Source organism: Delphinus delphis, chromosome 4 (assembly GCF_949987515.2).
Source record: "Delphinus delphis chromosome 4, mDelDel1.2, whole genome shotgun sequence".
Taxonomy (NCBI): Eukaryota; Metazoa; Chordata; class Mammalia; order Artiodactyla; family Delphinidae; genus Delphinus; species Delphinus delphis.
In genome coordinates, this window is record NC_082686.1 from 74,265,299 (window position 1) to 74,337,387 (window position 72,089).

Consider the following 72,089-nt stretch of genomic DNA (forward strand, 5'->3'; position numbering starts at 1 on the left):
TCTGCCACATTCAGTCTCTTTCTTAGTTGTTTATGTTTTCCTTGCATTTTTATATATCCATGACAACCACAGGTCCTCTCAGGTTCTAACGGAGATCTTAGACCCAGCATCTGGGTAGAGATAAGACGTTTTTGCGATTTGTTTTTTTCATACTTTTTCCCATTTACTTTATTGTTCATTAAGTGCAACATATTAAGTTTAATATATTAATGCAAATCTATTTCAAACTCCAAGTACGTGATAAGAAAAGAACTTATTTTTACCTTTAAAAACAAATCATCCGGGACTTCCCTGGTGGCGCAGTGGTTAAGAATCCGCCTGCTAATGCAGGGGACATGGGTTCGAGCCCTGGTCCAGGAAGATCCCACATCCCGCGGAGCAACTAAGCCCGTGCGCCACAACTACTGAGGCTGCACTCTAGAGCCCACTCGCCACAACTACTGAGCCCACGTGCCGCAACTGCTGAAGCCCGCAGGCCTAAAAGCCCAAGCTCCGCAACAAGAGAAACCAGTGCAACGAGAAGCCCACGCACCGCAAGGAAGAGTAGCCCCCGCTCGACGCAACTAGAGAAAGCCCACGTGCAGCAACGAAGACCCAACGCAACCCAATAAATAAATACAAATAAAAATTAAAAAGATAAATCAAACCAGGTCAAATCCAATCCGTTCCTCCTAAAATAAAAAAAAGCAAATAATCCGTGATGTAGGCAATAGAGTATGTATTACAAAGTCAATTTTTATCATAACCTAAATTTATTTGAGCCCAGGTTTCACTAGCTGTGAACCAGAAGTGTGATATACTTACTTGATTGGATCCATGTCTCTGTATATTGGCATTTCTCTCCTATCCTTTTTGTATATGCAAAATGCATTCTAATCCCTGATTCTAGATAAATCTGTTTCTTGGAGAGTAACAGACATGACAAGAAGACGGTTTTCATATGAAGAGAAGTACAGGCAGATGAGGCTGAGTTTGCTCCGAGTTCACGCTCACAGCACAGCCGAGGAGCAGCTTCAGAGCTGGAGCCAGATTCCTGAGTTCTTGCCTCAGCGGTGCTGCCGTTGAGCTGGAGATCTCGGGCAAGGCCCTCCCTCTCGGCTACCCTTCTCCAACGTTAGGGATCAGCTGAGCTGAGGGAGCCATGCCACGAACGATGGCCCTGAGATTACGGGAGGGGCTCTGGCCCAGGTGCCCCGTGCTGTGGTGAGTTTCCTAGGAGGCTCAGACCACAGCATCGGCGCAGGTCGCCCCCATCATGTGCGGGTAGCGTGCTATTGAACAGCCTCCCGCTGCTGACCGTCCCAACCTCTGTCCTGTAGTGCAGTTGGGTGAGATCTCTCCCAGAGGGTGAGCTTCCGACACTTTTTAGCAGGAAAAAAATTCGAATCGAATCACTCCAGGCTGGCCTTGCACATTGTCTTATTTGCTGATGAAACAGCCTTTCTCGGGCATAACCTCTTGAAACTTACCTCTTCAGAGGAGGCTCATCTTAAGGGGATAAGCTTTAGCATTGAAAATTCTCTTTCCAGCTTTGGTTGGCTGTTTATTCTCCTTTATTCCAGGCCCTAAACTTCAGCCCTATTTGTGCTGTCTGAGTATTTGTGTTAAACAGTCAGCCTGGACTTCATCAGAATGACAGCATTTTAGGGAACCCAGCTGTAGGGCTAGTGTCTGGGATTTCAAAGAGCGGACGCTTTAAGCCTCTGACCTGTGCTCCAGAAGGGTAAAGGTTGGCACTAAAAGCTGCCATCTTTACGGGGGATATTAAGCAAATGGGACTTTCTCCTAACGCAGCCAAAGGGACCGGCAGCTCCGATTCAATTCAAAGAGAGCTCAGGGCCCACAGGAGGCCCAGAGCTGCATTCACCGTGGCGAGTCTCCTGCTGTCTGCTGAGCAGCCATGTGCTCCCAGGAGAGTGTTTCTTGAGCACCTACTGTCTGCCCAGCTCTGTGCTGAGTGCTACGGAGGAGCAGGCCTAACCCGAGTGTTACCACGTGAGTGCTGGTGGCTGCTTCCCAGCTTCCTCCAGAGGGTTCGGGCAGCCGGCTCTGACCCGTCCACCGGCAGAAGGGGGCTGGCCTTTGTGTTGCAACCACAATCCCGGTATCTGAAGCACCTGGACGAAGCTGATGTCTTACCTTTAGTCCACCCGTTCCCCTCTAGGGCCAGAACTTTATCCGAAACTCCACTCTTCTGAGCTGGGGCTCAGGCAGCTGGCTAATCTCTTGACACCTTCTCAGATGCTACCTGTGTCTTCAGCTGGGGTTCTACTCCAGTCTGGATCGTCACCAGCTCTCACCGCGCAGCCCAGCTTAGATGCTGGGTATTGCCACTGTCCCATTGCCCCTGCAAACAGGCAAGACGGAAGCAGACTTCTCAACCCGCTTCCATTTGTGTGACCCCCTCTGACAGGGAAGGGCTCCTCCTCTACTCAGCACCCAGCTAGAAACCTGACCATCAGCTTAGATCCTTCCCTCCCCATCCCGTCATCCAATTAAAGTTGACTCTCGCTCTCTCAAAGCTATTGATTTCTCTCCGTTCCCCCCCTTAACAACCTTGGTTCAACCACCTGTGTCTGTCTTGCTCGCCATTGCAGCTTCAGCTCCCGGCGTAGGACCTGTCAAGGGGTTGCTCACAATATCTGCTGAATCAATGAGTGAAAGTGAGTGAGCCAGTGGAGACCGTCCATGGTGATCTGTCTAGTCTCATCTCTCCCCTCACCCCTGGCACCCGTCCTGAACTCCTTTTGGTTCCCTGCCCATCCACCTCTTCTGGAAGCCTTCTCTTATCCTCCCGTGTGAATGAGTTGACTTCTCTGTGCCTCAGAGCACCGCACACCCAGCCCATTCCTATAGAGCGCGTGTCCCACGGCACTGCCTGTCTGTGTATCAGTTGTTCTCACTTGACACTTAGTTCCGTGAAGCGGCATCTGTGTTCTACTAGTCATTGCATTCCCAGCACACAGCACACGGGAGGTGCTCCTCACATATTTGTTGACTAAATGAAGATCTAGAAATTCCTGCTTCCCACCTAACCCCTTGCCACTCTCGTGTCTCCCCCTCACCCCGTCCATCCGGGTTTTGGCACTGGTCACTCTGATGTGCGTCCGAGAACCTCGGGACCAGCTCCACTGGGAGTTTGTATCTGGGCGATCGCATCACCCATCCTGGTTCTTGCCCTGTATTGGGGTGCTTTGTTCAGTGTCCTGACCTGCACAGTCAGACGTGCTTTGCTGGCTCTGACCTCTTAGTCTATCCAGAGCTCGTGCCCTGTTCTGGTGTTTTCTGACTGGGTCTCCTATGGTGTTTTGTGCTAGGCTGATCCCCTCACTGGGCCGTGAATCCCCAGGCAGAGGTGACATCTAAGTCCTATCTGGGTGGGACCAGATAGGTGGGACCACCCTCCCCGATCCCCACAGCGCCCAGAACAAGGGCTTGTTGGTGCATAGTAGGTTCCCAGGAAAGGTCAGATGCTTCCCTTGGATTGATCAGAAGCTGGCGGGGCTCAAGGAGGAGCGGGGCTCAAGGAGGAGCAGGGCTCTGGGAGTTAGGATGACTGGAGGGAAGCCCCTAAGGTGAGGGAGGGCGAGGGGAAAAGGGGAGATATTTGTCACCAAGAGTGTGGGTGGAAGAGGACATGCCCTGACAGGAACAGCAGGGAAGCAAGAGGTGGAGGGAGGGAGGGAGGGAGGTGCAGAGCAGAGTTGCCGGCCTCAGTGCCCTGTTAGACATGCCCCAGGCACCCGGGGGGCAGCCAGCTGGCTGGGCCCCGTGCCCACACAGCTGTGACCATGGGAGCTCTCTGCACATGTCTGTCCTCGGCCACAGGGGCCCTTGCTCTCCCCATGTGATGGAAAGAGCCTCACACCCCTTTTATTGAGAGAGGAATCAAGTCAGCAAAGCGCTTTATGTCTCCTCTAGAAAGGTTAGTTATCTTCACGGCCACCACCACCACCATCCCCTCACTGTTCCTCACATCTGTTTCCCTGGGTGTTCACCTTTATTATCTCATTTCGATCATCACAACTGCCATTATTTACACTTCATAGTTGAAGACACAGAAGTTCAGAGAGGTTGAAGGGCTAACCCAAGGTCACACAGCTAGCCTTGCGGGGTGGTGATGTGGACTGAGATACCTGCTCTGGAAATCCTCTTAGAAAGTGTGGGCAGGGGCACAGCCCAAGTCTGTGTGTGTGTGCACGTGTAAGTGTGCCTGTCCCGATTTTCTCCGTGTGCACCTGTGTCTGTCCACGCCTCTGCGTGTCGAGGGGTGCGTGTACGGTTCAGGGTGGACCTTGGCAGGTGTTTACGTGTGGAACCGCACAGGGGGCAGCCTCGGGGGCGCGGGCGCGTGTGAACGTGGTCTGGGCTCATACACGCGCGTGCACGCAGGCACTCACCCCCTTCTCAGATGACTTGGCTGAGGGTTTGACAACTGAAACCCAGCTGCGTTCTGGCCGGGAAACATCCGCTGTGGAAACCTAGGAGGAGCTGACAGTCCCTAAAGAGGGGCTCCACACGCTGCCAGCAAGCGCTCCTGGCCCGCCGCCTAATTCCCTGCAAATGCTCTTTAAATCTGTTTCTAATTTGGACTCTGCCTTCCCCTGTCCCCACCCAGCCCTCCCCACTCTCCCAACTTGCCTCAAACCAGTCGAATTATGCTGAATAATGGCTGTGGAGGGGGGAGAGTGCTAAAGGCCACCAGTGGGCTGTTGGAGGGTGTAATAATGTCACATTTTAATTTACGCAGGGAATGGTGAGGGGATCAAAACCAATAAATTCGGGCTGTACTCGCAACTCCGGCCAACGGTAACTCCTGCAGGTCATGCCACTTCCAGAGAAGAAATCGCTAACTGTCACACCCCACAGTCCACTGTGTTGGAGAAAACCCATGTGTGTATGGACAGATGCAAAACACAACCTTTTCTGTTTGCAAGAGGACTTGGATTTGGGGATTTGCAGCATCAGCAAGAATCTCTCCAGTTGTCGGAGTATCACCCAGATGGTCTGGGTATTAAGATTCTAAAAATATGTCTTCCGTGTATTTTGCAGTCCTGTGAAATATTCAACACCAGGATGACCCAGATCCATGGGAAAGTGTATCCAAAGCACAGCAAGAAGGGTCAGGAGCAGAGTTGTGTGTATACATTGATGGCAGCTCTGAAAGCTTGTTTACATGCGAGAAAGGTGGGGAGGGGGCTGCTGGGAGACATCTGTCGGAACTGTGTTTGTGTTGAGAGGTTGGGGATATCATTTGAGGTGCAGTTGTCTTAATCATTAATATGGACTTAAAGCATGAATTCTTTTGGAAGGCAGAGGGTTTGCTCTACTGACCCCTTATGCCCCCTTGCGGAACAATGGAGTCCAGAGATCTGGAGGTCTAGAGATGATTCTCACCTGTGCTGTGTGGCCAGGTACCTGGGGAAGAAGCCAGGAGCGAGAGGAAGCCATGCGTTGTCGGGTTTCTGGAGGCCTTTGCTAGGGAGGCTGTGGTCATGGTGATCTGGTGAGAGCCCCGCCTCTTCCCTCCAGCATCCTGAGAGTCTGCAACTGGCGTGTGCTCCAGGGGCTGCCGAGGGGGCCTGGCGCGCTGCCCATCCCTCAGCTGGCTCTGCAACTGCGGGAAGGTAGAATTTGCAGTCCTGGGGGCCACCACCGGGAAGCCGTGAGGCTGTCAGGACTCTGGAGCACACGCTGCTCCATCTGGCTGGGAAGGAAGTGGGAGGGGGAGAAGCTGCTCTGGGCTGAACGACACGCTGAGGACTTGTGCTCCCCATTCCCCGCCACACACCAGACAGAGGCCACCAGGATGCCTTGGGAAGAAAGAGGAGGATGGGGCCACACGTCTGCCATGCCCAGGGCCTGTCTCTGATTCCATCCCTCAAGACACTTCACTTTCATATCTTTTTCCTTTTTAAATGGTTGCCATTTATTTAGCTGTCTGTGATGCTTAAGACTTTGCATATGTCAAAAGCCTCATTTAATCCTCAGAACACACCTGCAAGGTAAGTGTGGCAGAGATGGCTAACCTTCAACCAGAAGTCCCTACTTCCCTTTCTTTAGGGTTGAGCTCTTGCTGGGAAGTAGCTGCTCATTCATGGACCACACTTTCCAGCCCCCTTCACAGCTAGTTGCAGCCAGAGGACTGGGTTCTGACCAATGGTTTGTGAGCAGAAGTGAGTTGCTCCACTACAGAGCCTCGCCCATGAAAACCTCCCAGGAAGCCCTCTCTAAACTTTACCCGCTTCTGCCTGGATGGAATAGGGGCAACCCCCGGGATGACCTTGGAAGCCACAGATTTAAAATGACAGAACATCTGTCAGCCTGGGGGTCTGAGTGCCTGTGTGAAGAAGGACTGCTGAGCCAGCGTGTTCCCTGCCCAGTCCTGAGCAAGATGGAAACTTGTATCCTACTGTTTCCAAGCCATTATACTATTGGGGGTCTGTTTGTTATAGCGGCGAACCCACCCTAAGTAATTAATTAGAAATTCTCACTTCCATTTTACAGATGAAACTGAGACTCAGAGAGGAAAATAAATTGCCCAAGGTCACATATTCAGTACTAGCAGGGTCACGATGCAAGTCTAGGCCTCTCTGGTTTCATGCTCTAATCTTATGAGTTTCCCCAAGTATGTTCCATGGAACACTATTAACGCAGCAATGACACCCCAAAACTTCTGTGCTTGAATAAGTTTGGGAAGTGCCAAAGTCAACAGGCTTCTTTCTGCAGCTCTTTTAAGGATGTTTGCATGCTAATGACCTCTGAGATTCACCACCAGGGCATCTAGCAGGCAGGGAGCAGAGTTTTCCCAATGTTTGAGACCACAGGAACCTTTTCTCTACAGAGCATCTTTGAGAAGAGCACACCAGGAACACACTTTGGGAAAGGTTGAACTTCAGTATGCTGCCCATTATGGGTTGGATTTTGTCTCCCCACCAACCCCCCAAAAAGAAACACTGAAGTCTTAACACGCAGTACCTCAGAATGCGACCTTATTTGGAAATGGGGTCTTTGCAGATTTAACAAAGTTAAGGTGAGGTCTTTGGGTGGGCCCTAATTCAATATAACTGGTGTCCTTGTAAAAAGGGAAATTTGGACGCACACAGACAGGCACAGAGGGAAGAGGACATGAAGACACAGAGACATGCAAGGAGAATGCCGTGTAAGGGCAGAGATGGGAAAGATGCAGCTCTATGCCGAGGAGCACGAAGGATTGCCAGCAGCCGCCAGGAGCTAGCAGAGACAGGAAGGATTCTCCTCTACAGGTGTGAGAGGGAGCGTGGCCCTGCCCACACCTTCATCTCAGACTTCTAGGCTCCAAAACTGAGAGAGAATAAATTTCCACTGTTTTTAGGTGCCCCGTTTGTGGCACTTGGTCCTGGGAAATGAATACACTGCCTCAAGCTCCTTTCAGGACTGAAGTTTCTTGGCATTGGTACCTTCCAGATAACCGTCCACATGACTAACCAAGGTGGCTTCAGTTTACCAAAGCACAGATGGAGGAAAAGAGAGGCATCGGCTTCGGTGCCAGGCTCTGCATCCCCTTTTGACTTCCTGACCTCTCTGTGCAGTTTGATCGTTTGTAAGGTGCGGATAGCAAGGCTCACGCTCACTTCAGAGGCTAAGGGGAGGGTTCAATGAATTAACATAGCTGAAATATCTAGACTAGTACCTGACAGAAAGCTAGTGCCCATTCCTTTAAAATTATCTAGGCAGGATGGCGTGGTAACTGGGGCGGGAGTAGGGGGGGCAGGCCGATCTGTGTTTGAATCCAAACTCTGCTCTTCACCAATGGTGTTACCTGGAGCAGTTTGCTAACCTTTCCAAGTCTCTATCTCCCCATCTCTACAATAGAGAAAAGTCGTGCCTGTTGCTACCAGAGGGTCTTCAAAGAAAGTGAAATCACAACCCTCAGGTAACAAATGAACACGTGTGAATGATTTTATTTAATCTATTGTTAATGAGTGAACTAGAGAGATGTTACAGTTGGTTCAAGGGAGAATCCTAAAAACAGACACGCGTAGATCAGAAATCTTGAAATGCATTTTCAAATGGACACAGCGAACTGGCTTTTGCACAGGGAATAGGGGCTGCCCAGCTCATTTGTGTGTCCACAGTCAAGAATCCCTGTGTGTCCTCAGTGCCCTACAACTTATAGAGCTGCAGAAAGAGCTCAGAGGCTGGAATCAGAGCTAGGAAGGGTGTGTTCTAAACAATACGTACCTTTAGAGATACCCAGTAATAATTTTTGCTTATTTTGCAGATTTCCTTATGGTCTTGTCACCGAATTGGTCAACTGGACCCGCGTTGGGGTCCTAGCCCGGGCCGAGACCCCCTGTCCTGGCCAGGGAGTTTCTTTTTCCTATCGTATTCACGTAGTCAGTAACAACAAAACCAATGCTGAGACTGGAACAACACAAGCTTTATTCAACGGGCAAAGAATGGGGAATCTGGAATGTAAGTTCACAAAGCAACTTCTCAACCCAATTCTGGCAGAGATGCCAAATATATAGGACGGTCGAGGTAAAAGGGAGGGAATTAAAAAGAGTGGGCGGAATATTCATGAATTATCCGAGAACCGGGGTGTGGTTTGGACCCAGAGCTGTTGCAGCTCTCCTTTTCAGTCCTTCTATGGGCTTTTCCTGTTGCTGTCATGGCAACTGTCAACTGTCATGGTGCCGGTGGGTGTGTCATTTGGTTGCTAATGTATTCCAGTGAGTGTGTAATGAGACTCAAGGTCTACTGGAAGTCAAATCCTCCACCATCTTGGGCCTAGTCGGTTCTGACCTGTTCTTGTTTTTTACTTCTTGCAACTTCCTCCCAAAACTTAGATAAGAATAATTGGTTTCTATTTGAGGGAGGGTCAGGGGTATGATTCTGGGGCAACAGCCTCTCACATATTCATATGTACGGGATTAGAAAAAGATAGATGCATGTGTGAAACAAGCAAGTTGCTGAATAAGGTACGATCCTATTTTCATAAAAACAAGCTGTGTGTGTGTGTGTGCGCGCCTGTACGCACACGAGTGGGTGTGTATATATAACACTGATTAAATTCATACGAGTGTCTGGAGAATACACAGACTGCACACACTGCCCGCCTCTGGAGGGCGGGATCCAGGCTGGGATGTGGATGGAGACTTCCGTGGCTCACTTCCTAAACTTCTGTGTCGTTTGAATACAAACCAATACCTGCTTCACAGTGTTCTGTGACCGAGGATTGCCTGAATGAGAAATATGTCTGTCGTGCTTGACGCAGTGCCTAGCTTTCCAAACATGGTAGGTTTTGTGAATATTATTAATGTACGTTCGAAGAGCCCGGAGCCCCCAGGCCTGTTCTCAGGAAGAAATGACCAAGAGGAACAAGCACACTGCTGCCCAAGGGCCTCTCCCTCTGAGAGAAGCTAGTCTTGAAACCCTGGGCTTGGATTTGGGGACCCACCTGTGTGCCCCTCACCCCCCTGAGGGTTGGAGGGCACCTCCTTCCTGAGTTATGGCCTGGGGGTGGCTTCAGCCCTGCTGGCAGCCACATGTTCAGGCCCACCCCATGTTTAGCTGTGACAAGCTCCTGGGCCACAGGAGGAAGGCCTGGCTGGGCCAAACTCTAGACAGAAGGGCTGTCTGTACCCAGTGCCCGCCTCCTGCCTAGGCTGGGGCCTTGGCCTCCATGTGAGTCCAGTTAGCGTCCCCCAACCAGGGGAAGGGGGTGCTGGTCACAAAATGCAAAGAGACAAAATCGAGTTTTTGAGGATCTAATTTTAGCCTCTGACTCATCCCTAAAGGACAGCCTTGGTACCCGGGAGAGGTCTTGGGAAGGGGTCAGAACACCTGACCCTGGTGCAGGTTTGGCCACTAACTGGCTTCATCACGACGGACTGAGCCTTAGTTTTCCCATCTGCCCAATGGGAATAAGACTAGTATTTATCTCCAAGGGCTATTGTGAAGCTCAAATGAGGTGGTGTCTGTGAAGGTGCTTTGTGAGCTGTGAAGTTCTATAGAGATTTAGTTTGGGTTGATGCAGTGAGGTACTGCAGGAAGCTAACTATGCTGTAATAATAGCAAATGTTGTACGGCACTTACCCCATGACAGGCCCTGTTGTAATTGCTTTACCTCTATCTAGTCATTCAATATCCACAGCAGCCCCACGAGGAGTGTGCAATCATCCGATCCCCACTTGACAGATGAGAAAACCGAGGCAAAGAGAGATAAGTAGCTCCTCAAACCTTCCCATGACGACAGGCCACCTGGACAGAGTCCTTCCTCAGGGAAGCATCTCATCACCAAACCCACACATGCAACTGGGTTTTCTTTTCCTTTCTTTTGTAGAATATTTCAACATATACAAAGTAAAAAGAATATCAGAAAAAAATCACATGAATTCTCATTACCCAGCTTTATTAATTACCAATTCATGGCCAGTTTGCTTCATCTTCATCCCCTCCTCTCGCTGATTTGTTCGGAAACAAATCCCAGGTATGTTGTCTATGTGTATTTCATTTTGTGTTTCCACAAGATAGAGATTCTTCCAAAAACTTAACCTTAAAACCATTGTCACCTAAAAATTTTCAATAGTCATATCATCAACTACTCAGAAAATTTATTTGAATTAGGATACAAATAAGGTTCATATATTGTAATTGGGTGATAGGTCCCTCGAGATTTTTTAAATCTATACGTTTCCATCTCCATTTTTTTTTCTTACGTTTTGTTCGTTCATTATCGTTGTTTGAAGAAACCAGGTCACTTGCCCTATAGAGTTCACCACACTATGGATTTTGCTGAACGCACCCCTGTGGTTTGTTTATGGTTAAGGTCCTTCTGTCCCCTAGATTTTCTGTAAATTGGTTGTTTTGTCTAGAGGGCTGCCCAGATTCAGTTTCATGGGTTTTTTGTGTTTTGTTTGTTGGTTTTTCCAGCAAGGGCACTTCATGAGTAGTATCCTTTTCCTCCTTCCAGCCCCTCAACTATTGGTCTCTCTTCTTCCCAGTATCCGGGATGCCATCTTGAAAGAATGTGTCCTAGGAGTAGGGACACTGGGATCTAATGGGGGCAAAACTGAGAAGGAAATGGCTCAAGACAACATCTAGAAAACTCAAGGTCTTTACCTGTATCCACTGTTTAGTTAGAAGGTTCCCCTTCATCGTAATAGTAACTATCACTTCTTGAGTGTTTACAATACGCCAGGCACTGTTTTGATTGCTTTTAATGTAAAACCGACTTTGTTCTTCTCAACAATGCTGTGCAGTCAGTACTAAAAGTATTATCACTTAGAAAAGGGGAACCAGGCCCAGAGAGGTTAAGTCACCTGCCCCAAATCTCACCATGGTGTTTGCCAGAGAGAACTGTCCTGTCTCCAGGAGTGCTTGACTTAGGGACTTTCCAGGCCTGTATCATCAACACATGGCGAAACGCTGCATTCTCACTCGGATTGACCCTTTGTGATCTCAAAATAGTGTGTCAACTACAAATTCTTCTTTTATCTTTTAGGGAGCTTGCCTCTGGGACAGCTGCTCACGTCCAGATTCCTCGTCTCAAGGTCCCCTTATAGATATAAGAATTATGCTCTCTTGTTAGGCAGTACTTTGCAGGCTAGATTAGGGGACATGGCCCATCTGCCTGGAGCCCTTGCCTTTCTCTTGATGCTAGAGGACTACAGTGGTGCTTGTCTGTAAAGACAATCTGTTTGGCACTGGTATTTTTTTGACCACTTTACAAAATACCCACCCTTCACCCCACCTGATAAAACCCATTCGGTCCTAGAGTTGGAGCTCTTCCTACCTAGCCCTGGGACTGTGCCTAAACTGAGAGTCTTTCTGTTTCACCTGCAGAACGGGGGTAATGATCTTTGTATCTTTCAGGGAGGCCTCTTGTTGAAGGCTCCTCACCGGAAAAGGGAACCAATGATATATCCTGTGACAGCTTCAAGAGCCAGACCTCAAAGTTCTGCCGGGAGCCAAACCTCTCTGTTCCAGGGACGTGGATCGTGGGCCCTCGGCTGGGGTGGTGAGGGGGCCGTGGAGAGGGGCAGCAGCAGGCAGGGGCAGGGCCAGCTACAGGATTTGCAGGGTTCATTGCAAAATCCAAAATGTGGGGTCACTTGTTCAAAAATTATCAAGAATTTCAAGACAGCGACAGCAGAGCATTAAACTAAACATGGGGCCCTTCCAAGTCTTCCCTCACTGGTACTTCGGGACCCATCCAAAACACTTTTATAAATGGCGTGATGTTTGTAAAATGAGACAAGCTAGGCTGGCTTGTATGTGCTAACTACTTTTCATTGTGCCTCGACTAACTCTGAACTGTGGAATATTCCGGACAGAGGTATGGTGGGAACAGACAGAGAGCCTCCAGGGGGAAAGTCTTGGGTGTCTGGCAAAAATGGCCTAGCAGTGATTTCTGCCTCAGAGTGAGCGGGTGAGGGCAAGCAGAGCGTGAAAAAGTACATGTGTTGATTGAGTTATACACAGAAACCACAGAAAGTAAAGCCCCACCTGAGGGGCTATTCAAGATGCAGAGAAGGTTAGGCGAGAAAGCCTGGCACAGTGTTGGGTTAGAGAAGGCTGGGAAACCGTACCTTTGATTCTTTTTGAAAAGCAGCAATGCAAGGAGAAACATTTGTAGATGTTTATGAATACGAAAGAAAGCTGGAAATGTGAAATGACAGATGCCGATGAGGTTTCTTTGAGAAGAACCCACAGCGGAGTGGAAGCAGGGCACCAGCCTGCCACTTCCCTTGCAGAGGAGAAGTTGGCTACTCTATGGACGGGGCCATACCCAGAAGCTGGGGGGCAGGAATGTCTGGAGTTTGTGCATCAGGCAGTTTTCCCCCAACCACCTCTACAGGATGACAAGACACTTCTCCCAGAAAACCTAGAGAGAAGAATCCACACTGCACAACCCAGGGGCACCCTTCACCTTCTAGCCCAGCAGGGGGCTGTCCTCCAGGGTGTCTTTCCCATGCCCTGCGATGGGACCAGTACCCCACTGGCTGTCTGGTGCGGCTCAGTGTCTCTCTCCTCCAAGGTGGAGGCGTTCTAGCAAACAGTGGCTTTCCCACTGGTGGTCAGTGCGGTCCCCCATCGGACACCATCTTGTCTTCCCTGCATGGCTAACCGACGAGGGACGACTTGTGTCCTTGTCTCTTTTCTGCTTCACCCTACAGCATGCCACTGAGTTCCTACTAGCGGATGAAACCAACTTGGAGTAAGATCACCCTGAGTCCAGCAAAACTTGGTCTTCCTGAAAAAGTACTTAATTTAGTTCTAATGCTCACTTAATCCTTTAGTCTGGCTACCCTTTTTCCTGGGCGAGTGGTAAGTTACTATGACTCTCATTGAAAGGCTGAGAGTTGCAGCGATTAAGAGCATAGAACCTACACCCAGACTGCTGGAGGTCAAATCCCACCTCCACCAATAACAACTGTGGAAACTTCAGCAAGTCAATGAAACTCTCTGTGCCTCAGTTTCCTCATCTACAAAATGGGGATACTGTGGGCTGTAAGGAGAGTTATATGAGTTAATACAAGAGAAGTCCTGTCGTGGAATAAATGTCACTATTATTATTAAATGAGAAATATGATTAATTAAATAAAATATGTACAATTACTATTAAATAAAAAGATGACTTTACCGGTTTCTCTGTGGCACCAGTAATTACATGGGGTCATTGCTTGGCCTGTGACTGAAATACTGAGTATTACTACCTAAAAGCAGCTTCCTAAATTGGCTCAAAAGTCAGTATCCCTGTGTCCAGATGAGCAGATTCTTTCTTGCTTCGAAAGAAAAATGAAAAGGAAAGAAGTGATTTCTTCTGTGGGGTTGGATGCCGTCCAGAACCGTATGGCCATACTTTAAATTGATGAATGGCTGAATTGCCGGCAGAGACCCTGACAGGCGGGGACTGCTGGGATGTTAAAATAAAATGATAGAAAATGAAGACAATTCAGCTGAGTTTCCACAGGGGCATTTGATCCGACCAGACTTCTTGCCAGAGCAAATGAGACCAGAGTGAGCGAACACCTGTAACAACATCGTTGTTGTCACTGCCTGAAGGGCAGCCACTGCGAGATGGAAAAGGAAATAAATAGTGGGGGGAGGGCAGACAAAGGAAAGATGCAGGCCTGGGGACCTGAGCGCTCATGCCGCTTTCGAAATGACAATGGGGTTCTAAAAACTGAGCACTGCTTAAAACAGGAAAAGAAGAAGGCTTCCAGCCTGTAAAGATGCTGCCTGGCCCCGGCCCTGGCCCCGGGTCAGCCAGGTCTGGACTCATCCTTGTCAGCGCTGTGTGTCACCCACTGGGTCCTCTGGGCTTGTCTCCCTGGGACAGGCTGCACTCTGCTCTCTTCCTGGAAACTGAAACTCTGACACTGTAACTAACTACTACAGTTATGGGATTTTTAATATATATTTTTATTATAAAAAAGATGTGATATTTAAAGAAAGCTTAGGAAATACAGAAAAGTAGAAACAAGAAGAATAAAATTTTCAAATCTCAGTACCTAGAGCCAACATTTGTTAAAAGTTTGGGGTTTTCATCCAGACTTAAAAAAAAAAGTCAGAGTGATATGATTAAAAATATATATAATAGTTTGATTATAGCCTACTTAATATTATTTCATAATCATTCTATATAGTATCATAAAATTTTATAGATATAATTGAATGAGTGTACAATATTCTGTCAAATAGATTCATTATAACAAGTTTTTTTATAAAATGACATTTTGAATATTTCCTTTTTACTAGTATAAACAATAATATAATGAACACTTTTTAAATAACTGCTCTATTGAGATAAAATTCACCTACCATCAAATTCACTTTCTAAAGTATACGATTCAGTAGTTTTTAGTATGTTCACAGTTATACAACTATCACTGCTATTTAATTCTAGAGCATTTTCATTAACCCCCAAATAAATCCTGTACCCAATCCTCCTAGCCTCTAGCCCCTGGCAACCACTAATCTACTTTCTATTTCTATGGCTTTACCTATTCTGAACACTTCATGTAAATGGAATCATACAATATATGGTCTTTTTTTTTTTTTTTGCGGTACGCGGGCCTCTCACTGTTGTGGCCTCTCCCGTTGCAGAGCACAGGCTCCGGACACACAGGCTCCACGGCCATGGCTCACGGGCCCAGCCGCTCCGCGGCATGTGGGATCTTCCCAGACCGGGGCACGAACCCGTGTCCCCTGTATCGGCAGGCGGGCTCTCAACCCCTGCGCCACCAGGGAAGCCCCAATATATGGTCTTTTGTGTCTGGCTTCACTTAGCATATTTTCAAGGTTTATCCATATTGTAGCATGTAGCAGTACTTCATTCCTTTTTATGGCCAAGTCATATTCTACTGTATAGATGTACCACATTTCGTTTATCCATTCATCAGTTGATGAACATTTTGGCTATTTCCACTATTTTTTGCTATTATGAATAATGTTGCTATGAATGCTCATGTACAAGTTTTTGCGTGGACATATATTTTCAGTAATCTTGGAGATATACCTAGGAGCGGAATCGCTGGGTCGTATGGTAACTCTGCTTAACTTTTTGAGCAACTGCCATTTTACATTCCCACCATCAATGTATGAGGTTCCCAGTTTCTTTATATCTTTGCAATCTCTTATTAATTTCTGTTTGTTTGCTTTTCACTAGCCATCCTAGTAAGTGTTAAGCATCTTTTCATGTGCTAATTGGTCCTCTGTATATTTTCTTTGAAGAAATGTCTTTTCAAATTCTTGGCCTCTTTTAAAATTATGTAATTTTTATTATTAAACTTAAAAGTTGGTTTTATATTCTGGATGAAATTTCTTATCAGATATATGCAGAAAATTCAAATATTTTCTCCTGTTCTGTGAGTTGTCTTTTCACTTTCTTGATAGTGTCCTTTGATGCACAAAAGTTTTAAATTTTGATGGAGTCCAATTTATCTTTTTCCTTTAGTTATTTATTCTTTCTTTTTTTTTTTGGTTATTTATTCTTTTGGTATCATATCTAAGACTCCATTGCCTAGGCCAAGGTTGCAAAGATCTACACCTATTTTTTTCTTCTAAAACTTTTATAAGTTATTTATTATAGGGAATTTGCTCATGAGATTATGGAGGCTGGAAAGTCCCAAGGCCTGCAGTCAGCAAGTTGGAAACCCACAGAACTGATGAGGTAGTTCCAGTCTGAGTCTGAAGGCCTAAGGACCAGGAGAGCTGGTGACGTGAGTTCCTTCCTGAAAGCTGGCAGGTTACAAATCCAAGAAGAGCCAATGTTTCAGTTCGAGTCCAAAGGTGAAAAAAGACAGATATCCCAGCTTAAGCAGTCAGGTGGGAGGAAATTCCCTCTTATCCAGTGGAGGTCAGCCTTTTCATTCTATTCGCACCTTCAAGCAATTGGATGAGGGCCACCCACATTGGGGAGGGCATTCTGCTTCACTTGTCCCACCCATTCAAATGTGAATCTCATCCAAAAATACCCTCACAGAAACATCCAGGATAATGTTTGACCAAATATCTGGGCACCCTGTAGCATAGTCAAGTACACAAGTACAATGAACCATCACACCTAGGGTTGGTGAAGGCCTAGTGGTGACGTTTGAACTAAGAGTGGGAATAATGGGGGAAGAGATTTTGAGGTAGAGGGGATAAGTTCTGAAGTAAGAATAATCCATAATATTCCAGGAATTGTAGAAGGACCAGTGTGGTTGGAAGGAGATGTGCAAGGAGGAAAGGAATCTGGAGACGGGGCCAGGGCTACGTTGTGTGTGGTTTGTAGACAGCGATTAGAAGTTTAGATTTTATTCTAAGTAAAGTGGGAAGGTATTGGAGTGATACAAAAAAGATCAAGGTGATGAAATGAAAAGGGTGTATGTGTGTGTATGTGTTTATGTGCGTGTGTGTGTTGGGGCAGGGAGACCGATTGCAAGGTCAAGACGATGGCAGCTTGAATTAGGGTGGTGGCTGTAAAGGTGATGGTCAGAGGTTGGATGTATTTTGGAAGTAGAGCTTGAAGGACTTGTTAGTGGATTGCATGTGAGACGTGAAGGTAATAGATGAATCAAATATTACTTCTAGATTTTTGCCTGAGTAACTAGATGGTTTGGTACCATTTATCAAGATGGGGGAATGTTTGCTGGGAGTTGGAGTGAGGAGTTGAGTTTTGGAGAAAATCAGAAGTTCTCTTTTGGCCTCATTAAGTTTGAGTTTGTTGCCTCTGACTAGAATTTAGGCCTTCTAACCACGACAGGTGTTTTTCCTACAATGCCACACTATTCATCTGTTGGCTGAAAAAAGATGCACAACATGAGAGCTGTGGGTTAAGTTTTATTTGGGGCAAAATGAGGGCCATAGCCCCGGAGACAGCGTCTCAGATAGCTCTGAGGAACTGCTCCAAAGGGGTGCGGGTGGGATCGGTATAGATGTGATTTTGGTGAAGGGGGAGACGTGCAGTCAAGCACATATGTTGGCACAGGGTCGTTGCTAATTTTGAGAAGCAGATGTTAATGATTTTAGTGCTTTTCTAGATATGAGAAAATGCAAGAAATTGGGCTCATAAAATCTTCCCCTGAAAATATCTAACTATCTGAAGGCCTGCTCTGCCAGTTTTTCTCAGAGCACAGAGTGCCTCATTCCTGATCTCTGCCCTGAACTCCTTTCAGGGTGTGTTGAAGGTTAACAACTGCAGCGACTAGTGACTTCATTCTTATAGAAGCAGATGGCGAGCGACAATTTTTAGTCCGCATATCCATTCAAAACATATGTATTGAGCACCTGTGTGCAAATTTCTGTTCTAGATGTTGAGGAAAGAGCCCTCAGCAAGTCAGACACAGCAGAACTAGCTGCTGTTTCTTGAGTCTCTGCTGTGTGCTGGGCATTGTGCAGAATACGAAATGAATCAGACAGATCTCCATCTCACCAAATGCTTTCAACTTAATTGGGTAGTTTAGGCAGAGAGACAAATAAATAACAGTTGAAAGTCATAAATACATTTATCGAGTACCTGTTATATTCCAGGCACTCTGCCAGCCATGCCACATGCTGGGAGTATAAAGATGAATTAAGATGCAGGCCTGTTCCCCAAACACTTACACTCCAGTGGAAGAGACAGACACCTTCGAGCGGAGGAATGACTAAATGATTCTAATCCAATGTGGTCAATGACAGGGCACTGTGAACGCACAAATATACTGAGCAGAGGCCGTCATCCTGCATGACGGTGGCCACCTAGAGGAGATAAAAATTCAGGTGAGTCTTAAAGGATGAGTCAGACCAAGAAAGGTTGAAGGCATTCCCCGCTAAGGGACAGCACAAGAACAGAGCGGCGAGCTGCCAGAGAGTTTTCAGCAGAGACGTGAATGGCTGGGCTTGCATTTTGTAGCTACGTATATGTAGGTCAGTGGTGCTTGAAATGGGGGCGGGGGGAAGGGGAGGCAGGGAAGGACTGGAGGCAGCAGTGTCAGCCAGGAGGATGTGGCTAAGGATAACAACTAAGAGAGGAAAGATGGGAGCCAGAATGAGTGACAGGTGGTGTTCAGCATGGCGAGGGTTCTGCCCTCCTGCAGACCTGGAGAGTCAGCGCGGCTTTCACCAGTGAGGGGCACTGAGAAGGGCTGAAAGGAGGACTTGGGGGACTCAGCCCTAAAGTAGATCAAGAGGCTGGCAGAGAAGTTTCAAGTGGAGGTGATAACAACCAACAGGGACTTCCCTTCCCTGATTAGCATTTCACGACGTCATGTAATCCTCAGGGTGCTGTTAGGCACACACCCCATTTCAAACGCAAGGAAATGAAGGGTCAGAGGGGTTGAGTGACAGGCCTGAGGTCAGACACTGCACAGTGGTGGGGTTTTTATTTTGTCTCCCCTGCTGTAATGGGTCAGAACCAAGACAACACCACACTGAGAGAGATCCTTGGCTTTATACCCCAAGACCCCAAGGAGCGAAGAACGAGCGTGAGGCTGGGCAGAGCCTGCGGAGTTCCTTCTGGGCGCTCACGCTTCTTCCAGCCCGGCGGTCCCGCCCTCACTCTCCAGAGACGTGTCTCTCGCCTTCTCTGACCCCGGCAGGCCTGACAGCCGTCAAGCTCATCACCTCTGAGATCAGAAAGACTGGGAAGTAGACATTAGTGGCTGTGAGCTGAGGAAACACACAGAAGAGCAATTAAAGTGGCGCATGGGAGGAAGCTTGCCTTTAATGGTTTGCAGCTGCAGAAAGCATTCGCCTCCCCCTTCGGGCTCTGCCCTGCTGCTGCGGCTGCCTGTCTGTATTTCGCATCCTGACCAATTAGATCCCCATGTGTGCTGCAGGCGTAAAAAAATAGAAAGTGAATAATCCTTCATTCTCTGCATAGCGAGCAGCTTTGATCCTCTGGTGTGGGGGCCCTGTTCCATCAGAAAGTGCACCTCTTCTCAGTTTTCTTTTTTTTTTTTTTAACTCAGTTTCCTTGTTTCAAAATGACATTAACCTCCACCCAGAGACCTGTGAAATGACCACAATTCATCTTTAGACCCCTGTGATCAAAGCTGGGTTGGGGTTTTTCTTCATCTCTTTTTTAAACTCTTGCTACACAGCCCTTCTTTCCTCACATTGGTTTGCTGCCAATGTTTCCAGGCTGAAATCAAAAGGAATAGTCTATTAATATCAGGCTCATGCAACAAGGGCACCATTGTCTGCTTCATTTCAGAGTACCTATGGTCCTCTGGTGAGAGAGAGAGAGAGAGAGATGGTGAGTGTGTGTGTGTGTGTGTGTGTGTGTGTGTGTGTGTTCAGATAAGCAGTTTCAAAATAAGCAGGAAGAGAGGGAGTTAATCCTGGTTTATTTCAAATGTGAGCTGAATCTCAGTGACTCTGGCTATAGATTCAAATACTGATCGCCTGTTCGACTTTGAAAGCATTAAGATCTCAGAAGCATATTTGGTAGGAGACCTATTTTAATGCTATAAATAAGGTTGTGGTGAAGCTGCTTGTGGTGGTGTAGGGGTACAGGCAATAAAGGAGGTGGTGGTGAGGAGGAAGGGGAGCTGAAGGTGGTAGGGATGGTGCTGGTGTTGGTGTGAAGAGATGCAGGTAGAGTAGGCGGAGGGGGTGCAGGAGCTGGGTGGTCACAGTGATGATGGTGTCAAAGAAATGGAGGATGAAGTGGCTAAAGAGGTAGTGAAGGAGAAAGTAGAGGAGGTGGTTTGGTGGTGAAGGTGAGAGAGGTAATGGAGGGAGTGGAGGAGGAGGTGAAGGATATGGTCATGGTGGGAGTAGAGGCAGTGGTGGTGAAGGACATGGAGGAGGGGGTGCAGGGTATGGTGATGGTGCTGGTGGTGGTGGAGGTGGTGGTGGTGGAGGTGGTGATGGAGGTGGTGGTGGTGGAGGTGGTGATGGAGGTGGTGGTGGTGGAGGTGGTGATGGTTATGATGGTGGTGGTGGTGGTGGAGGTGGTGATGGTTATGATGGTGGTGGTGGTGGAGGTGGTGGTGGTGGAGGTGGTGATGGAGGTGGTGGTGGTGGAGGTGGTGATGGTTATGATGGTGGTGGATGGTGGTGGTGGTGATGGTTATGATGGTGGTGGGGGGGTGAAGGTGGTGGGGGGTGGCGGTGGTGGTGATGGTGGTGGTGGAGGTGGTGATGGTGGTGGAGGTGATAATGGTGGTGGTTGTGGTGATGGTGGTGGTGGTGGTGGTGGTGGAGGTGATGTGGTGGTGGTGGTGGCAGTGGTGGTGGCGGTGGTGGTGATGGTGGTGGTGGAGGTGGTAATGGTGGTGGTGGTGGAGGTGGTGATGGTGGTGGTTGTTATGGTTATGATGGTGATGGTGGTGGTGGAGGTGGTGATGGTGGTGGAGGTGGTAATGGTGGTGGTGGTGGTGGTGGTGGTGGTGATGGTGGTGGTGGTGGAGGTGATGGTGGTGGTGGTGGTGATGGTGGTGGTGGTTATGGTTATGATGGTGATGGTGGTGGTGGTGGAGGTGGTGGTGATGGTGTATATAAAGGAAGTGGAAAAGGAAGTAAAGAGGTGGTGTGGGAGGTGATGGTGGTGGAGGCGGCGGTGAAGGATGAGCAGAGTTACTGAAAACAAGAACCAGCTGCTGTCTGTACTTCCATCATCCTGTCTCAGCAGATCCCACAAGCTGGGAAGACTCAAAAGCTTATCCCATGAATCCTCAGTTTCACCCAGGTGTATGTAAATCTTTTCCTCCTGCTTCACTGGGCAGGTTTTGTGTGGTGGTCACTCCCAGCTGAGGGCTGCTTGGATAGCCCTTGTTGGAAACAGCTCTCCCTGGATCAGTATCTCATAGACGTAGGTCCACCTCCTCCAAGTCCATGACATGCATCCACTGCAGTGTAAACCTTCTGGGAGTGGCAGGTAGAGGTAGGGAAGCGGTGGGGTAGAGGTCAGCTGGGTCACCCAGATCGAATATGCTTAGGGCTCTTGAGTGAACTGCATGACTCAGTAAGAAAAAAGAACTGGGAGTCCTGGGGCCTGGGGCCTAGCCCTGCCTCTGATAGCTGTATGGCCTCCAATGGGCCACTTTCCGCTCCATTCCCCAGTCTCCCACTGTGTGAAATGAGATCATTGTATCAGAAGAGTTCTGCCAACTCTGCCCCTTGTCTTCTCTTTTGGAGAAATTACGGCAAATATTAGAGCTTTGCTTGAGTTCCATCCTGACTTTCTGAGGATGGAGTTTTATTTCCCATTTCTTCAGTTTATGTCCTTTTCTGAAGGCAGAACAGAGTGGCCCTTAATTTACCTGTGTCAGCCTTGGGTAAGTGGGTGGGTTACATGACCCAGTGCCCATTACCCTAAAGCCATCACTAGAACCAGGTTCAGATCAAAGTCAGACTGATTCTTCCCATACCTGCCTTAGAGGAAAGTTCACAAGTTCTGGTGAGAGGGTTCCAAAGTGGCCTGTTATCACCTGTCATTGCACATTGCCAGAGATGAGACATGCAAGTCGGAGCCTAGAATAAAGCTGGACTCTTTCAGACCAGAGAGTAAGCAATTGACCTTGGTCTAAGAAAGCTGGCAGAGCAAGGGAGGGCATGGGGCAGGAAGGGCAATCTAGGGGGCAGATTCTTTGCTGCTGATCAAGAGTCAGGACAGTTGCTGGTAGTGAACTTTTCCACCAAAGGACAAAATTGCCCTTGTTAGGATGTGGCGGTGTGGCAGGAGCAGTGGATTTGTGTGTGTGTGTGTGTGTGTGTAACTTCTTTTTTTGTTTTTCTTTTTTTTTTTAACATCTTTATTGGGGTATAATTGCTTTACAATGGTGTGTTAGTTTCTGCTTTATAACAAAGTGAATCAGTCATACATATACATATGTTCCCACATCTCTTCCCTCTTGCGTCTCCCTCCCTCCCACCCTCCCCATCCCACCCCTCCAGGCTGTCACAAAGCACCGAGCCAATATCCCTGTGCCATGCGGCTGCTTCCCACTAGCTATCTACCTTACTACGTTTGTTAGTGTGTATATGTCCATGACTCTCTCTCGCCCTGTCACAGCTCACCCTTCCCCCTCCCCATAACCTCAAGTCCGCTCTCCAGTAGGTCTGCGTCTTTATTCCTGTCTTACCCCTAGGTTCTTCATGACATTTTTTTTTTCTTAAATTCCATATATATGTGTTAGCATACGGTATTTGTCTTTTTCTTTCTGACTTACTTCACTCTGTATGACAGACTCTAGGTCTATCCACCTCATTACAAATAGCTCAATTTCGTTTCTTTTTATGGCTGAGTAATATTCCATTGTATAAATGTGCCACATCTTCTTTATCCATTCATCCAATGATGGGCACTTAGGTTGTTTCCATCTCCGGGCTATTGTAAATAGAGCTGCAATGAACAATTTGGTACATGACTCTTTTTGAATTTTGGTTTTCTCAGGGTATATGCCCAGTAGTGGGATTGCTGGGTCATATGGTAGTTCTATTTGTAGTTTTTTAAGGAACCTCCATACTCTTCTCCATAGTGGCTGAACCAATTCGCATTCCCACCAGCAGCGCAAGAGTGTTCCCTTTTCTCCACACCCTCTCCAGCATTTACTGTTTCTAGATTTTTTGATGATGGCCATTCTGACTGGTGTGAGATGATATCTCATTGTAGTTTTGATTGAGCAGTGGATTTTTAGTCAAAGACTTGGCATTGCAGCTTCTGAGACTTTAAATACATCGCTTCCCTTTTCTAGACCTCAATTTCCTCCTTCCCATTGTAATGGGACAATAATAACGCCAGCACCAATGTTGCCCTGAGGGTAAGATCACATTGCAAACTGCTCAATATCTGATAAGTGTTAAAGGATTTTTATTCCTATAGCTCCCCTTGACTTTGGAATTGACTTGGTGGGGTAGCTAGGAGGAAAGGTGAGCCGGATGGGAGCTGTTCTGACACACCTGAGCAGCCTGCGGCCATTGCTGATTTAATTACAAATTTCCAGCTGAGAAGGCACCACTTAGGCACCTGTAATTGAAATGTTCTCAGAGGGGCACTGGCTGTAACCCCATTTGAATGCCTCAAAAGATGTAATTAGCCAACTGAAGAGCCAGGCCTTGAAAAGAAGGGACACAACATTTCCTGAGCATCGACTACAAGTCAGGCTGGGTGCCTTTCACGGATAATCGAGGCTAATTCTTATAAGGTAGAAATTATGATCTTTACTTCATAGATGAGGAAACTGAGGCTTGGAGAGATTAAGTGACGTACCCAAAGCCATAGTGCTGAATCTAAATTCAAACCCAGGTCTGTCTGTCTACATCGCCATCATGCCATGGTGACGTCTTACCAAAACAAGTTGAAATCTTTCTCGGATTGATTTTTAAATAAGTCTATCATGGCTTGCCTGACTCTGGGTCCCCGGAGTTGACACGGGTTTCCGAAGGCCGGCTCCCCTGACCAGGATCAGCTACCAGGGACGGTAGGAGAAACAGTACGAAGGAAACCTCGAGAGCTATTTCCCAGAATTCATCTCATTCCCCTCAGAAGGGGAATCTAAATGCCTCCGAAAAAAGCAAAGGAAAAAAAAAAAGCCTTCCTGGACAAACTCCAAGGGGAAGGAACTGTATTGTTCTTGGTTTTATTTGCTCCGGGGCTAGAACAGGATTGCTGAAAAGCTTTGTAAGTGACACACAGGTGATGGGGTCTGGCTTGCCGCTGCTGGTGGCACTCAGGATATGGCAACCACGGGATGCTTAGTGAAGGGGCTCAAACATCCCTTCCATCTCCTGGGTCCTAAGATCATTCAGGTTCAGAGCGGCGACACTAAGTCAGAAGGAAGAGGATATGTGATGTGCAGGACCTTCTGTTTAGATGGAGATGGAAGCACGCAGCACTTTGCTTGTTCCCCCCTGTTGAAAGGCTCCACTGCCCTCTTTTCCACATCTGGATCCTTCTCATCCTTTGGGTCTTAGTTTAAATGTCGCCTCCTCAGAGACGCCTTCTCAGATGATCAGATCCGAAGGCTGTCTTCTCCTAGCTCACCTTCCTTTCCCAGCAGAGGTGCACTGGTCACAATTTGTAATGATACGTTTAGTCATTTACCTGAGTCAAGTCTGTCTCCGCACCAGACTCTTAGACCCACGAAGACAGGCACCACCAGGACGGTCTATTTCTTCACCATGTTTTACTGAGTGCCCAGTACATGGCAGGATGAATGGATAAGTGGAGTGGTTAGAACAAAGGAGTTCTTATGCGTGAAGGGGTGAGCTGCGTGGGAAACCTAAGTATATGGAAGGAAGGGAAGGGAAGACCCAATTCTAAGCAGTTTTAAGAATGAGAACATTTATTGCAGCACCTAACGAGGAGCCTTGCAACAGGCGCTTCCAGAACTGGCCCCACAGTTGCAGGCTGTCCTTGTAGACAGTGGGATTAAGAAAGAACATACATTTTCACTAATTAAAGAAAAGTTGTGAATTGCAAGTGTTCCCCAGTTCATTGACGTAACGGTAAACCTTCATAGTTCAGAAATGCTAAGCCATTTATTAGACATCTGCTGTGAAATTAACCCCCAATCCCTGCAGCTGAGACATTAGACCTGGGCCCTTTTCCTGGAAGAGACTAAGTTAAAGAGGTTCGTGTATGGAAACCACTGGGGAGCGTCACCTCTGAATGGCTGGGTGGTGAGACTTAAGAAGAACTAGGATTCTCTCCTTTCCCATTCCCTATCCCCAGCCTTGGCCCAAGTCTTCCTGTTAGATTTCAGAAATTCCTTGATTATTGTATATTCCTTGGACTGTACACCTGGTTGCTTAATTGGCATCTCCATAGGCTGTCTAATAAACCTCTTGAACTTAAAGCATTTCAAATCAATTCTTGGTTACCTCCACCCCTATGAATTTGCTTCTTACCCAATCTTCTCCAAATTGGGAACTGTACCACCATTCACCTCTTCTCAAGCCAAAATTTACGAGTCATGTTTATTTCATCTCTTTCCTTCACAGCCCACATCCAATCCAGCAGTAACTCATGTCAGCTCTGTCTCCAAATTACATCCCAAGTCCAGTCACTTCTCACAGTTTCCACTGCTATCGGCCTAGTCCTTGAACCCTCCTCTCTTAGTTGGACCACGGCAGTAGCCTTTAAGTTTGTCTCCCTTTTGCTGTTCTACTTGGCAGCCGAGTCTTTTTGGTCATCTGAAATGTGAAAAGATCATAACACTCCCCAACTTGAAAACCTCTAATGGCTTCCTGAAGCCAAAGAATAAAATTCAGTCTTCCTCTGTGGCCTGTGAGACACTATGGCATCTGCCCTTTGCCCGCCTCACGGACTTCTTGCAAGCTTTGTTCACTCTGCTCGGCATCTGACTGGGTCCTCAGGACCATCGCAGTAGTCAAGTCCGAAATACCTTCCCCAAGAACTCTGCAGGCTGACTTTTTCTTATTATTCAGGTTTAACTTAAATATGTCCTTCTCACAGACGTCTTCTCTAACTCTTGATCCAAAATAGCCCACCCCTCCATTCTCTAAGTCCTTACCATGTTTATTTTCTTCATAGCACTTTTCACTACTGGAAATTCTTTTACTCATTCGTTTACCTTTATTATCTGTCTTCACAGCAGAATGTATGCGTCATGAAGGCTTATGTTGCTTATTGCTGCAGCCCCTACTCTAGAACAGGGTCCATGTTTATAGATATGCAGTGAGTATCTGTTGAATAAGGACAAGTCTTAAGCCTTGAATCTCATATTAAAAACTAAAACTCTTTGCAAGAAGAAAGGTCAACTTTTTTCTCAGGTCTTGGGAAGACCGAGACACTGTAGGGACAGAGGGCATCCAAAATATAGGTAGGTGAAGCCTAAGGTAATATTGTAACGGGTGAGCTTAGAGCATAATGGAAGGTCGAGGATGGGTGACTGGACAAGTGGTCCAGGATTTGGTCTTGGTTCAACCATGATAAATTTAGAGACTGAAGATCCTAGAGTCAAAAAAGAAGAAAGTCACTCAAAGGTCTGCCCGGAGTCCTTGGACTTTTTTCAACGAAGTTTGAAATCTCAGGCAAGTGCTTCAACCCCTCTGGGCCTTAGCCTCTCAGAGCCTTGGGCTAGATGATCACTAAGGTTTTGGCCACCTGTGATTGCTCCGTGTTCATTCAGGAAGTAATAGCCGAGCACCTACTGAGCTCCCAAAACTGTATTACATGCTAGGAATACAGCAAAGGACAAGGCACAGTCCTTCTCCTCATGGAACTTCTAACATAGAAGACAGAGATTAGACAAATAGTTACACAGATAAGCATGTCATACACATTGTGTTGGGAAGGGGAATAAAAGATGCAATGAGAGGTGATAAATGAGCACCTCATGGGGATTGTAAGGTCAGATGGACCTACTCTCCCCAAAGAGGTATTTTCTTAATATTGAAAATATTCAAGCTTTGGGGGAGGGGACAAGGTGGCTTAGGGGAGAGTTTCTGGCTGAGTCCCTGATCGTGGGCTGTGTATCTGGGCAGATACTTTCTCCATTGCAGTGATGGATCCCACAGTTCCTGGTACATGGCACGTGGGGTCCTCCTGGAGCCAGGAGGGTGTGCTCAGTGGGCCATCTCTGGGCCGAGGGTGGCTAGGGAGAAGTTCTCTGCAGTGTGAAGACTGGTTTTCCTCTAATGCCACAGATGAAGGTGAAACTTGGCGTTTTCAACTATTTATGGCAGTCCCCTGACTCCACCTGGCCAAATCCCCACAGGCAGCAAATAGAAGTTGGAGGTGGAGGGACTGCCCCTTCCTCCCGTACCCAGTGTGTGATTTTGTGGTGGGTGTGGATCTCGGTATGTAAATTTATTTGTGCAAGAAATATCACTTTATTTTGTTTAAAATGATCTTAAATCTTTCTCTATGCCCCCATCCTTTCAGGTGGAGGAACTCAATCCCAGTCATTACTGGGCTCTCTCCTCCACTCTCCCCAATGGGTCCCAGGGGAGGCTGAGATCCCCCAGCCCTCCCAGGCTTGGCCTTTCTGGGGCACCATGGACCCATCCCAAGGAGCCTTGGCCACCTCTCCGAATGGCTGAGACCACACAGGACTCCTGGGACCTCTCTCCAAGGCTGGAGAAAGTTCTCATCTCTCTTCTCTCCTAGGCTGCTTTCAAAGGTCCCTCCAGGACACCTGGCATCTCTCTGTGCTTTGACTTCTGCAAAAGACAGCAAGAGACTCAATTTTCAGTCTTTGTTGCTTACTGCCTGCAGAAATCTCTGAAGCAGGTCTGTCTCTCTGCTTGGAGAGCTTGTGGAAACTCAGGGAACATGCATATAAATCTATGCTTTAAAAATTGTCCTGCCATAAGACTGAGGCTCTGCAACCAGGGAAAATCTGCATCTGTCTGAGTCTTGACTTTACCTGGGCAAATCGCCACCGCTTTAAGCCTCATTCCTCATCTTAAAGTAGGGAAAATTGTAGTAGAGACCCCTTCATGGATATGTATGCAATATATTTAATATATGCAAATATATTTGCATGCAAAATACTTAGCACAGTGTCTGACACATGGCAGATGCTCAATAAATATTAGCTATGATTTTAATAATATATGATGTTAGTTATAAAATATACTGTTAATTATGATCCCCTAGCTTAGTGATCATCTAGGTTTTATGGAAGGTGGTCTTTCCAGTGCTGCTAAGCCTTTTCCACCCACCCCGGCCTATGAACGGGGCTTGGCGAGGCCGGCAGTGTTTTCATGCTCCCCGCAGAGCAGGTGCAAGTCCAGTCACGACTTCTCCCGTCAACCTTGTCAAATCATAAAGAATGATAATCTGTCCTTGGAGGTTCCTACTTTCCTTGTGGCAGCTTCTGAATTATACCTCTCTTGTTCAGACAGATTTTTTTTTCTTCCCTCTACCCTCTCTCTTCCCCTCCAAAATACTGCAAGTAAATATCATTTATATTGATTTTTTTTTTCAACCTACCCTCTGGGGAGCCCATTTCCACCCCCTGAAAGTCTGGGAGGCCAGCCTCTGATTATAATTTTTCCTAATGCTGAGTCAAATTTTTGTTTGTTGTGGCAATCTTAAATCTTTTTAAAAAACAGGCTCAAGTCTTTGGGACAGACTCTGACACGAGCCGTGTGCACACGCTGATGACAGAAGGGTGGAGCCAGGAGGAGAGCAAGGCTTCCATTTGTGAGCTTGGGCAAAGGATGAACCTCAGAGAGAAGGAAAGGAGGGGAGAAGGGGAGGACCCCCGGGCCTGAGGAGAGAGAGACAGAGAGAGACAGATCCACCGGATGAGGACCTGGGGAAAATGACACAAGGCCAGACTGCCTGTGTACTTTTCCGACTAAACTAAGAACATATTTGACACGAGTAAAAAAAGCGTGTGTAAGGAAAATGGCCTTAATGGATGAGTGAGTTGCATCTTTCCAAATTGAAAGCCAGACCCAGGGAATTTCATTCAGGAATTAAATGCATAGTAAGGCTGATTGCCTTCTGATTTTAAGTCGTTCTGTAGATTGGAATAGATCATCTCTGCATGTATTTTCTATACTTTAAAGGAACAAGAAAAAACATTGACTTTAAGGGTTCTGCTGATAATATGTTTGAGGACTAGCTTTTATTTAGTGATATGTGTTAAATATTTAGTAGAGGTTTTATAAATGTGTCTGAATCAACCCTAAAAATAATACTGTGTGGGAGACGTTATCTTTGTTTCTTCCTTTCTTTCTCCCTTCCTTTCCTTCCTTCCTTCCTTCCTTTCTTTCTTTCTTTTTTTCTCTTTCTTTTTCTTTCTTTCTCTCTCTCTCTTCCATCCCTTCCTTCCTTCCTTCCTTTCTCTTTTCTTTCTTTCGTTCTTTCTTTCTTTGTGCTTGAACTGAAGTAGTAGAAAGGCAAGCATGCTTACTTGGTTTGTAGTTAACACTAAGTTGAAAAGGGTTGCTAATATTTTAAACGAGGAGAATTCAAAGTGACTGATAAATAGATGGTCAAAGGATGTTTAATAAGAATAATTTAAAAACTGTATAGCTAGGGAAAACAAAAGCAACTCTGGCAATATAGTGTATTAGCTGGAACATAGGAAGTATTTAAAAGAATGTTTCTAGAATGAACATGAATATGACACTTCTGTTCCTATCGTTTAACTGGAAACCTAAAGCCTACTGGGGGTTCTTAGACCAACAACAAGTTTTGGGGGAGGGAGGGGGACTCTTTTTCTCTGTTCTAGTTGTAGAAAATGAGGATCAGAGACGTTAAGTAGCTTGTTCAAAGTCATGTGACCTGTAAGTACAGAAGCTGGGATTTAAACTGGGCCTGGCTCAGGCCAACCGTCCTGTCCAGTCCCCCTCACCAGACAGGGCCTGAGGATTCTCTCTACAATGTTCTACCTCTTTCTTCTGCTTCCAAACTTCCACCGTTCATGGAACCCATCCCTCAGGACGCCTCCCCTTTCTCATTGGCTGTAAACTTCCTGCTCTTTTTCCTCATCTCTCAGCAGCCCAGCAGGGCCAGAGCATCCCAGGTACACAACAAATATTTCTTCACCTGAAAGTCTCCCAAGGATGTTGTTAACCCCTAGACAACAATGCGAAGTCTAATTTTCAAATTACATCAGTCAATGACTTTTTAGTTTTTGTATTTATCAAAGTTTTACATGCACATAATGTGGGGAGTCAGATCATTCTATGAGGGTTGCCTTTAATATGCCTGTGTTTCTCTTCTGATTTTCCAGTTTTAAGCACTGACTCTGGAATGCCCACTAGGAAAGATGAGTTTTGCTCTTTCATTCTCTGCCCTAGCCAGGACACTACCCCCCCTTACATGCACACTCCTCTTACATTCCACATCCTCCCAAGATTGTTAAATACTAACGTAGTTTATTCAGAATTCTGTGTTTACATTGTTAAAAACAACATTCAACCCAGTAAATGTTAAAGAGCTTGCTGGATCTATTCAATGATTCACGAATCAGCCAGCATCCAGTCTAGCAGATAGAAAGGAGCTCTGAGAGGTTGGATAAAATGAAACACTTTTACAGGCAGAAAGGAGCAGAAACAGGAAGTTACACTAGGTAAGTTCCTTTTAGGGATGGCAGGGGCTATCAGGTAAATGACCTGTCTAGTACTACTCAGCTGATTCCTGATGGACTGGTTTAAGATTCCATTTCTGGGAGAACCGAAACTAATTAAGTCTTGGTTTGGTGACATGGAACTTAGCACACGTGACTCCATTTTGGGCCTGTTGTCTTGCTTTAACAACATTATGAAAATTTATATTTATAATGGAGACCTTTGGTAAACTGTGATTATTTTTCCTTTCCTGGAGTTAGTAACTATCTTCTTTTTTCATCTGCTTTGTTTCCTTTGTATTAAGCAATAATTAAAGTTCAAACTCTGCCAGAGATCTAAATCCCCTCCACAGTTATTTGAAGGATCAGGTCTTCTATCAAACTCATCTCCGTGTGAAGCCCCTCCCAGAGTTCTGCCCTGCAGCGCTGGGGGTGGGGCCTCCACGCCTGGTGTTCCTCCTGCAGCACCCTGGGGTTCCTTTCTTTCCCGGTTGGAGCTCCTGCTTCCTGCATCCATGTCTTCCTCTTTCTTGGTTTACTCTTGAATTTGTGAGGAGCTCATTTCCCAGTAACTTCATGAGAAAGGGGGCCTGCCGCCATGCGTTTTTTTTGTTTTTTTTTTTCTTTTCTTTTGCGGTACGCGGGCCTCTCACTGCTGTGGCCCCTCCCGTTGCGGAGCACAGGCTCCAGACGCGCAGGCTCAGCGGCCATGGCTCACGGGCCCAGCCGCTCCGCGGCATGTGGGATCTTCCCGGACCGGGGCACGAACCCGTGTCCCCTGCATCGGCAGGCGGACTCCCAACCACTGCGCCACCAGGGAAGCCCCGCCATGCGTTTTTAATCTCAGCATTCCCAGCACTTGGCATCATAGGTGCTCAATAAATGTTTGTTAAGTTGATGAAAGGATAAAGGAAGAAAGGAAGACAGGGAAACATCAGCAGAGAAGAAGTTATCACACGTCTAAGAGATGAAAGGGAAACAATAAATGCTGACAACCTGATGTTAAATGACTGACCTAAACTTTTAATTTACATAAGTAATAATGAAAGTTCACAAGAACCCCTGGATTTAGGAAACTCTTCTCATCTTTCCCAAAGGCAGTCTGGCACAGGGGAGAGAATATAGGCTGTGAATGAATTACCTAACCTTTCCGTGTCTCTGGTTTTCCATCCCTAAAAAATAGGGATGATAATACTTATCTAGGAAAACTGTGGTGTTGAGTGACAGCTAATAGTTGCTGAGCGCTTTCACCTGTCATCCCATCAAAATAACATTTAAATTCAATTCAATTCAATTCAATCATTTGCATGCAAAATACCTAGCTCGGTGCCTAGCCTGTTGTAGCACTTGGTGAATGAAAATGACTGCCCTTCTTTCTCAAGGGCTCAGGGCTCTCTGAATTGCCAAACACAGCAGTATCAACTGTGTTGAAAATGGTTTAAAAGCGTAGATTTGGATTCTGAAGCATGGTGAGATGCCCATTCTAATCTTGGCTTTCCATGTGACTCGCTGTGTGCCCTTCGCAAGTCCCTCCCCCTCTCTGAGCCTCAGTGCTTTCTTCAGTAAAATGTGGGGTTACATGGATGGTGACTCAGGTCCCTCCCCCACCCCAACTCTGTCATGCTAGAATCTGGTTCTGTGAAATGTCCTTCCCAGAACTGACTGCACCCAGCTGCTGCGAGCATAGTTTGCCTACAGATAGATGCTATCTCTGGCCCTGGCACCCGCTCCTACAAGACTGGGGCTGTGGTAGGTGTACGGAGATTGACTGGGGAGAAGCGGGTACATTCTTCTGCAGCGTAATGCAAAACAGATCTGGCCTTGGCCGTAGCCAGCACCAAGGAAGTGGACTTCATTGTAAAAGCCACCTTGTCAGCGTCAGGTCGGAGTGATTAATGACTCTTTAATCCCACAGCAGAATACCTGACAAAGTACGCTTGGGCCAAAAAGGCAGAACAAACCTAATTAGCCTGGTTGATCCACTCACAAGGTGTGGGTTGCTAAGGATCCCAACAGCTTGGAAAGGAAGCCTCTCCCTTTAGGTCTGTGAAAGCATCAAGTGGCCACAATGGGGAAGGGACTCCATTAAAAGGAGGGGGCCGGCCAATGAATAAACATGCAGGTTACCGTGTTGATATTTCACTGAATGCCGTTCTGAAGTGGGGTGCTTGGGGCCTCCGAGGCCGGCGCCCCTGGTATTGTGCTGGGGGAGGGACTGGCCATTTGAAGTCAAGGTGAGGACATACTGGGGGCAGATGGAACCTGCTTTGTTTGTGAAAGAGTTTTTCTGCTATTTATGCTAATGAGTGGGAAACACTTCTCAAGCATTTCAGATGATTCTGTAATGAGGCCGCGCAGAATGTGCTAACATTGTTGGCCCAGGACGATTTTAAACTCCCACTCGCCACATTAGCAGCCCCTTTTCTTTACACGAAGGCCCTTGGAGGGTAAAAGGGGACAATGACGGGAGAGGGAAAACATCACAAAGAGAGGCTTTTGTTTCGCGTTCCTTTGAACCCTCTCAAAAGCCGGGTTTCAAGGGGTGTGTTGGGCCTGCCTTTCAACGTTACTGAACCCAGAATCCCCTGTTGTTTAGCAACATAGAAAGCTGACCTTAATTGACTCCACTTCTGAGAAGGCTTTGTAAATCACTCTGCCCCAGAGTGAAATTTCCTGATGGGGTCTGTGTGTGATATATACCATTATACACTGGATACCAATGCGCCTTCCCACGTACACAGTGATTTCCAGCTTACACTCCACTTTATGGCCATTGTCTAGATTAATTCTCACAGGCACCTACCACTGGATGAGGAATCGTTGCTCTCAGTTTACAACTAAGAGAACTGAGCTACAGAGAAGTTAGGTGGCCTGCCCGGAATCATACGGCAAGAAAGAATCAGAGCTGTGACCCAGAACTTGGATCTCTCTGGCTTTCTCCACTCTATCACAGAAGTTCCTGGGATTGGAGATCATGTAGATGTGTGTGCCAGAGAGATATCTTCACTGATGAGTTGCTTAAACACATTATTTTTTGGAGAAAGAAGGGCACCACAAGATTATGGTGACATTTTGGATTTCCCCCTTAATTTCTGGGCATGATAGCATTTCTTGGACAAGACTTCTCCTTTCACTGTACCTTAGCTGTGCCCAGCTGATTTGTACCCCCCCCTTCCTTCCTCACCCCCAAGTCACCCAGCTACAGGCACATGGCTGTTCAGTGGAGCAGTACTGGGTGTCCATTCTTCCCTATGGGATGGTGCTTCTCTAAGCCTCACCAGCGGGGTGTGTTGTGAGGAAGGGGTTCCACCCTGGAACTCGTCCAGAAGTTGGGCTACAGTTCAGGCCTGAGAGACATATCTATACCCTAAAAGCCTCTAGACTAGTAATAATCGAAGATGCCTTTGACTTCTGACCAGCTTCACGGGCATTTGACCTGTGCAGTTGTGCAGGACTCCGTACTCAGAAGGGCCCTGTGCTTGGTTTCATGCCCTGCTGTCATTGTGTTGACATGCTTAATGATTTCATCTCTGAACTTTCGTTTTGTAAAATGAAGTCCAATGAAATGATGGAGCAAGGGAGAAGCATGCGATGTGCCTGTCCATTGCAATTCCTTGCTTGCCGTTCGTGGCCCAGGAGAACAGAGTCCCTGTGGGCCCACAGTCAAGGGAGCTTAGTGACACTCAAAGCAAGGTAGGTGCGCTATGTCTACAACTGAGTCACTGGTGGCTCCAAGAGGCCATGCTTTCTGTTCAAACCAGAATGGAAGAATGCAGAAAGAAGGCAGTGGTTTTCTAAGAAACATGACTGACCAAAGAACCCCATCATATCCTTTTTTACCCATGGGACTTCCCCATATTGACCAATCATTTACACTGAAAATGACGACGGAAGGAAATGGAGAGAGAGGAGGGTGCGGAGTTGCTTGTCCTTTTCAGCAGCCTCCTCAGTAAACCAAAGGCAGAGTGCACTCGGGGAACAGGTGTTATGAAGTGAAATAAAAACAGCTGAGTTAGTTTTGAGTGACACTTCTGCTGTTCTGGTAAGAACAAAAAGACATGTACATATAGGATACGAAATCAAAATCCTGTAATTTGGGTGATTCTGCATAGGAGTTAAATGCTCTTCTAGTTGCATTCAAAACTGGCATTGTACAATCTAAAGATGAACAGTAAAGCTCATGCTAATCATTTAAAAAATTCGTTTCGCTTTACTTAGAATGACAGTAAATAGCAAGTCAAAACCACCATGAGCCTATTTGACCCGCCTGCTAGAGAAATGGAAATGAAAACAAAAATAAACAAATGGGACCTAATGAAACTTAAAAGATTTTGCACAGCAAAGGAAACCATAAACAAGACGAAAAGACAACCCTCAGAATGGGAGAAAATATTTGAAAACGAAGCACCTGACAAAGGATTGATCTCCAAAATATACAAGCAGCTCATGCAGCTCAATATCAAAAAAACAACCCAATCCAAAAATGGGCAGAAGACCTAAATAGACATTTCTCCAAAGAAGATATACAGATTGCCAACAAACACATGAAAGGATGCTCAACATCACTAATCATTAGAGAAATGCAAATCAAAACTACAATGAGGAATCACCTCACACCGGTCAGAATGGCCATCATCAAAAACTCTAGAAACAATAAATGCTGGAGAGGGTGTGGAGAAAAGGGAACACTCTTGCACTGTTGGTGGGAATGTAAATTGATACAACCGCTATGGAGAACAGTATGGAGGTTCCTTAAAAAACTACAAATAGAACTACCATATGACCCAGCAATCCCACTACTGGGCATATACCCTGAAAAAAACCATAATTCAAAAAGAAACATGTACCACAATGTTCACTGCAGCACTATTTACAATAGCCAGGACATGGAAGCAACCTAAGTGTCCATCGACAGATGAATGGATAAAGAAGATGTGGCACATATATACAATGGAATATTAGCCATGAAAAGAAACGAAACTGAGTTACTTGTAGTGAGGTGGATGGACCTAGAGTCTGTCACAGAGTGAAGTAAGTCAGAAAGAGAAAAACAAATACCGTATGCTAAGACATATATATGGAATCTAAAAAAAACAAAGGTTCTGAAGAACCTAGGGGCAGGACAGGAATAAAGATGCAGACGTAGAGAATGGACTTGAGGACACGGAGAGTGGGAAGGGTAAGCTGGGACGAAGTGAGAGAGTGGCATGGACATATATACACTACCAAATGTGAAATAGATAGCTAGTGGGAAGCAGCCGCATAGCACAGGGGGATCAGCTCGGTGCTCTGTGACCACCTAGTGGGGTGGGATAGGGAGGGTGGGAGGGAGATGCAAGAGGGAGGGGATATGGGGATGTATGTATACATGTAGCTGATTCACTTTGTTATACAGCAGAAACTAACACAACACGGTAATGCAATTATACTCCAATAAAGATGTTAAAAAACAAAACAAAAAAAACACCCTGACAAGTTGAGAACGAGACTACAGAAGAAAGGAAAAAACTTTATATTTTAGGACTTTTAATGGCGCCTTCTTCCTTTCGAACAAGGGGCTCTCTACTTTCATTTTGCACTGGGTCCTCCAGATTACCTAGGCAGTTCTGTTTCTGACAGAAGACACATAGAAAGTGAATACTAGGTGTTTTAAAAAAAAAGTTCCACGATCGCAGATCTCACGATTCACTCAAGAAGAATTGCTCTATGAATGCTGCAGGGCCTCGTGTTTTATTCGGGTGCTGTGTGGGGCTGGGCATGTGCTGTGATGCTCTGTGGGTGGAGGGTGGTGTTGTGGAGGCCACCTGGATGTATTTCCTACATGAACGTGGATAAGTGGCTTACCCCAGGATGTCTTCTTTTCTATTTTATTTATTTATTAATTTATTTATTTTTATTGAGGTGTAGTTGATTTACCATGTTGTGTTAGTTTCAAGTGTACAGCAAAGTGATTCAGTTATACACACACACACACACACACACACACACACACACATATTCTTTTTCAGATCCTTTTCTATTATAGGTTATGAGATACTGAGGCTGTTTTCTTAATCTGCAAAATGGCAATAACACATGCTTTGCCCATTGGTCAGGGGTTCCAGTAAAAGAATGGATATAAAGATATTTTGAAAACTGTAAAGTGTAGTGCGTGGATAAAGTACTTTATAATTTTTGGTGTTATTTAAAAACCACAAAGCCAGAATCATGAACACTGCTGTCTTTGTCCCCTCCGATTTGCAAATTAATTTTGAACGCATTCCTGCCAAGTTTGCATAAATCCAAATTCATTTCTTTTTTTCTTTGACACAAATCTGTTAATAACTGGAAGAGCGTATGGAACTGCCGTATATTCACAACCTTTTGTCCCCCTTTGTAGACGTGCGATACACATCGATGTTTATAAAGGCAAGAGTGGTTTGGCAGAAGTTAGAAAAGTTTTACCCTATAGAAAAAAAGGAAAAAAAGCAAAATATGAAGTAGTTTATACAGTATTCTGTGATTACACAGCTGTCAAACCTGTGTATAGACAAATGACAAGGAAATAAACCAAAAGCCCAACAATTAGATAAACAACTTGGTACAGAGGACAAATGAGCCCTAATCACATAGGGTTCTATCATAACATGGTCTATTTTTTTTATCACACAGTTTGGATAACTTCTGGATTCAAACATGTTTCTCTAAATGTAACAACTGCTCACAGGCCAAGTCTGATTGATCAACCCGCTGAGACCACAGCAAATGTCCTAATCATATCCCTCCAATACCAGCATTGTAAATAGTTCTCTGTCATAGAGTGAGGACTTTGTCATAAATGGTAGACTGATACTGTAGAATAATGGCTGTACTGGGAGGGAAAACATTTCTGCCCATGACCTTGGGGAAGGAACTTCTCTTAGCATGGACCTTGGGGAAGGAGCTTCTCTTAGCATGGACCTCAGTTTCTCCATTTGTCCTTGGAATGGAGTGGACCATGAACTCTAAAGGGCCATCCAGCACCAACATTCTGTGTTTTGATGGCTTTGATGTGAATTTCAAAGCTTCATTGCCAATGTCACTTTCAGGACCACCTGAAAGAGGAGATGCATAGACATGGGGACACTCAGCATGGACGGGTTCCATGTGCCAAGGTGACGCAGCAGATCCGGGCTCTCAATACCTGTTCCAGGTTCACACCAGCACAGCAGCTGACCTGTGAATGTCTGTTGAACACCGAATTATGGTTTCATAGTTTACACCTCATTTAATCCTCCTTTTAGACTGCAAGCACTATAAAGAGAGGCTCATCAAATTCGTCTCTCAAATTCGCCCCTAGCACAGCCACAGGGCCTGGCACATGGTAGGAGCTCAGTAGATGAGAATTCCAACATTTTGAGATGACTTAAATGATCGCCAACACCAACTTTGTTGAGATAGATATTCTCACTCATGAAGGACCCCAGCTTGCCCAGATCAGTCCTGGTGGATGTCTGCTGCCCACCAGTGGGAGGAACAGGGGTGCAACTTGTGCTTTCCGGGGAAGATGTGCAAACCGGAAACTGGCAAGTCCCAGAAACTCTTCCCTGTCTTAAGACCATACCTTACGGCTTCAGGCTTTTCCTTGCTTTGCAGTCCTATCTGAAATGGCATTTGGAATATACCCTTTGAGCCAGCAATGAAAAATTGTGAGAGGCCGTTAGTAGCAGGCGCATTAAGAATAGCCTCAGGCTTCCCTCGTGGCGCAGTGGTTGAGAGTCCGCCTGCCGATGCAGGGGACGCGGGTTCGTGCCCCGGTCCGGGAGGATCCCACATGCCGCGGAGTGGCTGGGCCGGTGAGCCATGGACGCCTGCGCGTCCGGAGCCTATGCTCCGCAACGGGAGAGGCCACAGCAGTGAGAGGCCTGCATACCGCAAAAAAAAAAAAAAGAATAGCCTCAAACTGGAAACACCCCAATGTCTATCAGCAGGAGAATGGGCAAACAAAATATGCTGTGTCCTTACTGGAAAAACTACGAGGCAATAAAAAGAAGCAAACTATATGGACGGATCTTAAAAGCACGTAAAGTGAAAGAAGCCAGACACAGAGGAGTCCATACTGAATGATTCCATTTAAATGCAGTTCCAAAACAGACAAAATGGATCTAGAGTGAGAGAAATCAGAACAGTCATTGCCAGGGCAGGGGTGGGGTGGGGCAGTTTGACTGGAAAGGGTACAAAGGGAACCTCTCTGGTGTGATGGTTATGTTTTCTATCTTGACTGGGCTGGTAGTTACTTAGGTTCCATTTGTCAAAACTCATTGAACTGTACACTTAAAACATCTGTCCATTGTATTGTTTGCGAAATTAACCCTCAATTCACCTCCTCTCCCCCCAGTACTTGGAGCTGAAGTTTTCTCAGCCTTTCAATGGTTGGCTGTCTCCCGGCTCGGATACTGGGAGGGGAAGCTGTGATTTCCGCAGCTGTGACCACACTGCAGATTTCCTCACGTCCGCCTGGGGTGGCTGCAGCACGTGGCCCATTTCTCATCCAGGCACTTTGCTGGCTCTCTGGGAACACCTGTCTCTCCCTGGGCTCTCCTGGGGCCCATGCAAGACGCTCATCCTTCTTCCATTCAGCACTTCTTCAGATCTCAAGTTCTCTCTGTGTTTTCTCTTCTGCAGGCTAATCCTCAGTTTTTTCCATTCGTGCTTCACTGAACATGGTTTCCAAATCCTTCCTCCTCGGAGTGTCCCTCCCCTGGATCCGATCCAGCTGCCCGGGGCCCATTTAAGTGATTCTCTGAACGCTTGGGCTGACAACTCGACTTCTACTTCCCAAGTGATTGCAGCAGGAGGAGACAGGCTACAAGCCTTTGTCTGCACAACCCAACAGGTTAAACTTTTTTTGTTTTTTAAGGGAAAAGACAAATGAAAGCATGTTGGGTATTCCACAAAGGCTCCTGTGAATGATTGACATACATTTAAGCAGACGGCATATTTGTGCGATGCCAGGGGGCTGATACATTAATAGATATAATTTGTAGGCTCCCAAGGAGAGGTTAAAGAGGGGAACACAGATTCCTTTGAGCTGACTTGGTGCTCCCATGTCATCTGTCCCAGCCTTAATCAAGTTATCATATCAACCCAGTGTGTCCTGGACCCCAGCTCTCTGTCTGAATGAGGAAAAAATTTGCAGACAAATTTCTAACAGCAGGAAGTTGGTGCTCTCCTGCGAGGCTAGATAAAAAGTACCTGTAACCTCTCCAGGCCTCCCTCCTGCTCCTGCTGGGAGCTCAGTTCAAGTGGCTCCCTTATTTGATTACGCCTCTCAGGCCTTCTCTGGTGTAGGTATCCAATTCGCTGCTGTGCCCACTGGCTCCCTACGAAGCAGAAAACATTAGAGTCACTCTTTTGCGAAATTATGGCGAAGCTGAGGGGGCCAAGCGCTTGTGGTGTGTATGTGTGTGTGTGTGTGTGTGTGTGTGTTAGACACACAGATGTGGATAAAGAGAGGAATGCTGTTTGCCAGCAAACGTGGCATTGATTTATACTTCTTTCCTTTAGTCACAGAGTAACTGAGTGGCATCTCCAAATTCTCATGATAAAAAAAAAAGAGGTAGCAGAAAAAAAAAAAAAAAGACTCCTGCTAAGTGCTATAGATCATTACCTTTTTTTTAGTGTTTGCAAAAGATTTAGCACATGCATAATTTACAATCAATGGACCAGATTCTCCTATTGGATTTAATTCTCCTATGGATTTATTTGCTTCATGACTATATAATTCAAATTAGAGCGCTGTATATTATTTTATAATGAATGTATGAATTATGATGGTGTTTGAAGCTGTTTTCATTCGAGGGTATTATTGGAAGGATGCTGATGGGTTGGTGGATTTGTGCGTCCATCTCTCCTACACATTAATTTATGAGTGGACAAAAAAAGTGGAGGTGATATATGTTGTAGGGATGGGCCTACTCTACATTACCTTTTCCCTTTTTTTTTTTAAATGGCTGGCAGATTATTATTTTTTAAAATTTATTTATTTAATTTATTTTTGGCTGCATCGGGTCTTCCGTTGCCGCGCGGGGGCTTTCTCTAGTTGCAGCGAGCGGGGTCTCCTCTTCACTGTGGTGCGCGGGCTTCTCATTGCGGTGGCTTCTCTTGTTGCGGAGCACGGGCCCCAGGCTCGTGGGCTTCCGTAGTTGTAGGTAGCTCGCTGGCTCAATAGTTGTGGCTCTTGGGCTGTAGAGTCAGTAGTTGTGGCGCACGGGCTTAGTTGCTCTGCGGCATGTGGGATCTTCCCGGACCAGGGCTCGAACCTGTGTCCCCTGCATTGGCAGGCGGATTCTTAACCACTGCACCACCAGGGAAGCCCTACGTTACTTTTAAAAAACTGGTTTTCTTTCAAAGAAAAACATGTATTTTCCCACACAATCACCAAAAAACAACCAAAAACCACACTCCCCCACCCCACTGCCGCCAAAACTTGGCAAGGCAAGGAAGTATTTTGTATTCATTTCTGGAAATCTCAACCTAATCAAGGAAAATAATGGTACCATTTTTCATCTTCAGGTGCCCAAGACACCTGAGAATCCGGCCGAAGAGAAGCATTTTAAGATCGGCCTGTGGCTTCGGGCAGACGGGCACTGGCCAGGAGCTGGTAAGAGGGAACGCTCAGAGGGTGAAACTGGACTTGCCCGCGGGCTGAGGACGGTGCTGGGCTGGTGAGACACGGAGTTAACGTCCATCCATGCATTCCTAAGCGGGGGGAAAAGGAAACACACCATCCGAACTCAAGATGCCTATTGATTTATCCCTGTTAGCAGGCAGGACCCTTGAGAAGCCCATGCCTTGGGGCTCGTTAGCATCTTTACTGAGAGAAGACTGCGCAGCGGCGAGTTCCCACGGGGGCCGGGAGTCAGCGGGGCGCTGGGCGCGGGCCGGGAGGCGGCGGCTTTTCTTAAAGGCCTCCACAGACTTGGCTGGAATCGCAACGGTTAAAGAGACCTCGCCGCACAAAGGGGCGCCCCGGCGGTAATCGGGAAATAAATTTGATTTTCTGAATTCTTTGGCAGCTGGTGACAAAGGGCCAGGTACGGCGCGCGGCGGGGTTGATCCGTGCAGAGGCGGCCGCCCGGCGGGGCGCACGGGCTTGGGGCGCACAAAAGCGGCCGCCGGCGCACAAAGGCCGGCCCGGGGCTCTGGGCTGTCCGCCCGCCCCGCTGCTGGGCCGGCTGCAGAGGGGCTGAGTCCCAGGACACCAACTGTCTTCATCCTGGAACTCCAAGGGCCTTCTGCTGGGGCCACAAGCAGCAGGGGACTTCTAAAGTTTCCATCAGTTCACCAAGAAATGTCCACAACCCTTCGCCTAATTCAGCCTTTTGCTATGGTTTGGGAGGGGTCACCAGAAATTCCCTGAAATTTCCCCAGATTCCTCCCGACTCAATGGGCTGGGCCTCCCTTGTCTTTATTTATCGGATTCTCTTGGGTCATTTGGGAGTCATGTCCTGTCTGTAAGTTTCTTGAAGGGAAGTGGTGGACCTTATTCTATCCTTGGTGACAAAGCTGAAGTGCTAGAGGAAACCCTGGGGAAATGTAGCTGCTATAGGCCTCTAAGGGCAGGAAGTAATGCTTTGTTCATTCATTCACTCATTCAAAAATATTTCCCAAGTGCTGCTCACTGAACCCCCAGCCCTGTGCTGATCTCAGGATGTTTTCACCTCCTCTGGCTCCTGTCACATCTTGCTCCTAAGTCAGCTACAGTAGCAGCACCTCCCAAACGCTACAGTGTCTGGTTCCCCCACCAGCCTAGAAAGCCCTGCTGGTAAAAGCACAGATTTGCTTCTCCTCAGACTTGAAGATGTGTGTGGGCCAGATTTCCTCAGCACCACTCTGGAACGTTCCAACAGCCAGTACCTCAGACACTAGCCAAACTTCCATCTCGTTTCGTTCATGTCCAAAATGAGGCCGTCCATAACGTTGATTTTAGAATATTTGTAGAGGATGTCAGGATTCCAGAAAAGCAAACTCTCAGAAAGGAACAAAATGTGTTCACTAACACACTTACTAAGCCTCTTTCCACACTCTCTTTGAGCAAATCTGTAACCTAAAAAGAAGTCCCATGTCTTTAGCTGCTATTAAAATACAAGTGGCCATTTTTTTTTTGTATTTATTTATTTTTGGCTGTGTTTGGTCTTCGTTTCTGTGTGAGGGCTTTCTCCAGTTGCGGCGAGCGGAGGCCACTCTTCATCGAGGTGCGTGGGCCTCTCACTGTCGCGGCCTCTCTTGTTGCGGAGCACAAGCTCCAGACGCGCAGGCTCAGTAGTTGTGGCTCACAGGCACAGTTGCTCCGCGACATGTGGGATCTTCCCAGACCAGGGCTCGGACTCTTGTCTCCTGCATTGGCAGGCAGATTGTCAACCACTGCGCCACCAGGGAAGCCCCACAAGTGGCCATTTTTTAAAGAAATTATAGATATGGGGCTCCCCTGCTAGATTAATTCTTCTTCTGGCGTAATTCTTTTGGGCAGATTCTTTTTTTTTTTTTTTTTTAATTTTTATTTTATATTGGAGTATAGTTGATTTACAATGTTGAGTTCGTTTCAGGGGTACAGCAAAGTGATTTAATTATAAATATATCTATTGTTTTTCAGATTATTTTCCCATATAGGTCATTACAGAGTACTGAGTAGAGTTCCCTGTGCTGTACAGTAGGTCCTTGTTGACTGTCTACTTTATATATGGCGAGTGTTACAGTCTTGTATGGTGTCATCATGGGAGTGACATCCCATCATCTTTGCCGTATTCTGTTGGTCAGGAACAAGCCACAGCCCCGTCCACACTTGAAGGGAGGGGATTACACAAGAGTGTGGATACCAGAAGGTGTGAACCATGGGGGTCTCCTTAGAGTCTGTCCACCACATTCATTTCACCCACAAATAAACTGAGGCCCTAAGATGGGGATGTGCCCTGGTCACAGTCTCAGTGAGCTAGTCTAGTGGCTAGATGCTCATCTTGCTAGGATTTCTGTTCTGTCTTGTGCTCTTTCCTAAATGGCATGCCTCCAAGATACAGGTTTAACACCTGTGAAGCCCCTGGTTCTGGAAAGCAGGCATGGTCTCTCACAGCACTCTTGGACTGCTGCCAGGTTAACACTCACTGCCCAGTAATCACTGTGGTCCCCCACTAAGGAAGTCAAGGAACCACAATTCCCCTGCCTCCACAAAATATCCCTAAACCAAAATGGTAGAAAGAATCCCATTTCCATATCAATTAAATGGGAAAATTTTGAGTATATCAGGATTTTCCTAGTCCCCTACTTCCACCCTGCCCCAACTCCTTACAACAGATGAGAAAACTGAAGCTTAGGAAGGAGAAGTAATTTATTCAAGCCCCATGGACACAGCCCAGTTCTCTTTCTTTTTGATGCATGTAAAGTATCAGAGAGAAGGTATTGGCTTGAGCAGGCAACCATAGGAGGGGGTGGCCCACAGGATAACTGGAACCAGGACTCAAAGGCCTCAGGGGCAGTCCTGTCCCATCCCTCCACTGCAGCCCCACCCAGGCCCCGAGACCAAAAGGAAAACCATCAAATAAACAACAGTCCTCATCCCATCCGGCTGTGTTGCCTTTTGAGGGGATAAAACAAAACAAAACACCGCTCAGATCATAAATTCTGGACATGCAGAGGCTGCTTAAACAGCTAGTTCCCCAGGGACCACGTATCACTGACAGTGCACAGTGTAACAGGACCCTAGCTTTGCCTCTCTAATTTCAGTAGGACTACAATTCCCACCACAAGAAGTGGAAGTTATGTCTAATTTGACATGAAGAGAGAGAGAGAGATTGAGATTCTTTCTTCTGGGTCGAAGTCTTTGTCTCACCTCCTCTCTGCACTGGAGAGAAAAAGTAGTATTTTCTGATCTCCAGTCACTGCGTTTGGCCAAACAGCCTCCCAGGAAGCCATTAACAAAATCTCCTCCTCTACCTGTGCTCTTATCAAAGCGGCCTCTGGCTGCATTCTCCTTCCATGGTCCTCAGAGGGTAACTGGAGGAACAGGTGAAACAGGGTATAATGAGTTCTGTGCCTGTCCATCTTGAGTTTAGAAGCCCTAAGTTGTCTCCTTGCTGGCTTTGAAGAGCTGAAATCACCCCATTTGTTGGAAAAGTTCAGGGAATACGAAGAGTTTGTGCCTTGGACCAGCTCACTAAGTAGTGCTAATGCAGGGCTGCCTTTGAGTTTTATTTCCTGGGTCCAAATGGACTTTCTTTTGTTTTAATTTTGAAATTATTTTTAAAAATTGAAGTATAGTTGATGTACAATGATTCAGGTGTACAGCAGTTTATATATATATATATGTATATGTATTTATATATTCTTTTCCATTATAGGTTATTACAAGACATTGAATACAGTTTCCTGTGCTATACAGTAGGTCCTTACTGGTTATCTATTTTATATACAGAAGTGTATCTGTTAAGCCTGAATTCCGAATTTATCCCTCCCGCCCTTTCCCCTTTGGTAACCGTAACTTTGTTTTCTATGTCTGGGAGTCTATTTCTGTTTTGTAAATAAGTTCAACCAAATAGACTTCCTGAAGGCACCTGTTGTCCGACAGAAATCAGAAATAGACTTCAGAAAAATAACCATCAAATCATTTGGGAAGAAATAGAGAAGGTACACTTATTTTAGCAATAAGATGGTCTCTCCTGGGATGCATAACTGATTTGGTGGAAATGTTTCTGCTTTAAATAAAGTCCACTTGAGTATTAGAATAACAGGGATTGATTTTCAGGGCCTTTTAGACTTTGGGACCTCACTGTTTTCTGAATGTGGACTGTCAGGACTCCATCGCTTTGCACATGCTCTTGTTTATACCTGGAGTGGCTTCCACCTTCCTCTTTCCGACAAACTTCCTACCCACCTGGTAGGATGCAGCTCCCTCCTCGGTGAAGCCTGTGGACGTTCCTGACGCCCCCACTCCCCTCGCTATGCACAGAGACGGTTGCCTTCCATTCTGGGTACTCACAGCCCTTCTTTGTATCCCTAACTGCATATTGACAACTTCTGCCCTGGGGAGACTGATACAGCAGGAGAGCAGGGGTTTTGTCTTGTTCGTTTCATTTTCCTTTTCGTAGGCCTTACACAGCTCATAGTGGCATGAGTTTGATGGGTGGATGAATTGGTAAATTGCTTTAAGGAATATGTCTTTGACTTGGTTGTTTTGAATTTTTGTTAACGAATTGCCTACTAGCATTCCTGGGCGTATGCAGTCAGCATTGAAATGATATAGGGCTGCTATGTGCAGAAATGAACTTTGAAGAAGACAAAGACTTCCAGGTGGAAATATAGAGCAAATGAGTCAGAGCGCCCTCGGAGATCAAAAGGAGATTGCAGCCCTGTTATCCCATGTTCTTAGTCATTCCCTGTATTTACTGAGCACTCAGTGTGTCTACACAGCATGCTAGGGGCTTTACAGAGACTACCACAAAATCCCTTTAAGGTCCTATTATGGTCATTTTACAGATGAGAAAACTGAGGCACAGAGATCAAGTAAGTTGCCCCAGGTCACCTACCTGGTGATGGAGGCAAGTGTTAGCCTGAGCTGGCTGACTCCAGAGCCCAGCTCACCACCTCTAAAGGGTCACAGAAGCTTTGTCCCAGGTGTGCATTGGCTGTAACTGAGGGTCTGTGGCACACTAGTTCCTGCCCCCAGTGCTTCCAGTGCATGAAGGAAAGCGATCGGGTCTCCATCCTCGAAGTTCTGTAGGAAGGGGTGGAGGTGGGAGCTCAGACAAGCACACAAGTTACTATAATGCAGGATGAAACAACAGTGTCATCAAGAAGCAGGACATGCTTTGGAGGATGATTCGAGAAGACATCTTATAGAAGATGAGTCTTGAAGGATGGGGAGGATATCAAGAGATCATTGGAGAGGGATCCAGATAGAGGCTAGAACCAGTGGGGAGAAGGGGGGCAGGTACCAGCCAAGGGAAAGGAGGCTGGGAGGTGAGGCAGGGCCAACTCATGGAGGGTCCAGCTATCTGCCTGGAGGATGCAGCCAACCTGGTAAGCACTGACAGGGGCTAGTTTAAATGATCAAGAAGAACCTGCAGTCCAGGTGGTTGGAGCTGAGCCTAGTGGGGCTCTAACTACTAGCTTCATGTCTCTGTTAACTGAGTTCCAAACTTGTCCCTCCTTTCTGAGGTTTCTGTCTTCACTGTCGGTTTCTAACAATCCTCTGCTCCGCCTCCCACATCCCCTACTCACCCCCCCCCCCATTATCTCCTAATTTTGATTTGCGAGTTCTCAGTACTCTTCACAGATTTGCAGGTGGTTACTAACTTGCTGGGAACCTCCCTGTGCCAGCTCTGTGATCACCCTCTCATTTGCCCTAGCTGCTCCTCTGTGCCCCCAGTAGCACTCAGCCATGGAGCTCCACATTTTAAATATCACACAGATGGTCCTTCTGGCCTCTCAGCCTATGTAAACGTTATTAAAATCCCATTGTCTATAAACTGAGTAGACTTCACTCATGAGAATCCACTTAATGTCTTTAGAATGAAGCACTGTTCAAAAGTTCAACCTACAAGGTGTTCGTGGGAAGAGGGTCAAGTCTACCATTCCTGCGGCAGGTCACCCTCCACCTCTGCCCAAATGTGTCCAGTGGTCATGTTCACCGTCTTTGGCACCTTTCTTCCTTCCCAGTGTCACTAGCTGGGACGGGTTCAAACCCACTGGAGAAGCTGAGGCCACACCTCAGGAATTCGGTACCCCTGCTTCTCCTCTCGGTCCTGTGGCTTCTGCTCACTCATGCCTTCCACTCCCTGTGGTTTAGGGAGATTGTACAACAATCCAAACATTCTTTGAAGGGGGTGACTTGCTTATTCATCTTTGAATCCACTCAGCGTGGTACCCGACACACAGGAGTTATTCAGTAAGTGTTTATTGACTTGCTTCTTTCCAGTCCACCAGATTTCATGCCCTTGACTCCATTCCCCTGAACTCCTCTGCTTGTCTGACCCACAGGAGTGGACTCGGGCATCCTGGCTCCCATCACTTGGCTTTGTAGGACCTGTTTCCCAGCGTAATCATTAGCTTAGCTCCATTCTGAACCTCCTCCCACTTTTCATGCCCCTCTAAAGCTTAAAGCCTACGACTTGATTTTCAATATAGAGACAGTGGGCTTTAAACTACTTTTTGAACTCCAAAGTGCTGTGCAAATGTAGAGAATACAATCAAAATGATGAGATTTCTATGAAGGACCGTAATGGTTAAGAGTGGAGGTAGGATGCTGGGCTAAAGGAACAACTTTAAAACAGACAGACAAGGTCAATGACCATGAATTGAGTTTAGTAATCTTGGGGGAGTAATTCTCTTCTGGCTTAACAAATATTGATGAGATACATCTTGTATATTTTTAGTTGGAAAGCAAAGTGAATTTCTTTCAGCAGTATATTTATGGTTTCATTTCATCTACTTTCAAAAACTATTTGAGAAACATACAATAAGTTAACAGACAGGAAAGGAGAAAGAATTTATCTATTGGCTCCAGCTTGAAAACTCTGTGACCACTTTTCCTCTTTGTCTCTCCATTTATAAAATGGGTGGGGAGGGGAGGGTTGGAACAGATAACCTGTAAAGTCCTTCCTGGCACTGATAGTCTACGGCTTATTGAGAAAACCTAGCCATTCTTTGGTTCCTTACATGGCTGGGTTCACTTTCCGTGCGAACTCTCTCCCTGGCACACATCTCATTATTTGCCATTCTTTGTTAAGTGTAGTTTTCTCTGACTAGACCATGAGCCCTCCCAGGTCAGCACTGTGTCTTGTCCAGTTTCGTGCCATCCTGACTCAGGGCCTGGCACATAACAGACGCTCAGTGAATGTTGTCAAATGAAGAGGTCCGAGGTGCTGACGACATCTCTGTCCTCAGGTGATTGAAAGGCTGGGCTGATGAATGAAACTGAACACTCATATACTTAGAAAGGACTTCTACCGGGAGAAAAAGATTTCAAACAGTCTGTCTGAAAACGTTCTTCAGGGGTACTTTCCCATGTCATCTGAGGCTGGTGAATAAGGTAAAGCTAAAAGGGTGGTACATCTCCATTGGACACCGTATTTTCAGTTTGTATTAGTTTTCTGACTTCTCAGTTTAGCTGGTGTCTGGCCATCTCTGATCCCTGACAGAATTTTAACATCATAAGCATCTTCACAGGCTGATGGAGAAGAACCTACCATGTACTCCTAGCCACTCGTTCAGGAGTGCCTGGGGTGGTGTTGGGTGCTTCATTATCTCATCTGAGCTCAGGTGATGTCAAGACATCATTTCTTAAGTGGAAAACTCAGTCATTCACCCAGATGTTTTGTCTTTGAGGGTTAGAAACGCTGACCTTTGGTAACATAAAGTCCTTATCATGGAGTCCATTAATTTGAAGGTATCAAAGAATATATAAAATGATGAGACTGTACAAAGACTGCTGAGCTAGAGGACTGGATTGAATGATTTCTTTCCCATCAGAACGGCTGCCATGGTCTTAGCTTGGTCACTGTTTGTTTGTTTTGTTTTGTTTAGGACAGCTTACCTTACTGTTAGATTTACTTTCCCTTGTGAAAAATTATTTTCATTAATAGGATCATTCAAATGGGAAACATTGAGAGAGGATGCTGCCGTTGGGCAACAGTTAGCATGACAGCTCATGCATCGGAGTCCTGGGTCTCATCTCCTTCGGGCCTGGAAAGGATCCTCGACAGCACAGGGTCCAAGATGTGTTGGCTGCTGGAGTCCTTGCCAAGGAAGTTCAATTCCTGAACAGAGTCAGTGGGCAGAACTGTAGACCTAAGTCAAGAGTCTGGAAAATGGCCGGACAAGTACTATGTCTTGCTTGACTGAGCAGATAGAATGAGAAGAAAAAATAAATAAAGAGAAGATGAGGATTGAAGCAATTTGAAAAGTAAAATTCAGAGGTAGAGAAATAGAAAGAGGGGAAATATTTTACTGGTCTAAAATTGAAGAAATGTAGACTTGAGTATATAGGGACTTGTGCCAATGAGTTCAGTCCTCTGGTTATATCAACAGGGGAGCTGAGGCTCAGAGAAGGGTCAGGACTGCCCGAGATCACACAGCTAGTTAAAGACGTACCTGAAATTGGAATCCAGGTCTCCTGGCTCCAGGGCTGGTAACAGGACACCGTAAAGTTAGCCAAAACTTATTTTATTAAGATCATCTATGTTTATTTAATAAAGACAGAGAGTCAGGGAAGACAAAACAATTTAATTAGTTATGATTCATCAACTGGCCTTCAATTCCTTCTCCCCCTTTTTTTTTTCTGAAGAGTGTTTATTAAGGTTCAACTGGCCTCCCATTCTCTCTGAAACTTTGAGTCTTGCAAGAGGAAGAAACTCTAATCTTCTACTTTGTCTCAAGAGGAACCTATAAAAACACCTACTTGAGGTCTCACCACAGCAGCTCCTCAGAGAGTAAGATCTTATCCAAATCTGCTTTTCTTTTGAAGCCTTTTTTTCCAGTGTTTAAACATAAGACAATTCAAACATTCCTTGGGTAGCGTATGCCTCTTTAATTGACTGGGTGGCGGATAATATTTTTGAAGAATTGACTGCTATATTCTTATTCCCTTCCCATCTCCATCTCCAGCAGACGTATGAACAGCTGAGATTTCCTTCTGCCCCAGGCCCTTCCTCTCTGGTCCAAACAGCTGGGGCCTAATCCCATCACTCACTGCTTTCAGCAAGGGTGTCTCAGACAAATGCAGAGAGCCACGCATCAATTCCTGCATGTCACTAGGGAAAAGCAAGGGACAAAAATGGAAGAGTAACCAGGGTCAGCTTATGAGGACTTTAAATGCTGAATGAAAGAGTGTTTTCTTGATCCTATAGGACTGGGATGGCCAGAGGAAGTCTTTAAAGTGGGAACACCATGATCAGATTCGGTGTTTAGAATAGACTGTGGTTGCACAGTAGATAGGGGTAGCAGACAGAGTTAGCAGTAGGGAGGCCAATACCAATCTGTTGTAGAGGTAATTGCAGAGGGAGAGGTGCTGATGGCTTGACCTGGGGCAGTTCCAATGAGGATGAAAGGGAGATGGATTCAATAGGAAAAAAAAATAGAAGGGAGGATTAGAAGGACCTGGCTATGCTGAGTGTAGAGAGTGCAGGCAACTGTGAGACTGGGGAGAGGAAATGAGGGAGGGAAGTTGAGGAAAATGAGAATTCTGGCCTGGGGGCTACAGCATATCCAGGGGAATATGGGGGGCAGAGGGGTGCGGCAGGATGTGGTGCAGAGGTTGGGGGTAGGGTGAGAAGGAATGGCAAGTTCAGCTGTGGCGCATTTAAGGAGTTTGTGGGACATGCAGGTGGACAAGCCCTGTGGGGAGTTGGAAACCCAGGTCTGGGGTCAGGAGGGCCCACAGCCAAACATGTGGACTCGCAAACCAGATGGTGATGGAAGCTGAAGGCAGGAGGTGCCGATGAGTTTATGCCTAAATGAACATCCAACGCCTTAACCATAGGGTCTGCGTCCTATTTGCTGTCACTGTATTAATCTTTCTAAAGCACCACTCAGACCCAATTACCCTACCTCTACTTGCAAATACTCCTACATTTCTTATAAATTCAACTGCCCTTTTTTTTTTTTTTTTTTGCGGTACGCGGGCCTCTCACTGTTGTGGCCTCTCCCGTTGTGGAGCACAGGCTCCGGACACACAGGCTCAGCGGCCATGGCTCACGGGCCCAGCCGCTCTGCGGCATGTGGGATCTTCCCGGACCGGGGCACGAACCCATGTCCCCTGCATCGGCAGGCGGACTCTCAACCACTGCGCCACCAGGGAAGCCCCCATTGTCTTTTAACTGAGATCACATACCTGGTCTCAGGATTTCATGAAGCTCAGGTTCTTTATGTCTCATCACAGCAAGAATTCAGTGAGAGACAAAATGATAGGTAAGAAGTGGATTTATTTAGAGAGATAACACATTCCATAGCCAGAATGTTGTCCATCTCAAAAGGCGAGAACGGCTCTGGGAGAAACACATTCCACAGACAGAGTGTGGGCCATCTCAGAAGGCGAGAGGCCCAGAATACGGGGTGGTTAGTTTTTACGGGCTGAGTAATTTCATAGGCTAATGAGTGGGAGGATTATTCCAACTATTTCGGAGAAGGGGTGGGGATTTCCAGGAATTGGGCCACCACGCACTTTTTGGCCTTTTATGGTTGGCTTCAGAACTGTCATGGCACCTCTGGGTGTGTCACTTAACATATGCTAATATATTACAATCTGTGTATAATGAGGCTCCAGGTCTACTGGAAGTTGAATCTTCCACAGTCTTGGACCTAGTTGGTTCTAACCAGTTTCTGTCACGTCCTCAAGGGCTATGTCATTCTTTAAAGGTTATGCCCTGCCCCCTTCCCTCCTGTTTCAAAGGGATTTGGGGTGAGAGAACCAGGCCTGGCGGGACCACTGAGACAGAAGAGGAATCAGCCTCCAGGGATCAGGCAGTCTCTGCTCTGGTGGGCACGGGCGCTGGCAGCCAGAGCGATTCTGCAGACCACCCCATCCCCATCCCAGCCAGTCTCCATCCCACCACATTGTGGGTGTCGAGGGGCCCCAGCCGCTGTCCTTCCTGTTGGACCACTGCCATGGACGGCCAGGAAGCACTCCTGTCAATGCCCAGAGGGTCTGCATAGTCCTGTCTGGCTTGCCTATGTGGACAGCTCCCTTTCCAACTGCGCCAGGATGAAGGGTGGCATCTCAAGTATCCAGAGGACTGCTGGTGAACTTCTCTTCACCATATCTACACTTCTGTGAGATTACATGGAAATGGCTCAAAATTTCCCTCTTGCAGAAAGAGATATACTCCTGTTACAGATACTTTTCTACTGGCATCCGATGATGATCGCCCTTGTGTTGTAGATATTTCTTACTGCTGGATGTCTTCTGTTTGCCTATCCAGATACACTCTCTGCTCTTGTCCACTCTGCTCTCTTCCCCAGAGGCTGGTCAGTGTGGGCTGTAGGGCTTTGGACTTCCTGCTGGGTTCAGCCAGTGGGGAGCCTGGCAGGAGATTAGAAGGATGGGAAGAGTGAGGTCAGGGCATTTATTCCCCCAGCTGTGCTTTGAAGGGAGCCCTTCCTGAACTCTTTTCTCCTGAGTTCCTGCAACCTCTCCTTCTTCTTGTTCTTTCCAGTAGGGGTGGGTAACAATTTCTCTGTTACCAGGCACCTCAGGATATCACACTTATTTCTTGTTTCCCTAAGCCCTGCCTATATCCTCATAACTAGTGCCTTCGTTAAGCTTCCTTGAATTATCCTAATTTGGTTGTGACATCTGTTTTCTGCTGGAACACTCCTGCAGATTATGTTTTCCAAAGATGGTTAAAACAACATCTCCCATTCCGCATGTTCTTCTTATCTTATAATATGACTTTGACAACTCTCCCTTGAGAGGAAATGACACTGTGACTTCTGAACTACTTGTAAAAGACGATACAGCTTCTGCCTAAGTCTCTTGGGAAACTTACCTTTGGAGCCGAGAGCTGTCATGTAAACAGTTTATCCTAAGGCTGCCATGCTGTGAGGAAGCCCAAGCTGGCCCACTCAGAGAGCTAACATGGAGAGGCCCTGAAACTATATGAAAAGAGATGCCTGGCCAGCCCCCAGCTGCTTCAGCAAACCCTATCTGGCTGCAACTACAGGAGACACCCCTTCCAGAATCGCCCAGCTGAGCCCTTCCTGAATTCCTGTCCCATACAAACTACAAAAGATACTAACATGATTGTTGTTTTAAGCTGCTAAAATTGGAGTGAATTGTTAATGCAACAATTGATTACTAGAGCAGACCCTGACGGATATGGTATACAAACAGCGCTCCCTTCTGAGCTGTGAGTTTCCTGTGGTGAAGGGATCATGCCTTATTATCTTCCCTAGAGCTGCTATCACACAACAGTTCATTCATGAATATTAGTGAATGGGTCCAAAAGATGTGACCGATTTGAGTTTTGGTCCTCAAGGGAGATTTGCGCATTCTGCTCACTTGGGAAATAAGAAATGGAGACTGTTGCATTGTTGACCTCATAAAGGCAGACTGTGGGTTCTGCTTCTTTTGCTTACAAATAGGCCTCTTTGAACCCCAGTGACCAGGAGCAGATATACCTCAGATTTAAGATGTACTTTGAAAATAATATTTGTCTTAAGAAGTAGAACACTAATTGTGCCAAAATGAGATCGTGGACTTTCCCAAAGACTTATCTAAGGCCCCACACTAAGGGTGGCCTCCCTGTTTTCTCTCCTTTGTGTGTATGTGTGTATTTTGTCAGTTCAAGGCCAGAAAGCAAACGGTCCTAAACTGGGAAATGGAGTTAAATGTGGGGAAAGAGGCCACTGCTTGGATAACATTCCTGAGATGATGGGTTTGAAAAGTGGGAGTGCCAGAAATTTCCTGGAAAGTTTATTTTTGCTGAGTTTTAAGCCTGACTTCAGACCATTAGAGCTCTTGGATAATGCCAGTTTGTTGAAACATGCAGAAAGCCAACCGTCCCTAGAAATGAGGTTCTCTCCTGCCAGCTAGAGTTTTGTGGTCTGGCTCGCCTCTATGCTTGAGTTAAGCCAGACCTTAACTTTCAAAGCAAATTGTCAGGAAAGGTCAGAGGGATGCTGTGCTGCCAGTAGGGCTGATAGGAGTGCATCTAGACCACTGCTTCTCCCAGGGAGCTTGTGAAAACACAGATCCAGACTCAGGTGGTCTGCCTCTCCACCGACTAGGTTTTGAGAAGCAGCTTTGTAGAGGGCGTGGCTGACTACAGGAGGGCCCCATCTGACCCACCTCCATCGGGCAGTCCTTCCGCTGGGGTTCAAAGTTATTTTTTATTTCAAGAATCTTCTAGTAAAACGAAAATGCCCTTGGGTTGGGATGGGGTGCAGAAAGGGTCTCCACCTGAATCTGGGCAGGAACTATGTCATTGCTATTTAAAATAAAATTCATCATAACAACAACTCAATTTATTGAAATTTACCCTTTGCTGGGCTCTGTGCTGAGGGCTTTGTGTGTTGTGTTGACTCACTTAATCCTTGTGATCCCCTGGTGAGGGGGGTCCTAGTGTGCCCTTCTTACACGTGAGGAAACTGAGGCACAGAAAAATTAAGTTCCTTGTCCAATTTTCAAACAGGTGGTGTGGAGAACACTGAGATGGGCCATCAGACCTCAGAGTCCCAGGTCCTGGGCAGGAGGACACGGGAGGCTCCTGTACATAGCAGAAGGGTCAGCTCCTGGAGGAGGATAGGGGAGAGTGGGATGGGTCAGCCTTGCTAACCTCTTAGTATTTCCAGGGACGGCATGGCTACATATTTGCCTGGAAGTGGTATTGTTTTGTCCTCATTAAACCATTCCTCCATATCTTTATTTAGCATTTGCTGAACATGCAATGATGTGTTAGGCCTTGCACTAGGCATTAGGGTAACACGCTGAATGAGCCACATCCCTGCCTTCCACAAGTGCAGAGTTTCCTCGAGGAGGGTGACCTGCAGCAGTGCCAGGATGACAGAAACAGAAACACACGCAACCACAGGCTGCTAATCTCACGACCATTTTCATGACCCTGGAGCAAACTCTTTCAAATGCTGAAGTTACAAAGTCTCTGCCCCCAAACACTTAACCCCCTCAAGGATTTAGCTGGTGCACTGGTGGCATCTCAGTTGACACCCTTTGCATATGCCCGCCTCTCTGTCTTTGTTTATGCTGCATCCTCCTTCTAAAGAACCTTTTGACCCCTTCCCCCTTGTCTAAATCCTACCCAAGGGACAGGCCACTTCCTCCATGAAAACTGGACAGATCCCCCCAGCAACACACGTCATGCGGGCCTACACTCATCTAGGGTGACCAGTTGTCCCAGTTTGCCTGGGGGTGTCGGGGCATGGCGGGGATGGGGAACTAAAGCATTTCCTGGTGGATTGCGTTTCTATTGCCACATAACAAATGACCGCAAACTTAGCTGCTTAGAACAACACCCATATTGGCTTACAGCTCCATGGGTAGAAGCCCAGGCATGGCATGGCACGGCTGGGTCCTCTGCTCAGAGTCTCAAAGGCTGAAATTCAGGTGTCCACCAGGCTGAGTTCTCATCTGGAGGCTCTGGGTAAAAATCCATTTTCAAAGCTCATGCAGATTGCTGGAAGAACTCAGTTTCTTGCAGCGCAGGGCTGAGATCACCACTTCCTTGCCAGTTGTCCGCTGGAGGCCACTCAGCTCCTAGAGGTTATTCATATTCCTTGCCATGGGATCCCCTCCGTCTTCAAAGCCTCATTGGATCCTCTTGTAATTCAGATCTTTCTGAATTCATCTCTGACCTCCAGACCTGGATTTAAAGGGCTCCTTTGATAAGGTCAGGCCCACCCAGCTAATCTCCCTATCTTAAAGTCAATTTATTTACACCTGCGAAATCCCCTCATAGCAATACCTAAATTTAATGTTTGATTGAATAACTGGGTGAGGCTGTGTGTACAGCAGGGGCTTGGAATTTGGGGAGTCCTCCTAGAATTCTGCCTATTACATCTGGGATGAAAGCCTGGGACGGCTGGTCACTCTGTTAGCAAATTGAGCAAGGGCCAGGCATTGGTTATTCATCTCTCTACCTCACTTCTGACCCTACGCCACTGCTCTGTACATGACAGGTTCTTTCTTGGTAAGATGCACTGCTCTGGATGACAAGGCAGCTGACCTCAGTGACATGTAGCATTAGGACAACAGGGCCTAATGGCTGAGACCGTGAGCACCGAGTCAGACAAACCTGGATTCAAATTCTACCTTACCAGCTTTTGTGATCTTTCACTAGACACGCAAACTCTGAGTCTCATGTATTTTTTTCTTCTATAAAATAGATATTGCTACTATACAGTCCTAATAACGTTGCTATGAGGATTAAATGAAATCTTGTACATTAAGCATTGGACTCAAGGCCTGGTGTATAGTAAGTGCTCAATGAAATCAGTTATTATTGGTATTACCATACCAGAGCCAGTTAAATGCTAGCAACCAGATATTGCTTGTGGTGTCTCTGGGCAAGATGCAGAGGGAAGGGCTGACCGTTCACAGTCCTCCAGTGCTTAGAAAAATATTAGAAGGAAAACCCAATAGAAAGGTTTTCCTGCAGTGATGTCCTGGCCAGCCTAGGTAACTGAGCTCTACTCTGAAAATTCCTCTGGGAACTTAGTGCAAGAAACACATCTTCCTTCAATTTAAAACTTTTGGGTGGTACAGCAGTACAGATGTTAAATATTTGGTGTGTATGGCTCCAGAGGGTAGGGGGGTGGGTCGGTAATTCTGAATCCTTTGAACATCTTAGCGGCCTCTCTGGATGAAAGGTGCATATGTTGAATGTGGCAGTATATGAAATTAAAAGAAAATAATTTTCTGCTCAAACAGCTGTGGGGTCTCTGCAGACCAGAGGGATGTCTCAAAGCAGTTAGTGGACCCTAGGGCACAGGGCCCTTTGGAAAACATCTGGAAACGACACATCTAACTCCAACACAGCCTATCAAGGATAAAGTTGTTTACGGAGGAATTCCTCAGTTTCAGGGCAATTCCTTGCAAAAAAGAAGGCCTTCTAGTGCAAACTTGTGCCACGAAGAAGAGTGTGCTAAAGGGGATTTATTGTTTTAATTAAACTAATTTCAGCTTTGAATGATTCTTTACAAAACACACAGACACAAACAAAAGACACGCAGACGTTCCCTTCCCCTCTCCCTACTCCTAAAGCACACAGCTAGGGCTTTAAAGGGGGACTTACTTCCTTTGTCCTGGAGCCAGCAAACCAGGTGGTCACACAATCAGCAAACCAATAACAATGACAGACATTACAATTTTCTACTTCGCTGCCATAAACAAACACTGAGCAATGGGGCAGAGAAGGCCTGGGCCATCAGCAATGCCGATAGAAAAGGAAGACAAACAGTGTTGGGTCCCAAGATTTAGACGAGGCCTCAGGCATCTCCAGAGCTAAAAAAAAAAAAAAAAAAAAGAAAGAAAAAAGCCTCCTCCCTTCTTCCTACACAAATGTTCCAAGGAAGGATCCCTTAATACCTAAGCTTAGTGGAGCTTAGCGAACTGTAACAGGCCCAAACAGGGGCCGCTGTGACCTCCGCAATAAATCACTTTCAAGATAGAGGTTTGCCTCCCTCTTTGACCCTCCTACACAGCCATAGATTAGATTTAAGGAGTTGAAGTTGAAGGGAACTGTTTTTTAAAAATTGCCTTTTCCACTGTTTATTTATGTGGATTGGATTTCCCATGATGAGCATTCTTTTTTTTAATCTTCTTAAATCTGTGAGCTGTCCTGTCCTCTTTTTCCATACCCTTTGAAAGGAAGTTCCATCCCCAATGACTTTGATGTCATTTACTGTAGCCTTTTTCAGTGGTTGTCTCTGGACCGGAAGGGACGCAGAGATCATTTGAGTCCAGCGATTACCTAACACAGCCCGGTGGCTCCAGGACCTGTGCAATCAGACTTAGGGGGTTGGCCCCGAAGGTGCGTTTAAGGGCCCCCGCCCCTTATCCCACTTTTGGTGAATCTGATATGGCTGCTGGGTGGATATATATCTGGGAACCACAGGACGTGGGAATCTACTCCCACATCATCCCCCTCAATGTGTAGATGTAAAACTGAATTCCCGAAAGAGGTCATGGTCTGTTCAAGGTCATCTGATAAGTTAGGCGGGGGGGGGGGGGGGGGGGGGGGGGGGGGGGGTGGGGGGGTGGGGGGTGGGGGGGGGGTGTCTCCTGAGTCCAAGACAAAGACTGGGACCTTTCGCCCGCAGCTGTATGTGTGCGATTCTGACTGCAGGGCTGAGGAATGGCCCCGCAGTGACAGGGAGTGGCAGCACACTGGTATTACAGGGAAGCCGCCTCTTACGGCAGCCGCGTTCACGTCACCAAAACCTCACTTGGAAGAAACTCAGTTCCTTGGCCAACTTGCTCCATCTGGCTCAGCGTCCTCCAGCTCATTTCTCTTGTCTGGTGTGTTTGTCCAAGATTGGTCGTTATAGCTAAATTTGAGATTCACGGTAGCAATGATGTCATTACTGGTGAACTCGTTCTTTCCCCTTCCTCGTTCCCCCCCCTTGCCTTCCTTCCTCCCTTCCTCTCTCTCTCTCTTTTTCAAAGAAGAGAAAGCAGTTATTTTTTTTAGTCACTAATCCTTAGAATATTTGTCCCCACTGGGACTTCATGAGCATCTATAGAATTTAGCTGAGGCGTTACGAAGCTGAGTGCAAGCACCGCTTCTGTGCCCAGGAGCCGTCTCCCTCCCTGTCCCTCTAGTCAGGGCGCTTGTTGGGAGCGTCGGTTGAGGGCAGCTCTGTGCCCTGGATTTAAGAAAAAAGTTTAATCTGGTTCACTCCTCTGTTTGTCACTGTGGTCTGTGGGGCCGGGGGATGTAGTTTTCAGCTCTAACATTCACAGGAAATAGTTTATGTATAATTTAGAAAACCAGTGACCTTAGTATCCTTGCTTCTTTCTCACCTTCTTTTTTCCCCTTCTTCTTTTTCTTTTCCCTCCTTTCTTCCCGTCAGCCTGTCTCTTCCCTTCATCCTCCACTGTTGTCACTTTTCTCTCCCTCCTCCTCCTCTTTCTCATCTCCTACCCTAGACCTGGCAGCAGCAGAAGGAGGAGGGAGGGGAGGGAGAGAGGAGGGGGGAGGGGAGGGAGAGAGGAGGGGGGAGAGGAGGGACAGAGGAGGGGGGAGGGGAGGGACAGAGGAGGGGGGAGGGGAGGGAGAGAGGAGAGGGGAGGGGAGGGACAGAGGAGGGGGGACGGGAGGGAGAGAGGAGAGGGGAGGGAAGAGGAAAGGAGAAGCAGAAACTGGTGAATGAACGAATACAAGAGTGTCATTGTGATGATCACAGCCCTGGTTAGGACACTGGAGTGAAGGTCTGGGATGGTGTGTTGCACAATTTGAACTTTTGAAGCAATGGGTTCTGCCAGGGAACTTCCTCCCGACGCATTCTGGGTGATGTGGGAAGCAAAGTAAAGGTTACAGTTCATTCTGAGAAGAGAGTGAATTTGATGGTCTCCATGCTGAATCGAAACTCTCTTCTCCCTCTTCCACCGCACAGTCTCAGAGATGGCTTTTTCTTCCTACACTGGATGGACCTCAGCTGCAGCTTGAGGGGTCTGAACATACCAGTAACAGCCAAAATGACACCCACTAGCTTCTACTCCAAACCAATTTCTTCTCCACTAACTTTTTAAATGCACCACAATTTTGTAGACTGGGAGCCCTCCCACCTTCAGTGTGACTGCTCGGACATATTGCAGATGGAAGCAGAAGAAAAAATCTGTAAGATATCTTGTCTTTATTGAAACTTTTCATATTTTATACATCATGAATGCTTTGCATTAATTTTTATTTTAAAAATATGGAATAAAAATGGTATTTATCTTGATTACTGAATTTTTTTTGACTCTTCCTTCAATTTTGTGCACTGGTCTCAACTTCGCCTAAACCCCTCCCAACTCTCTGAGGCAATTTAGTTAGGACTTGTGACCAAGTCCTAAATCCTGCTAATTCCACCTTACAGCTTTTTCTGAGGGTCTCTCTGTCTCTGTCTCTCTGTCCCTCTCTCAATTCCGCTGCCACCACTCCATACGAAGCCACCACTGCTTGTCTCCAGGATACATCAACAGCCTCCTAACTTGTCTTCCTGCTTCATCCACCCCCGTTCCCTAACAATCCTTTTTCCCCAGTGACTCCAGGGTGACTTTCTGAAACACAAAGCCTCAACTTGACATTTTCCAGGGTCTCCCTCCTGCCAACCAACTAGAACCCATCCTTAGCTCAACATTGCAAGTCCTCCAGTGTTTGGCCCCAACCTTCCCTCTGTCTTTACTTTTACTAATGTATGAAACCATTGGTTCGCTTTTGCTTGGTTAGGGAGTATGGAAACTAGGTGTAGAGAAAGTATGGGGTTGGCCCAAAAGTTCGTTTGGCTTTTTCCATAACATCTTACAGAAAAACCTGAATGAACTTTTGGGCCAACTCAATATAACAATAGATCTCTTGAGAGAATAGGTATTTGTGAAAAAGTAGGTCAGTGATCAAGGAAGTTTGGAACTGGTTTCCAATTTCCCCTCCTTGGTGATTCAAAATAATTATTAGCATAATAAAACCTCTGAGTAGGTAAAGAAACTCTTACCATAATGCAACATTCTCCTAATATTTGTCCATTGAATCTCATCTTAAAATTCAGATTAACCTTTTAAAGGATATGTTTTGCAGAACAGTTTGAGAAGCGTCAGTCGAATAGTGAAAGCCTTTTGGACAATCAAGCTAAAAACCAAGGTTCTAGGGTTGCTACTGGTGTTCGTTCACTGATCCCCTTGTTCATGTTACACACAATGCACTCTGAGGAAACCAAATGAATATAACATTAAGTTTTTGTCTCCAGGAGTTCACTGGGAAAATTACAAACCAATATGGTAGGAGAAGTCATAGTGGTAGGGACAAAATAAAGAAATTGTGCTGGGGGACCTTTGAAGAAGAGAGATATTTGAACTGGGTCTTTATTTTTAACTTGTGGACATATTTTATTTTATTTTGAAAATCTTTTGGCCATGCCACACAGCATGTGGGATCATAGTTCCCCGACCAGGGATCGAACCCACGCCCCCTGCAGTGGAAGCACTGAGTCTTAACCACTGGACCACCGGGGAAGTCCCCTTGAACTGGATCTTGAAAGAGTAAGAGTTTACGGCTGGAGAAAGTGAAGAGATACTTTCCTAAGAGAGGGACAGTGTATGTAAAGGGGAATAAAAGGACATTGCATATCTCAGAAATGGTGAACGGGACTTCCCTGGTGGCACAGTGGTTAAGAATCCGCCTGCCCATGCAGGGGACACAGGTTTGAGCCCTGGTCTGGGAAGATCCCACATGCCGCAGAGCAACTAAGCCCATGAGCCACAACTACTGAGCCTGCGTGCCACAACTACTGAAGCCTGCGTGCCTAGAGCCCGTGCTCCACCACAAGAGAAGCCACCGCAATGAGAAGCCCGCGCACTACAGAGAAGAGTAGCCCCTGCTCACTGCAACTAGAGAAAGCCTGCACACAGCAGCGAAGACCCGACGCAGCCAAAAATAAATTTAAAAAAAAAAAGAAATGGTGAACAGAGAACATGTGATGGCATGAGGTCAGTGGTGGAGAAGAGTTTCTGGAGAGGACAAGTCCCAACTTTCACAATCAAGAGGGCACTGTGTGATGGTTCCCCCTTGAGTTGTGCAGTGCACAACCTGCCTGCCTGAACGTGGAGGCCCTGGAGCAGATGTTAGAGAGTCAGACAAGGTCATATCCTAGAGGGATGCTAGAGTTGAAACTTTAGTGAAAAGACAGCCATGGCCTAGCCAAGTAATACTGCTTTTTGTTTAACTTTAAATCTATACAATATACGATTATTTAATTTAAAAAATTTGAACAAAATATAAATTTAGAGTTAGAAACAAAAGCCCCGCCCTTCCCTTTCCCCTACCCTAACCACAATCTTACCCTGCTCACTCCACTCCCAGATGACACCTCTATCAATGGTTTGGCTATATCCTTCCAGAATTTACATACATGTATTGGTACATTTATGAATATATTAGTTAGTAACGTTTTTACTTTAAGTGGGATCATACCCTGCATGTTGTTCCGCACCTTGATCTTCTCACCTAATGATGTATTATGAAGAGTTTCCAATGTCATTACAAGTAGAGATGCACCTTCTTCTTTTTCATGGCTGCCATGCTAGGTACTGTGGTTGGCCCCGCCCATCCACTCCGCCCCTTCCCCCTTGGGGAGGATCCTTGGCATTTGGGTGGGGTTGACCTCATCCCTAGTTCTAGGGATGAGCCTGTTTCGTATCAGCCTCAGCAGTGAGCTCAGGATCATTCCAATCTCGGGGAGGGGCAAGATGTTCCTGGGTGACCGCAGGAAGAGCAGACCCCTCTGTCCCTCTGTCTGAGCTGCTCCGTGTGCAGATGCCAGGCCCGGGAGGGCTATTGAAGTTTGTCGGCTCTGAGGGAAGCCAGCAGAGGATGAAGGTATTGCATGGAGGAGGGTGAGCTACGAGAATAATAGAAACACGGAATCCGAAACCCTCCCTCCGTGTGGATGTCTCCACTAAATAAGCCAATGAACTGCTGCAGAGTTTAGGACTGTTTGTTGGGGTCTTCATTGAAATAGCTGCACGGTATTCCCTGGATGAACTACCACTTAACCAGGCTTCCGTTGTTGGCCGTTAAGATGATTTCTGTGGTGTTTTTATTTGTTGTTGGTTTGTTATTATAAATCAGACTGCAAGAAACATCTCTGCAGTGTTTTGTATATGTAAAATATGTTGTAGAAAAAAAATAACTGAAGTGGAATTGCTGGGCCGAAAGGTATGCATACTTTTTGTTTGTTTGTTTGTTTGTTTGTTTTTAGCGGCACTTGGGCCTCTCACTGTTGGGGCCTCTCCCGTTGCGGAGCACAGGCTCCGGACGCGCAGCCTCAGCGGCCATGGCTCACGGGCCCAGCCGCTCCGCGGCATGTGGGATCTTCCCGGACCGGGGCACGAACCCGTGTCCCCTACATCGGCAGGCGGACTCTCAACCACTGCGCCACCAGGGAAGCCCAGGTATGCATACTCTTACTTTGCTAGGAGCTGCCAAATTATATTACACTTTCAAAAGGACAAACCACCACCAACAGAGTTTGGGAGTGCTGGGTGTGGTGGGGGTGATGAGATATTAAACACATTAAATGACATCCTCCAATCAGCACAGATGCTGGCCATCAGCGTGAAGCGTTGAAGCAGGGTCTTGGGGGTCCCAAGGGAGAGGATGGGGGGCTGGGTGGGCAGGGCACACAGGGGGTTTGGGTCAGTAGCCATTTCCCAGCTCTTACAGAGATACTTGAGTTCCTGGGTGTCTACCTATTCCTGCACCATTACAGGAAGATGGTTGAAAATGTCCTAGCTACGTTGTGATGTTGTGGTGTTTGGTGAGATGATAAGCTTTTCGTCATTGTTCTTTTTCAAAATTCTCTTGGCTACTTTCTCACATTGTCCCTCCCAGAGTTTGTGCAAAAAGCTCTGATTTCTAGATGGCCGATTTCATCCTCTGCTGGAGAAGGAATGTCCCATCCTTTCCCGAGGCAGATATTTGACCAGGCCTACCGGCCATTCATTGGGTCATTTTCGGATTTAACTAGTTAGAATCAAAAACAAAATGACAGGGCTTCCCTGGCGGCACAGTGGTTGAGAGTCCACCTGCCGACGCAGGGGACGCAGGTTCGTGCCCCGGTCCGGGAAGATCCCACATGCTGCGGAGCGGCTAGACCTGTGAGCCATGGCCGGGGAGCCTGTGCGTCTGGAACCTGTGCTCCGCAATGGTAGAGGCCACAGCAGTGAGAGGCCCGCATACCGCAAAATAAATAAATAAAACGACAGAAAGTGGAATAAAAGTCTCAGAGAATGCAGTCCTAGGGGAAGATGATGAATAGAAGAGAGACCTTTCAGCCTGCTGTGTCCCATTTTATAAACGAGGACCCTTGGATCTGGGGAGGTGAAGTGAGGTAGGGAAGGCCACGCTGAGAGTGGGTGGGGGATGGCGAAATGGCTGTGACCTTCAACCTGGAGCTGCACCCCCCGCCCACCTGCCCCAGGCTGGATGGCCTCTGGGTCCTGGCAGTTTTGTGGATGGGCACAGCCCTCTAGAGCTGCCAGGGCACATCTGTGCTAATGCTGCATGCTCCCTGCCTGCTCACACACCTAGCAGAGATGAGGTCTGAGTCCTTGCTAAATGTACCCAGGCCCTTCTGGAGACATTCTCTAGAAGAAGATCCCCCCCTTACCCTGCTGTATTTTCTTCATGCCTCTATCATCGCCTGGGGTATTATTTATTTATTTCTATTCACCATCTGTCATGCCCTCCCTCCCCCAGAACAGGAGCTCCACGAGGGCAGGGACTTGGTTTTGACCATATCCACATGCCTAGAACAATGCCTGGCACATCGGCTGCTCAGTAAATGTTTGCTGAGCGACTGGACGCTACGAATGACTCTCTTAGTTTGGTCTGGCCACTAAAACAGAACACCACCGACTGGGAGGCTAACAAACAAGTTTAGTTCTCACAGTTCTGGAGGCTGGAAGTTTGAGATCAAGGCACCAGCAGATCTGGTGTCTGGTGAGGGCTTGCTTCCTGGTTCATAGATGGTTCTTTTCTTACTGTATCCTCACATGGAGGAAGAGGCAAGGGCACACTCCCAGGTCCCTTTTATCAAGGCACTAATCCCATTCATGAGGGCTCCACCCTCATGACCTAATCACCTCCCAAAGGCCCCACCTCCTCATACCATCGCATTGGGCGTTAGGGATTCAACATGTGCATTTTGGAGGGACACAAACATTCAGAACATATCAGACACTGAGGAAGCTCTCGTAGGTTTGCAGCCTGTTTCTCCAGGGAGACGAGGGAGCTGACACCAGTCAGTGCCACGGCCCTGTTGGAGGTGTGAATCAGGCTGGGCATGTGGAGACAGATAGAGATTGAGGACACAGTCTCAGGTGTCTTGGTACCAGGGCACAAAGACCTCAACCAAATAACCTTAGGGAGTTTAACAATTCTTTTTATCATTCGCTGGATTTCTTTTCAAAACCTTCAAATGCTGACGAGGAACAAAAATAGGGAGATTGTTTATGATCTTTGGTCTTTTGTTTTTTTTAACCTTGAAGCTGAATGAACAAAAACAATGGAGCTCACCCCAGAAGAATGTTGAAAGCCTTGGTGTTTCACCCAAGTTCATTCGGCTGTTTAGCGGGGAAGGAGGAAATATATCATGGAGTGGTATTGACAGGTGTGGGTTTACTGAGAGTTCGGCCAAGTTCAGAGGATATTTGACATGCATGGCTTGCCACCCTCTTCTCAGGACCAGGAAAAAAAGAACCACAAATATCTCATCACTTCACTGAGCCTTGGTCTCCTCACCTGTAAAATGGGGTAACAAAGACCCACCTTGCAGTGTTTGAGGATCCAACAAGCTAGTGAGTATGAAGTGCCCTGTAAACCGTCAGATGTTGTACAAGTGCGTTGTTGTTTTCATTGCGAAAGGATTGGAATTCTGCATGGTAAAGTTGGCATGCACAAATGGCAGGAAAATTTACTGAGATATCCACTTGGACTTTGTTCTTTACTGTATTTTTCCCCCTCTCATTCTAGGTAGATAATTAAGCCTTTGGGTTTCCTTGTTTCAGGACTCTTGGGGCTGTAGGATTGAAACGAGGAGTTCTTCGAGATCATTCTCTCCCCATTTCTGGCCTGACTTTAGAGAGGATTGTGCTAACGGGAGAAGGAGGCAGCAGGGGAGGCTGGGGAGAAGAAGGGGAGAGAAGGGGACGGGAGGGGAGAGTGGGCTGGATAGGTTCTCCCAGACCTAGAAGAGAAGTGGTTTGGGGTTCTGGGCCCTTATTCTCTTCTCGCCCAGGGCCCCAGGGTAGAGGCAGAGCCTCAGTGAGCCCAGGGTCTGCCATCTTCTGCAGAGGCCACAGCCCAGGAGTAGGTGAGCTGACAGCCTGTAGGGACCTTGGACTGTGAAGACGTCAATCACCAGAGGCCCTTACAGCTGCTCCACTTCCAAACCTTGGGCCCCTTCCATGGCCCCCAGGTGGATGGTCCCAATGCCACTTCCAGGATGAGAGTGGAGCATGACCGAATGGGTAAATGTCTCCACCAACCTAATGAACTGGATGCTCCTAATCAGAATTCATTTGTCTTTAGAAAAATCATAAGGCATTTCTTTCATGCCCATGTTTGTGGAATAAAACCTATTACCTGCTCCACATAGAGCACAATATCTAATAAATGCCCTTGGACAAAAATGTTACATAAATAGCAACACCTGAAAGAGACATATCCTGAAAGAACCAGTAGAAATCAGGAAATCACTGTCTTATTTTTGCCTCTGGCACTAAAAATCTCTGTAAACTTAAGTCACTTTCTCCATCTGTGTCTCTATTTATTGGTTAAATTAAGGAACTGGACTAAATTCCTGGTCCATGTTACTACAAATTTAGAATGGATTTGGGAAACATGAAATAGTCATGAAACCATATTCTTTTTTTTTTTTTGGCTGTCTTGGGTGTTCGTTGCTGCACGTGGGCTTTCTCTAGTTGTGGTGAGCGGGGGCTACTCTTCGTTGCGGTGCAAAGGCTCTAGGCGCGTGGGCTTCAGTAGTGGCAGCACGCGGGCTTCAGTAGTTGTGGCTCATGGGCTCAGTGGTTGTGGGTTGCGGCCTCTAGAGCTCAGGCTCAGTAGTTGTGGCGCACGGGTTTAGTTGCTCCGCGGCATGTGGGATCTTCCTGGACCAGGGCTCGAACCCGTGTCTCCTGCATTGGCAGGCAGATTCTTAACCACTGCGCCACCAGGGAAGTCCCCCATGCAACCATATTCTTAACTAAAGATATAGTTTAGAAACTGCTCCAGTACTGTACTGTAAATTTCCACTTCAAAAATAATTGATTTTTGGAAAAAGAGAGTTTCTGCAATTGCAGAAGACATGCATAAATGTGACATTACCTGCTTAAGCAACACTTGTTCACGCACTTATGGTGTCTCTGTTAGGACTTTGGTCTTCATGGTAATGTGTACTTGGGATTTTCATTTTAAAAAGAAAAGGGCCTTTGAAAAAACCAATCCTTCCATAACGGGCTCATCTTTCACCAGGGCTGGAACAGTGTAAACATGACCACATGAGGCTCCGTGTTTATGTTTTCTCAATGATTTCCAGATCAAATTTGCTGTGTTTACAAAATGGAGACACTTTTTCTAACCGCTGGCATTGCAAATTCAAACAGGGGCTGGGGGGGGGGGGTGGGGGGTGATGGCCCAGCTGGGCCCTCTCTGCTTCCAGTTATCCTGCGTCTCCGACAATGTGTTCACGGATGCCCCGGCAGGATGCGCCTAGCTCAGCAGCTGCCTGTGGACACTGGCTTTCATACTTAAATTGAATCAGGATGCCAGGTTATTATTACTATTACTACTATGACTATTATTATTATTATTATAAACTTTATGGCTCAGGTCCAGAAGTAGGATCCTGACTACAGAATTATTCTTTTCTCTTTTTTTCCATGCTTGACAATTGCTTTACTTTTCCCCACGCCTCCCTCAGTTCTTACCTCCTCAAGACCTGGTGAATCTCATTTTGAAGTTTCTCTTAATTCCCTTGAATCATGACCAGTGTTAACCTGATGCCCAGAAGCCCCTGGGTGATCATGAGGTTTGCCAGTCATCTGTTGAGGTACCCTTCGTGTTCTGTAAAACTTCAAGCACGAACTCCTTGCATGCTCTACCTTGAAAAAATACCATATCCCTTTAAAACAACCGTTTCACTTAAATCCCCTTGTACTAGATGTTTAATGCTTATAAGACATGGTACTTGGACCATGGAGCTGGCGCCCTAACTGGCTATCCCAGTGTCCTAGTTGGGGCTCTGTCGGTGGGCAGTGAGGTGCCCTGGTTCCTCTGTCACTGTCTGCTGTTTGTTTTTTCACCGAGGCCACGGGGTGGAGAGCAAAGAGTGGACTTGCCTTCAAGAGCCTGATTCACAGCCCGGAGCTGATCCACCAGCAGCTTGACTTGGGTGGAATCTGACTCTTCGAGGCCCAATTTCCTCTTCTGTCCTCTCGCCTCACAGAGATCAGCTCTGGTTCCATGGAACATGCCGGGCATGAAAGAATGTTGTAACTAAAACACCATGGGAGTAAAGCGTTCCGTGACCATCAGGCTCAAGGTTCTTGGGGAGGTGGCTAGGGATCAGGGGTGCTGTCTATTGCTCTGCACCTGGGAATATTTGTAAAAACAAGTCTAAAAATTTTTAAAAAATCATTAACATCCCTGAAACTCAGACATAAGTTTTCTTGGACTCCACCATCACTATAGCAAACTCCCTCCCTCCCTGGGCTTCCAGTTGTCCCTCTGTCAGCTGGAGGGATGGCCTTAGTGGTGTCTAAGGAGCCTTTAGCTCCAAAGTGCTGCAGCTCTGTTCCACGGCTCTCAGGCTGCTGTGTAGGGAGATGTGATGGGATTGGAGGGGAGAAAGGGAGAATCTAGTTATACCTCTATTGAAGATTTCTCGGGAAATAAATAAACAAATGAAAACTTTATTACCAGGGAACTCAGATCTAACTCAATTTTAGTGACCATCTTATTAGATGTTTTGATTTCACTCAAAATATGTATTCCTTGACCGCCACCCAAGACCAGACACACCATACATAAGTGTGTGCATGATATAAACGTTCTTATTTCTGCTTTCTTTCTTTCCTTTCTTCCTTTTTCCTTCCTCCCTCCCTCCCTCCCTCTTTCCCCTGCCCCTTCCTTCCTTGTTTAATTGCACGTGCCTTATTGCATTTTTAAATTTTTTGAAAATTGAATAAGTAAAAATAGTACATTTTTAAAAGTGAAAAAAATGACATAAAGGAAGTAGACTGTGCGCCTTTGTGTTTTCAGTTCTGGAATCTTGTTCCTGCAACTCACAGCACAGGAAGCTCTGCTGGCTATTAATCAAATAATGCCTTGACCTGGATCTGGAGGTGTTTTTGTAGTGCTGGCTCTGATGTTGATTGCTGTGTGACCTTGGGACAGTCCCTTCCCCTCTCTGGACCACAGCTGCCTCATTCAGAAAATGAAGGAGTTGGACTAGATAGTCTGTAAGGTACCTTCCATACTTAAAGCTCTCCATATAGGTGTCTCTCACTTTATAAAACCCAACATCTGAAACAATTAATAAATAAAATCTACCCTCCGCAAGCACCTTTTTACTTAATACACAGGCCAATAAAGGTAAAACGGCTGGCATTATAAAAAAGAATTTTAAAAAATAGCTGCTTCATTTTAGAAATAATTTGATTTACGTGTAGCATTTCAAATTCTCTTATACCCGTAACTGATAAAAATTTATCTAGTTGGACATTTCAGAGATGGTTCTTTATCCCTAGCAGCTGACCCTGCCACGTCTATCAGACAAATTCCCAAGAAACATGCCTATAATGTTCAGCGGAAATCTCTAATGGGTGTGATCAAATCAGGTTTAATGTTAGCTTTGGTGAACAGTTACTTTGAAAGCCTATGTTGCTTTCTCATTACCATTTTATTTCTACCATTAGACACATTTAAATGTATAAATCACTACTAACATCTTTCAGAATGAAGGTTAACCCTCTCACCTCAGAGCTGATCCCCATTGCAAGTGAGGACATGGGGCATCACGGAAAGAGGAGGGAGCATCGTGGTGTGACCTTGGGTAAGTTGCTTCCCTCTCTGGGCCTCAGTGCACTCATAGGTAAATGCCGGCTTGGTCTAGGTCACTCTGCAGGGCCCTTTGCCACTGATGTGCAAAGATGTCATAATCTCGGCAGTTGCTGCGCTGTTGTAAGAAATGTATCCGTTAAAGCATTTCTGATGGCTGTCCCCCTCGGTTTATGCTGGGGTAGAGTGGACCAACCGACAGCATCCTTCAGCTTTAGAAGAGAAAAATGGTTCCTCAGACCCAAGAAAACCACCGTAAAGGAGAGAAGTAGGGAGTCAGCAAAGCCCCTCTCCCTCGGCTCCCTCCCCACTTCAAGTGTCTCCTGGTTGAATTGCCTGGAGACCGGGTTTTCCTGTTCAGTCCTCCAAAGCCCAGGGGCAAGTCTGTGAGTAGGTACTCTCAGGGCCCCTGGGAGCAGGCGAAAGGGCTCAGCCTCCTTTAGATGCTTTAGGGAGGCGCTCAAACTTTTAAGACACAGCAGTCTTTTTAAAAAATAAAATGTGAGGTGGAACCCAATATATAAAACAAATAAAAGTGGTGTTTCGTTGGTATAAACCTATTTTCTATGTTCAAATGTATGACATTAATTATCAACTCAACAAGAGGCTGTTTGTCCTGACTCACATAAAATCTTGAAATTGGAGAATGGGGTGCCGGTTGCTGTCTTATGATCCCCTGCATTGATCAATTTCCGTAATTTATTTTGTTACATCATGTCCGGGTTGCAAATGGGAAATTTTTGTGAGGGTGGCTTTGCCGTCAATTGATACTCCTCAAGTATGTAGAGGGAGCAACTTTTATTCTAAAGTCAGCCCTAAAATGAGTTATAGATTTCCGTTAGTGGTCTCCCATGTGTTAATATAGTATAATTCCACATACTAATATAGTCTAATTCTTTCTTTCATTAAAAATAGTTCTAACTATATTATAAAAAGTATACATTTGACTGTAATCCTTGTAAAACTTCTGAATTACTTAAGTGGAATGTCTTCGGGCAGCAGACATGGAGAATTCTGGAGGCTTAAGGCACCCCTGCTGGGAGATGTGGGTGACATATGTTCTCTGCCACACAGAGGCAGGGAAAAGGGCCCACGGTGACCCGCAAGGTGTTGATGTGTAAAGCCATGCTTTAAAGCCAGATTCTCAAGACTCGCTGGATCTAGTTACCTCCCTCTTGTGGATTTTCTGTTCCCTTCGTGGAGTCTTTTATAAGGCTCCTGCCTCCCTCAGCAGCCTCCAGACCTCGCCTAGAAAGATGGTTGAGGCTACAGGTTAGAGGAAGTCCAGCCTTCCCCTGAGACCATCATGGAGGCGAGAGTGGTACCACTCCAAGGAGAAGGCGAGTCCTATGTGGAATGCGGCTCCCTGGAGCTGCCTTCCCCAGACCCCCATATTGCTCCCTAGCTAGTCTCCTTCCAGTGCCAGCTCTGGAGGTTCTGGACTTTACTTTTAGTAATAAAGCCCACATTCCTTGCCAAGTTGTATATGAGGCACTGGGGGACACGGAGATGAATAGGCTCCGGCCAGGCCCCCAGCAGCTAACAGTCAACAGAAACGTGAGCTCCTGGGCCGTTTCACCCGAAAGAGAAGCTGGGTTCGTGGTGTGCTTCAAATATTATTTTCAACATCGACTCAGCTTGTCTCAAAGATCTAATGGTACTAATTCATTTTTTAAGTCCCAGTAAGATCTATTTAAATGTTCCCATCCTCTGCCCGACCCCACTCCCACCTCTGCATTGTGAGAAAGCAGCTTCAGGACATCTGCTAATGATTGATGGCCCGGTTCTCTCTTTGTCTTTCTTGGCCTGTAGGTTTAGGTCCCAGATTGTTTCAAAATGGCCAGCACCAGTCAGCATGTGGTATCGCTGAAATCTTAGAGACGACAAGCAGATCACACGCTCATAACATCGTACAACTGAAGGAATTATCTTAAAAAATAACAGTAGAATTCTCCGATATTTGTTAGTCAAGGCTGAAGACTTTACTTCTTGGGCAGTGAGGAATAGCATCTGGGAAAGCAATTTTGCAGAGGAAAAAAATAATAAGGAAAATAAGGAGTCATGTCATGCCTAAGCCTGTATACCATTTCTCCTCTTCCGGGGATCTCCAACAGTGGAAGGGGCTGGGAGGCACACTTTCCGTGTCCTGGCAAAGATATCCACTGCACAGCCCCACTGAAAATCAAACTGTCTCTTAGGTGAGGGGACGGGACTTAGCAAGTGATTCTCTATCGCTGAGCCCACAGACTTCTGGGATGAAGGTGTTAATGGCGGGGAAGATGAGAAGAGGTCTGTGAACAATTTTCAGCATCTCCAAGAGCTTGCCGGGAATGCCGCATTTGCCTTGATAGGG